Source organism: Plutella xylostella, chromosome 8 (genome assembly GCF_932276165.1).
Source record: "Plutella xylostella chromosome 8, ilPluXylo3.1, whole genome shotgun sequence".
In the NCBI taxonomy this organism is placed as follows: domain Eukaryota; kingdom Metazoa; phylum Arthropoda; class Insecta; order Lepidoptera; family Plutellidae; genus Plutella; species Plutella xylostella.
This window is the reverse complement of record NC_063988.1, coordinates 8,693,612-8,757,049: the sequence shown is the minus strand read 5'-3', so window position 1 is coordinate 8,757,049 and position 63,438 is coordinate 8,693,612. Positions and strand designations below refer to the sequence as shown.

General features: G+C 37.6%; 1 protein-coding gene across 1 annotated transcript; it reads left to right on the top strand.

The window, feature by feature from the left end:
• The first annotated feature begins 2,705 nt into the window (after positions 1–2,705).
• On the top strand, positions 2,706–59,310 carry LOC105380334 (G-protein coupled receptor Mth2). The gene is made up of 10 exons (XM_011549859.3): positions 2,706–3,481; positions 52,158–52,381; positions 52,772–53,001; positions 53,229–53,414; positions 53,499–53,577; positions 53,823–54,004; positions 54,718–54,843; positions 56,128–56,272; positions 56,752–56,941; positions 57,226–59,310. Exons 1-10 carry the CDS (start codon positions 2,951–2,953, stop codon positions 57,331–57,333), a joined length of 2,001 nt encoding a protein of 666 aa, XP_011548161.3. The 5' UTR covers positions 2,706–2,950; the 3' UTR covers positions 57,334–59,310.
• Positions 59,311–63,438: the final 4,128 nt, after the last annotated feature.

Sequence of the window (63,438 nt, the reverse complement as noted above, 5' to 3'; positions counted from 1 at the left end):
CAACAAATACAAAACTGACAGACTGCTACAAAATTAAGGGCTGATTTTTCAATAGCCAGATACCTAAAGGATATCTAGAAAATAATTCTGATGCTGTGGCGTCTGAATGTTGGTATTAGACAGTCACAGTGTCAATTTTATTCGTCAGATAACGTTGATCTAATTATTGAAAAATCAGCCCTAAGTTAAATAAAATTGTTGCTCTAGTTGTTTTTTTTTATTGTTGCCATGGCATATCTTTTTGTCTGATTTTAATTCTCAATATTTGTGAAACTTAGGGTAACGTAACGTACCTTGGGACGCTTGTACCTCGGGACATTGATTGTATTTTAAAAACCGGTTAAATAAACACATTAAAATTCTACCCTAGGCATAGTATTTTACTCGCTTGTCAAAACTAGTGAGTCTCGTGATCATACCAGCATCTAGTGTGTGGTGAAGACAGTATGAAGTTTTTTGGAGTCAAAAGTAGCTTTTGTATAGTTTTTTGTGTTGCTTTATCTCATTGAGGCATGTTCAAAATAAAGACATGGATGTCACGTATAACTTTTCAGTTATTTAATTTTATGACATGGCAATTATCTGAAAGATTCCTATTAATTAAAAATAAAGATATTTAAATTTTGGTTAAATATTGCTTTTTTGTACCTTGGGACACGATTAAATTTGTACCTTGGGACACTGTTTCCTATGGCTTTGTACTATGGAAAATGCAAACATCTAAATAACGCCTTATATCTCTGTTCTTATTAGTGCCAGAGTGAAGCTAGACAGAAGAGAGATGCAGTAAATAAATAAGAACAGAGATATAAGGCGTTATTTAGAACTTTGCATTTTCCATAGTACAAAGCTATAGGAAACAGTGTCCCAAGGTACAAACGTGTAACGTACCTTGGGTCAAAACAAGCATTTTTACTTTTATCTTAATTTAATCAAATCTGGCCACACTAAAGCTTAAGCACAAATACTAGTGATAAAAGATTATATATCCTACCGAATAAAGAAAAATTCACATTAATATCTTAGTTGTACGCTGCGATAGCTTCATTCAAAGTTGGAGTAGTCGAAAATGTCCCTAGGTACGTTACGTTACCCTACGTACCTATATATTATTATAATTTTAATTCAATCAAATAAGTCAATAAATAAATACATAACAATTGCTAGAGTGGTTTAGTAAGCTGAAAGGGCTTTTCAAAAGATTGTCATTCATCATCGTCAGTATGGATCACTGTTTACCTAATTACCTGAGCTAATTACCTATTTTAATTTTACCTTAATTTTTTAAAAGACGTGACCAACAAAGTTTGTATGGATGGAAGTTTTTTTTTCTGAAAATTACTTATATAAATCCGTTGAAAACCATTAAAATTTGTTACCTACGAATAATCTCAGTAAACCCCTTTCAGTTAACACCCTTTTTAATATTTTAATTAGAATTTTTTACAATTTGTAAATAAGAGTTACAGTCACAGGGTGTGTCAGATACCTATGTCAATCTATGCAAAGAAAAAGGTCCACTCACAAAATGCCGACACCAAAAATACATAAAACGAACCAATTTTTTTCTATACCTAAGTACTTAAATAAAAATTTGAACAAAATATTATCGTTGTAGAAAGAAAAAAGATTTTATTTCGTGCTGCACAAATACACCGAACAAATACAAAAAAAATACAATTTACATATAAAATAATAACACACAAAAACTGAAATAAAAATAAAAACTAAACTAAATTCCTAAAAAAAAAAATAACTAAAATATTGGCCAGCCTAGAGCCTGTGTAGATGGTGCATCAGCGCAGCGCCAAAAAGGCCCCGAGCTCAGCAATTGCTGCAAGTACATAATGTACCTGCAGCGCTGATTTTCAGCAGGGATGATTTTTATATCCTGATGATCTATTAAATGTACTTATGTACTTCAATGTTGCAGAAGTTGTAATTTAGGTAGCCTTTTCCGTTTAGGAGTAATTTAATTTGTTGTTTTTCACGGTGGAACCTTTTCATTGCCCGGGAGTTAGGGCATGCAATACCGGTAATATTTTCAATACCGGTATTGGGTTCCGGTATTAGAACTCAATACCGGGATCCCGGTATTAATACCGGTATTAGACATCCTTGTTATAAATGGCATATATTTTGTTTAAAGGTCGTATAGGACAAAATACAACAAGAAAAAGCAATCAAATTCTGTATTATGTAATATTTTTTACGAGAATTGAGTATTAGAGTTAAAATTTTTAAACGCATGTACTACAAGTAGGTTTCCAAAGGCCAAAAACCGCATGTAACGGCTGAAAACAAGTGCACTTTCATAGTATATAGGAGCACAAGGCTAACTATATCTTAATCGCTTGATTTATAGCCTAAAAAATGACAGATTCCGGTATTACTTCAATACCGGTATTCACTTTCAATACCGGTATTGAAAAAAGCGTGGATTTTGTCCGGGATCCCGGTATTACGCAATACCGGTATTGCGGTATTGCATGCCCTACCGGGAGTGTAGTTTACAACTACTTATCAATAAATCTTAGTTTAAGTAGGCTCCACTGGGTACGGGTCGCCACCGATGCGGATAATTATTTGGTGTGAGTATAATTAGGTACTGTATAGAAAAAATTAAAATAATAATAATTATTAACATATTATTATTATGATAACTTAAAAAGTTTGCCCCGCTTGCCTTGCCAATGCCAACTCGTGATTTCGAGAAATCAGTGTAATGAATGAGCTTATGTGCTTGCATGACTTGCATTGTTGGTCATCGGCATCGGCGTATCTCTTAAAAAACCCTGAAATCAAAGCCTCCTCTCCTTCTATCGCATTGTGTTACATAGAATAGAACCAGTAGTAATGGCCGTCGTTATCGATATAAATTGGGCGATAAGCGGCGTGTACGAACATAATATTACGCGATGTTATCACATGGGAGGCAGCGAGCGCGTTGATGTCGAATGCGTGCGGGACGCGTTATCGGAAAAGCGCGGGAAAATCGCCGTATCAGCCGCCGCCGCCGCCGCAGCCGGCAGTACCCGCGCGGCCGCCGAGCGAGATGCACGTGTCCGCCCGCGCGCCGCTGCTTCTCGCGATCGCGCTCGCCCTCGCCAGCGCACACCTCGCCTCCCACGACAACATCCTCCGCATACAGCTCTGGGACGAGGAGGGCCTCACCAAAGTCGACTCCAAGAATGACGCGGAACCGACTAGGAGGCCAGTGTCCAGGAAGTCTCGCGTGCAGCTGGAGTCTTTATACCAGGCCATGGTTGAGGAGGAGTTTGGAGGCCGGTTCACCCGCCACCGAGTGCGGCACAAGCGGCGCCGCGCCCGGGGCAGCGGGCCCGCGCGCTGGCGCTTCCACGACGGAGACCGGCCGCTCAACGTGGCCGAGTACGAGGAAGATCCCCCTAGTGCAGTGAGTGAGCGTGCCCCAGTGAATGAGACCCAGGAGGTGCCCGCGCCGCTGACGCTGCGACAGGAGGTAATAAGCCGGTGCAAACACTAGCTGCATAATACCCCCCTTTCAACGTTATCGCCGCCTCGAGGTGGTTAATAGCCATTCACAGCTGATAGCCTGCGGCGGAGCCTGCGGGGTCTATTCAGGGGTCCCTTTCAGCCGCCCCGGGGCGACGATGCGTTTGATAAAAGTGAATGCCTTCATTGTCTTAACATATTTTTTTCACGGCGCCCGCGTGCTGATAACCTCGCTCGGACCTCGTCGAAATGAAGTGTAAATATTGCTCGAGGGGAGATTCTTATTATCGCGAGATAGGAGCGTTGACTCATCGATGTTTACGCCTGAAAGAAATTTTTCATACGAGCATTGCTAAGTGTTGGTTCGTCGTTACTCGTTACTGAAAAGTCTGATTGTGATGTAGGTTTATTTTGTTATTTTTGATGCGTTTATGCTTAAGTATATCAGTATCATCGTCCGTGATTTTTATAATCACGAGTAGATACCTAAGTACCTGGTAATCTATTTAGGTTAATTCAAACGTACTTACTTATTTACTTTATTTCATAATAGGTAAAACGCTTCAATAAGGTAAATATTTTATACGGTAAATAAGCTCTCACACAACACGTCTTTACGTGAAAATGAAGCTGTACACCTAATTCAGAAGGTTTTATGAGGCACCATAATAGGCAACATCTGCTATTCTTACACAGTCATGTACCTACCTACTTACTTATAACTAATTTGGGGCCCAAGACGACTTGGTCAATGCTGTCATTTCATTTCAAATATGCGAAACCACACAGATCGAGATATTCAATATTCAAATATTCATGCAGACAGCCACTTATTTCCGTTAGTGCATCGGTAGTAGCTAATGCCAATTTAATCCAATCTTAATCTGATGCTACGTGTGCTAAGTCCACGCCTATTGGTCGCGTCGCCGGCGATCAGATACTCGATAGCAGCCCAGTCCAGCCACCGGAAATAAAGCCTCTGAAATCTTCACTTAGGTACCTACATACCTATGTAGGTACATAGTAGTACTTATATACACCTAATACTTGCTGATGCATTTTATAGGTACTTGCTGAATTTCTTCATAATGAACAAATCGAACACTGGTTCAGATCTTATATTTTTTTAGTATTTGAAATTCCAATTCAGACGTTACTCTTGGAGGCTACTCTGGCTGGAAGAAATGCGGAAGATTTAGGGAGAAACGTATTTCGAAGTAAGGTGACCCTTCCTCTTATCAAATAGTTGCTTTATTCGTAATGAGTTTCAGTAACATCGAGGCGCGAGCATAGGATTCGATACTATTTCGAATCTACACGAAGGGTCGCTTTTACCAAACGCTAAACGTATTTAAATCAAATTTTAAATACATTTTGTACTAACTGACAGACGTATGACAGGCTACTAAATACGTTTAGCGTTTGGTGAAATTCCACCTAACATGGAAAAACAAATGCCACTTTTGGAATTAACAAATTTGCCTTACATTTAGACAGTGACATTTGACGATACGCAACCAATACGCAACGAAAACGGAGGTTTCGAATCCTGTGCTCGGGCAACTACAACTTCCACAATTCTACATCACAAATACCTATATTTACTTACCTACGCCTTATGTATCATGCGTAACAGCTCCAGCACATAAAACATACCTCTTTCATAGCTCAACAAACTACCCTAAACACAAACATTGAATTTGAAATCGCTCGAATTTTCCAGTCAATTGCGCCGGCAACTAAACAAAATGAAATAGCTGCCTAGTTAATTCCTGAACGTGAGCCGACCGATGTCCACGCCCGCTGGCACCGGCTGGGGGGTTTCTCTATACTGACGAAAACTAACGAACAAGAGAATCCACACGTTGAACGAGCCAGAGTCGTGGCTCGCGCCGCAGCGCTGCAAAATTTAGTTTTTCGTCACAGAGTGACCCCCAGCGTTCGTCCGGAAATTACTCTGAAATCGTCGCGAAATCAATAATTTCCGACGGCCAGAACACTTTATTAGTGAGCGTGCGTTGTGCTAATCGTTCTTGATTAGATACGTGGACGAGGTTGGGCCGCTGATAACAGTTTGGAGAAATATCGATCACTTCGGTACCTACTGAATTGTCCGTTGTTAAAGTAGGTTATGTATCTGCTGGTATTTTTAGGTTGCCCAATTTATAAACTGTCAAGTCCATAATTATTGGATATATCCCTTGAGAAATGTTATCTTTATGTATGAGCCAATAGTAAATACGCTCTAGTCATTTGTTAGTCGTATACCTCGAAATCAAAAAATCCTTGTAGCTTTTCACCTATTCGCATTTCACCTTGATAGCGTTTTTTGTTGTAGCGTATAATATCGGTAGTATATTTTGTTACTAGCATATATTTTTAACAGATTTTTACAACAGTAGCAAATTTTTATGTAGCATGTATTATCAATAGCTTATTTATTAAGCTGCATATATTTTGAATAGCTAGTAAGTATTTTATGTCGCATCTTATTTGGGTCGCATATTGTTGTAGTGTAAAAGAAATATCGCGATATGTACCTAATAATGCATTACAAACAAATATCTATCAAGGTGAAAAGCGACTATAGTGAAGGCAGGCAGTAAAGTAAATCTACTATGATTATTTCAGACAATTGTCAGTAGCGATCAAAAATTATACTACAAGAATAAAAATCTATTCAGAAATTTTGATATCGCGGCGAAATGCGAATAGGTGAAATGCTACAAGGATTTTTTGATTTCGAGGTATACGACTAACAAATGGCTCTAGTAGAGAAGTCTACAAACTGTAAATCATGCAGCAGATATCAGCTTTTGATGCGATCGTCCGTAGATAGTCTCTTGGGCTTTCATCAAGCTTTACTTAAGTACATCTAGAACAACGCCGTTCAAGTCTAACCACAACCCATTTCATACTCGATGCGCTGATATCTAACCAGTATCTAGTCCAGCGATGTATCAGATATACTAAAGCAAAAGTAAAGTTAGCTTCTATTCAATCCGTAGATATTTACTAACATTTTACTCCTCCAGATCCACAAAACAAAACATCAAAAAAACAAACATTGCTACCATTTTTGGCCTCAAGTGAATTCGACAGTTCTTTCTATTCCTCCTTTTATTTGGCGAGTTTAATTTTCTTAAGTTTTATACTTTTTGTTTGTTTATTATGAAATCTCCCGGCCGGGTCAACTGGCACAGCTCCACACGGTTAATCATTTTTAATTGCGGAATACGATACAAAAATACAATTTACGCTCACCAAGAATTCCGCTTTTACGCCTTGGCAGTTTTAATTAATTTACCAAATAGAGCTGTGGCATGTAATTTGATATGCGACATGCGACGACCGCCGCCGGCGTCGGAACAATGTTAAAACTACAATATCGTTATTTTCTTTATCTCACACAGCACAATTATAGGAATTCACGATTCTCGAAAGGTAAAACTAGTCGTGTTGCCCGAGCACAGTATTCGAAACCTCCGTTTTCGTTGCGTATCGTCAAATGTCACTGTCAAAATGTAAGGCAAATTTGTTAGTTCCAAAAGTGGCATTTGTTTTTTCCATGTTCGGTGGAATTTCACCAAACGCTAAACGTATTTAGTAGCCTGTCATACGTCTGTCAGTTTGGTACAAAATGTATTTAAAATTTGATTTAAATACGTTAAGCGTTTGGTAAAAGCGACCCTTCGTGTAGATTCGAAAATAGTATCGAATCCTATGCTCGCGCCTCTGGTCGATCGCGTGACCGAAATGCTTACGATTATGACTCATGAAGTTTCCGCCAAGTCCCACCAATTATGAGAAACAGGGGGTCTTTTGACACAGAGCACTCACTTAGTCCATACAATAATTACAAGGAAACGCAGCCCTGTTTCATCGTAATAACAATAATAAAAGCTATCATTCTACATAACGAGCGTATGATTAAATAACGATAAAAGACGCTAAAGCGAATAAAAGGTAACTTTAATTGTATTGGTTTAACGGCCACATGAAAGAACCGTCAAAATTAACTAATCCGCTCGTAATGAAGACATAAAAGTAGCATTATTAATTATTTATTGGTACTATTAAGAGATAATTTTATTTATAGGGTAATCAAAACATCCTATGAGTAAAGTTCTTTAGGGTAATAAAGTTTCATCGTGTTTTCGTGGATACTAGGTTTACTACATTTTGGTTTTCAGAATCGAACAACAAGACCACATCTATTCTATTCTATTCTCTGTGGGGGTGTAAGTACCTGCACCTGGCTCTCTCGAGTGGAACCTTTGTGCATATCCCCAAGGTCTAAACTGCCTTCCTAAGTTTGGACCATTTCCCACCACGCTGGTCCACTGCGGGTTGCTGGGTTCACATATCTAGATGTGCTGAATCTAGATATGCAGGTTTCCTCACGATGTTTTCCTTCACCGTAAGAGCGATGGTATACATTGTACTTAAGTTAAAAGAACTCATTGGTACATGTTAGCGCCGGGATTCGAACCCGCATCTCTTGCGTGAGAAGCGGACGCTTACCCGACTGAGCTACCACCGCTCCAAGACCACAGTTGATTGATTGATTTATTAAAACTTTATTTTATCATAATAAACACGAAAAATACACAAATATTCCGCCAAACTGTTAAAACAGTTTATCGGCAGACATGCTCTCATTATAAACTACTTACTTAATCTTAATCTATTTACTGTTAATATCTATTCACTACTAAAGTTACTTGCTAAAATAAATAAAAATATGGTACATCGCAACAGTAGTACAAAGCGGCCAAGCCGCACCGGTATCTGCGGGTAGACATAAAATCAGTTCACAAAAATAATTGTGTGTGCGTCGCGCTGGCAGTGCCATGTATAATTACTATTAGTTAGGTGTATAATTATTTTTGTAAGTTGGTATATTTTTTAATGTGTTTTTATTATTGTATTTCTTTATTATTATTTAGATGTATAGGTACGCTGTTTTAGGTGTATAATTGGTATTTATAAATTTTAATAAAATCTATAGATTTGAAAGTTCCGTATCGTTTAGAAAGAATTGTTTTAGTTTATTTTTTATCATATTTTTTGTTCCTTTAATATCTTTAATCTTATCTGGGATTGAGTTAAATAACTTTGGAATTAGCCAGTCTTTAGTCCGTCTACCATACAAATTAATTACTTTTGGCACTACAAGTTTACGTTGGGTTTTTGAACGCGTATTATAGTTACTTTTTATTTTATTTTTATATTCGTCATTCCAAAATTCGTCGAGTGTTAATAAAAGAAAACATTTTTTGCGTGCTGTAAGAACTTTGCATTTTTGGAATAATAATTCATAGTTTTCTGCATACTGCTTTTTAGTCTTCTGACCCACAATTACCTTCAGAAATCTAATCTGTAAATCTTTTATTTTATTAGTCTGGGTTTTGAAAGTAAGTCCGAAGCACTCTATCCCATACGATAAAACTGAATCCACTAAAGCGTGGTACAACATATATAAAATTGATCTGGGGGTACAATAGCTGAGGCTTTTAAATTTACTTAGCAATACTCGAAGTTTATCACTTACCTCGTTTATTTGATATTTCCAACAAAAACGGTTGTCTACTGTTAGGCCTAGATATTTATATTTAATTACGCTTTCGATGGTTAAACATTTGCAGTTTTTGAAGTCGAGATGTAAACAGTCGTACGAGTGTCCCTTTAACTCAATTTGTTGAATATCTATTTTGCGATAGCTGGAAGAGATGTTCATTATTTTAGTTTTTTGATTATTTAAAATAATTCCGTTATCGTGTGCCCACATCATAATATTATTCAGGTCACTCTGCATATTGTTCTGAATAATGACGGGATCATGTCCAGCGTACATTAAACAGGTGTCGTCTGCAAACATGTACTTCTGGCATTTTTTAATTATAGATACCATGCTGTTCACGTGAACTATGTAACATACGGGACCAGACACAGAGCCCTGAGCAACGCCATATTTAACCATTTTTCTTGAGCTGTATTCGTCTGAAATTTTTACCGTTAGAGTACGGTTCTTTAGGTAATTAGCAAACCAACCCTGCAGTGACCCGCGTATCCCGCTTTCATCCAGAGCAGTTAATAGTGTGCTATGATCAAGTGTATCGAAAGCCTTTTTAAAATCAATGAAAAGTACAGCTACTTGTTTTTTACTATTTAATGAAGTGTTTATTTCATTTGCAAATTTTGATAATAATTTTGTTGTGTTTTTACCTTTTTGAAATCCGTACTGATATTCCGTGATTATATTATTTATATTTAAATAAGATGATACTTGGTTTACGATGGCTTTCTCTACTATTTTGTTTAAGGTAGGCAAAACTGCTATAGGCCTGTAATCACCAGGATTGCTGTGATTACCACCCTTGAACAAAGGTCTTATTATAGAAACTTTAAGTTCATCCGGATACAGCTGCTTGTGTATACACAAATTAATAAAGTGGGCGATAATTGGACTGACTTCTTCTTTGATTAGTTTAATATCACACAATCGTATTTTGTCTATTCCTGGTGATTTGTTGACATTTAAATTATTTAGTATTTTAATTACTGAAGCTGTTGTAACTTTTTGGAATCTCATAGATTTGTTTTGATAAATTGTATAGCTGTTCCGGTCTAAAAACTGTTTATCACATTTATGTTTTATTGAATCTATCTCATTACTAAAAGTATTTGAAAACTTTTCACAAATTGTTTTAATTTCATCGTTTTTACCCATATGTCTAACTATTATTTCATCCACCGACTTTTTTTCTTTGCCCAACCACTTGTTAATGTAATCCCAGATTTTTTTAATATTAGTTCCAGCTTCCAAGATTAATGTTTTTTTAGTTAGTGTCTGTTTAATAAAATTGAATAGGCCTTCTAGCATTTGTCCGCAGATTCACCGGCGTTAAATTCACACACATAAAAACCTTCCTCTCAAATCACTCTTAAGTACCTATCTATTAAAAAAACCGCTTCAAAATCACTTTTACACTTTTAAAACTTTTAAAGATACATACGTTCGCAGGTACTTACGTACAAACAGTCGCGAGAAGCGATTTTACTCTATTATATACTCTAAGGTCTTGTTTCACAATGTCTGGCTAGTGGCTACCTGTGATATAAAATACATGCTGTCACTCTCTCTGCTCTGTCATAATTTTTTAGACAGTGACAACATGTTTTTTATCTCACAGGTAGCCACTAACCAGACATTGTGAAATATTCCCTAAATATATTGATATAATATTGATTCATGTTTTTTTTACTTTCTTTCTGTATCATCGTTGCTATTAGTGAGCAACGGCTTAGGACGTGTAGAACCCACGGTTTCGTAACAACTTAATCCCAACTTAAATCTTTGTCGAACAAGAAAATTACCACGGCTTCTGGTTCATTTTAAATACAGCTTCTTGCAGATAGGTACTTTAGAAACTAATTTTACTAATGATTTTAAAGGTTTATCTACTGAGTTGAACTGCAAACACGCGGCCACACGGTTTATTTATTTATTGTTTATTTGCACACTATACAAAAGTAATGATGTACAATCAGGTGGACTTAATGCTAAAAGCATTTTCTACCAGTCAACCTGCAGGAGGTACAGGGGTTTAGCCTTATGTAGCGTGTACTTGAGTATCGAAGCAACATATTTATTACACTCACGAGCAATGAAAAAGTTTCAGTGAGATAGCACCAAATTATTTCTAAACGGAAAAGGTTATCCTAATTAATGACGCCGTCGTCTGCAATATTGAAGTTCATTTAAATGCATTAGAATATTATGTAGGTACCAACAAAACCGTTAATTTTGCGTCAAAATTGAAATTAAATGTTTAAAAAATATTAAGCCGTTTTGTTTATTTCACGCGACGGTATATAATATAGGAATTTTCATTTAGGTTTATCTTAGTGAAGTGGCAATACACTTTATGGCAATAATTATCCGGCTTTGCGGTTTCCATTGAAGTCCTGCAAGCTGCAATCTGCTCAAAAGCGTGGGACGGCACTACGCTTTGACTTTTGTATCGTCTTTAACCCATACGACTTAAGAGTACATTCTGTACTACTACTGACTAATTTAGGGTGTTCTGCACTGTACAAGATACGGGTTTTAATGTCTTTAAAATACACGTAAGATCCAATACAGTGGCAGAATCCAGCGCTTCTCCGAAATTTATACCCTTTTAATACGTACGCTGTAAGACTCAAAATGTACAGTGCTCCAAAATTGATAATGGACATAGAAATCTTTGACAGATCGGTGGTTTTCGATTATGTTACACATGATATTGACTCCTATTTCTTTCGAACAAGGTGCAAAATGCAAGTGTTTTTTTAAGGCTCTTACGATTTAATGATTTGGGTGTGAAGATCTGCATGTGCATTATAAATTTTGACAAGTGTACTAACTGTTGGTATTACCAGATGCCTGTGGTGTGGTAACAACTTAATGCGAAGTTCTAAATAGCGTTCATCCTAACTAATATTATAAATGCGAAAGTAACTGTGTCTGTCTGTCTGTCTGTCTGTTACTCTTTCACGCCAAAACTACTGAACGGATTTGAATGAAATTTGGTATACATACGGTCTTGACCCTGGGAAAGAACAAAGGCTACTTTTTATCCCGGAATTCCCACGGGAAAACTTTTTAAGGCGAAGCGAAGCGCGCGGGAACAGCTAGTTAGTAATAAAGATATAATCTTGCGGGTTCCGCATGATCCGACCAAAATGGTTCAACTGCCATGAACACGGGAGATGAGCGTATATATGTCGCAGGCATCTGGTTTAATCTCTTGTTTGATTGAACCGCTAGCCCGTTCATTGGATGACGCTACTCAGTTGTATGACTAGGCCGAACGTTGATTGTACAAGCGTCACAAAACGTCCAACTAGTTAGCGGACTTAAAATCAGTCAGGTGGTGAATAAAACAAATATGGCGTCTAACAGCGAACAGCTGACACAAAAAGCACTTGTATTGTTATTTTTTGCAAATAAATTAACTAGTTGGACGTTTTGTGACGCTTGTACAATCAACGTTCGGCCTAGTCATACAATTGAATAGCGTCATCCAATGAACGGGCTAGCGGTTCAATCAAACAGGAGATTAAACCAGATGCCTGCGACATATATATATTCATGACATCAGTGAGTGCAACAATACGCCTTCCCCTACGAGGAAGTGGTAAGTAAGTACAGTTACTGATGATTACTTGAATTAAAAACCAAATGAAAATCGGTTCAGCCTTTTGGGAACTGCGCTACTAAATACAGATACAGAATACACATACATAGACACGTTAAACTTACAACACCCCTCTTTTTCCGTCGAAGGTTAAAGAAAACAAGGTAGTAGAAACTAACATTAAATATTTTAACTGTGAATATTTTATTTCGTCAAAGTGGCTCGGCTAAGCATTTATTCGTAGAATCAGCATCGCAATCCTAAACTAAGTATTTCCGTGGGATTATCCGGAATTATCCGGATATTCGGACAATAAAAAAGCGACTCGAGGTCGAACGGATAATACTTAATTACTTATTAGCCAAATCAAATATAGTTAACAAAGAAAGTGATTGGTCATCATTCTTTCTAATCCGAATTACCTAACTCAATCGCTAGCTTCTAAGTACATACAGATACTTATTAATACTCATTTACTCAAACGGTGGGATTCTTTACCACTCTCATTGTCCCTTCCTAGTAAAAGTAAGCGTCCACATTTCGGCATCTTGAGCAACGGACGCATCGCATTCAGTATTCTTTGTAGTGCATCCACAGCATCGGTATTACCGACGCCGTTTCTCCGTACATCTATGAAAATCCGTTTGCTCCGATACGTGCGAAACCGATAGACGGACCTTACCTTTATTCGTAGACCCAAAACTGGAAGAATTCATTTGTAGACAACATAGTCAAGTACATTGTTACATTATTTATTATTCATACGGAATTTTAAAAAGAGAACTATAAGTACTGTAGTTTATACTTAATTAAGTTCTTGCATGGAAGATGAAGAGATGCGTGGGCGCAGAGTCAGTCGATTTTGTTATTACCACAAACCAATTTTAACCTTATTTTGAGGGGCATACTATACACATTCATGCGACAAAGGTCTGTTGTCTTATGCTAATGTTTAATATTTATTACCGCACTCCACGTAGGTAGGTTCTTTAGGATATCAATTCATAATGATAATCAAAGATAAATTTTGTATCTACTTACGTATTCCGATATGCAAATCAAAATCGGCTGCGATTAAATACCAATTAAATGACTGTTCTTTCAATAATAATAATAATAACCACTTGTTCTTATGTTAAATTTCTTCTTCTTTCGTGTCAGTGAACATGCGAATTTTTAAATTTGTCCTGACCAAAAAGAGGCAACTTTGATAGCATTCTGGTTGGCCTGGAGTAAGTCTTCTCGAGTGCAGGTGGAAGAGCACAGGGGACAGGACATTTAAACTTATGTTGAACTAAGTAGGCTTATTTAGTTAGGACAGAAAACACTCAAAAGTTAAAAGTAACTAATAAGGGCTGTTCTGAACTGGAACATTTTCAAATTGTTTTAGGAATAAAAACTTGTATTGTAAGCCGTGTATTATGAGTTCAACAGAGAAGCAAATTTTAAGATGATTACTTATACGTACTTATGAGTACCAGTACCTTCCTAGACACTCGTACAACTAATAATTAATCATTTCCTAAACATATTTCTCTACGATGGTGCAATGAAACCTTTTGTTTTATTTATCTCGAATTAACGAACAGGCGGCCACTCTATATATGACCAAAAACTAAGTTCGGATCACTACAGCGCGAGCCCCGACTCTATCTCGTTGTATTACGTGCCGGTTTGCGTCGAAGCGTGTTTTGAAACTATACAAGGCCAGAACGCAGAGGTTGGGACTGCTCGCGTATATTTTCAAATTAAAATGGTGCCATGATTTACTTGAAAGTATACAAGGCCATTACGCACTAATCGCGTATATTTTCAAGTAAGTTGGGCCAAAGTTATGGCTTGAAAATATACTGCAGCAGTTACCACTGCGTACTAATCGTGTATATTTTCAAGTGCCAAGCGGCAATGCGAGCACTTGAAACTATACGTGATTAGTTACCAGGTAGCCCTTTTGAATTGTTGCTCTCTCTTTCTTTCATACGAAATAGTAATAAGTCTATTGCTTTCTAAACATTGCGTCATCATTCCGCACTTGGCATTGTTTTCTTAAAGTGTTAAATTGATTTAAATTACACTGTAGAACTGTTGTAAATAGTAAAAATGATCTCAGAAGAGGGTGTAGAACAATTCATAAAAGACAGTTACGGCGAATTCAAAACTTGATGAAATATGTGTCTGTAATAGGTCTATAGACTCTATAGGGTAATACCTACTACACTCACGAGCAATGAATAAGTCCTAGTAGCAAAAAGTCAACACCAAATGACCCCAATTTTTTAAAATATTTAATTTTGAATTTGATCAAAATTTACCTTTTTAAGTAATTGGTTAAAATAATATTGTGAAGCGCTGTTAAATGTACTTACTTTAATATTGTCACTAAGCTAGTCTTTTCCGTTCAGGAGCTATCGTCACTGGAACTTTTTGATTGTAGTAGGTATTACTCTTAATTCATATGAATAATAAGATATTAGTATTCTTACTTGCAAGCATGATTGCTATAAATATCAATTTATCAATCAAATTAGAGCTTGTTCTGCTTTATTTATTAACATTCTATAGGTATAGGTAGTATGACAGGCAGAACAAGTAAATTGTAGTCATGTACATTTACTGAAATATTTAAGTAAATATGAATCAGAATGTAGGTATAAATTATATGCGGCAAATATGCCCATCAACCAATGTGCGTAATAGCAATGTATATTTTCAAGAACGATTCAGTAAATCCTAACTTGAAAGTATACGCGATTAGTACGCACAAATCGTGTATATTTTCAAGTAAAATATTATTTTCTTTCACTTGAAACTATACAGTGCTAGTACACTATGGGTGCGTTCTGGCCTTGTATAGTTTCAAAACACGCTGCGTCGAAAATCGATACTATTGTTTGTAAATCACTATAGGTAATAGACAAGCATGTAGATTGTAGCGAGTCATCTATTATGTTTATGGTAACCATAAAGTTAGCAACGAGAGGTTACAGCAGAATTACTCTTATATTCCTCGTAATAAAGTTGTCGACATGTTGTAAGCTATGATTATGATATCCTATAGTAGGCAAGGTACTATCTAATAAATATGTATGTATATTGATTGAGGTATCGGAAGACCTGTTACTGCTTGTATACGGCACAGTTTCATGAAAACAAAATATATTTTGAAAGAAATACAAACACAGTCATATCAGAAGTTTTTTTTTAAATAAGTATTATAAAAAAATATTAATCTCCGTAGGAATACACGGTATAGAAGAAAGTTCGTATTTTTTTTATTTTCATCAACTCTAATCATTTTTTAGTTTGCATTTCGTAACTCGACCGTTATAATTATGAAATTTTCAATATCGAGTTAGGAATGTGTTTGTTTTGCTTTAAAGTAATGATAATAATAATATAATATATTTTTTTAACTAGTCATACTTAGCTTGAGGCGAATAATTTGAATTTGTAAAATTTTATTTTATAACTAGTTCAGTTTTCATATTTTTATTTACAATTAGGTTAGGCTTTATAAGTTAAATGTTAATTTATACCTTTAAAATGATACGATTATACTTTTTTAACAAAATATCGCTGCTTATTTTATTGAACCGTGTGAAGGTGGATCAATTTGTCAAATGCTGATAGTGTAGAGTTGTGTTTGTACTATTTGTAACCCGGTGTCAAACGAGCGAGCTAATAGGATTAATGTTGTTGTTACCTGAGTATTTTTGATGCTCTTTCAATGATAAAAGCTGCTGTATAAAAAGTGTTGACATTCATGTAGAGTCAACATTAAAAAATGCTCTATAGCGAATTCGAATATAAAAAAAACTTAAAAAAAAAACATAAGGACTGGATGTATTTGTAATAACCTACTAACTAATAAAAAAACTGAATTTACATGCTATTTTAATCTATGTTTCTGATCAGAATATAGGCTATCATGTTCCTTGATATACCTAAATTACAGAAAAAAAACACCGGAATACCTTTTAAGACGAAGCGTAGCGTCCAAGAGCGGTCCAGACATTCATGACAAATTATTTTTGTGTTAGTCAACCCGAGCTCTCAGAATAATAACGGCTCACGCTTCGCTTGGCTACTCGAACTGTATACAATTTCACATTGTATATTTGCTGCCACAGAGTCCTAAGTTGATTGATCGCACGCGCATGCATCAATCTTGGCTGTACAACGGGCGGTATTGACACTCCAAGTCGCGTTAAAAAACCCGTCGAGTATAGAAAAGCTGTGACGTAGTCGCCTAGTACGTATCTTCGCCTATAGGCGATTGTGTGAAACTAGAACAGTGGGGTTACCATAACCGAACATTAGCAACAATCCTTAAGCTGCGTCGGTAAGCAAGTGTTGTCAAATCTTATATTAACTTGTATGGATCTGAAAGATGTTTGATGCTGCTTATGGATTGTTTATTGCTAATGTGTCGGTGGTTCAATTCAGCAACGATCGCATTATTATACCTAAACAAGGTGTCGGATTTCTGCGTAAAAAATATCGCCTTACAAAAACACACAATAACTTAACTATATTACAGCGGTGCGCTAAAATCTGAAAAAAAAAAACATAAAAAAGATGAACCACCGTTACTGCCTCGACTTTACCTCATGTATAGAGCTCCCTGAGCCCTTCTGTGCCAACAATTTATGCATGGGACCTAATGGGTGGCTCACTCAGCCGCTGTTTGCGGACCTTTCTATGAAATTTTATTCGGTAATGGTGTGTTTAGAATCAAGCTCCAGTTACGTACGGGGCAAATTGAGTGGATTTTTTAACCCCGCTATTTAAAGTTAGGGTTACGTACGTTTGTGTCTATCTGAGTGTGCCTGGGCTCTGGTCAAGAATCGCTACACCGGTTTTATTGTTTGAATTATTTTTATTAAAGCTAGTATTTTAATAGTTTCCTTTTACGACTGAGAGTATCTCTTTCATTTTGTTTTATCAAAATCGCCAAAGCCGTTCAATCAGTTAATTCGATTCGGAGGTTTCTAACTTCGGCTAGGTTATTCGATGGCGTATCGTGTGTATTTTGAAACCTTTCTTCCCTAAATTTCCTTTAATGTAAATGCGTATGGTATATGTTACCATACGGGAAAATTGCAGGGATTAGAGCTAATGTGATTTTGATTGTTTACATTCGCTGTCGTCGAGTGGTTCCGTAGTAACGACCTCCAAGGCCGATTTTGCAAACACGCGGCCGGCGCTAAAGGTTTACTCTAGCTTGACAAAAAATAAACGATCGTGAGCCCGTCCGCTACCAATTGGCACCTTTAGTGCCAATTTCTCCATAGTCGGTTATCTAACCGACAGGTATTGATTTATAAATTAAACGTCAGGTCTATATAAAATTCATGACAGATGTGTCAAAAGTCAACCACTACTCCCTGGTTATGCTCTAACCGACTATGGAGAAATTGTTACTTACGCTTCCTTGTGTAGTTAGACCTGCATTAGAGGGCGTTCCGACCACTGCTGTCAAACGCGTTTTACCGGAAGATGCATTTTTTCACGTTGGTTTTTTAACATTCCATATCCCATAGATATTTGATGACTGCAAAGGAAACCAAATTTACTTACCAGACATAAGGAAACGTCAAAAATACAATAATATAGTGGAAGCTCTATAAGTAGCTTAGGAATATGATAACCTCAGCGACCAAAGTTTCCAAGAACCTTGTCTAATTAGGCAGCTCATCTCATTCCTTGTCCAAACAGTCCGTCCAGAAGTAGGCCAAGGCTGAGTTAGAAGCTTAAAGTGCTACTGGAAGCTCGGATCTAAACTTTGACACAGAGCAGAGTTCGCAACTTTAATTGTGCGTTTAACAACTTTGTCACACTGACAGCAGCTAGGGCGAGTAGACTAGACGTTTAATGTTAATTTTAAGGTTGTCTTGTAGACATTGCTTCAAGCAAAAAGGCCGCCTTTCGGTGGTGTTCTTATTTTAACGTTATACTTTTGTAGGGTCTGGCGTGATTATGAAAATATTACCTAGTAGTTAGTGTGTCCTTAAATACCTATGCACTTATGCAACGGTACATAATAGGAAGGCAAGTACTAAATGTCATAGTAAATAAAATACCTTGAACATGAAACTCGACAACTTGTTTATCGAGTATCCAAGAACTATGATTTATAACCAACTTTTGTTAACTGGTTACCAAATTAACAAGTTCTATGCAATATTAGATAGAGAGTGGAATTTAATCAGTGATCGACCTAAATAGACTATAAAAATCGTATACTTACTCAATAATGTATTAGTTTGGTACTAGGTACTTATAGTGTAAGTATAGGTACTTATAGAATATAAGTTACGAGGTCGCCCGTTTTAGAGATTTGCATTTCCTAAGTAGTAACATTTTGGTTCAGTATGTTCGTCGTAATCGTTCATTAACCTACCTTGATATCTTTATAATAAGTATGTGGGGACATCTCACACACGACCATCAGACCCCAAGCTAGGCAGAACCTAAGTTATGGGTATCGGACGGATATATCTACACAAATATATAAATAGATACATACTAAATATAAATATCAACACCCAAGACCCGAGTAGGTACACATATCTGTCTTTAAACAAATTTATCTGCCCCAGCCGGGAATCGCACCCGGGACCTTCGGCATAGCAGTCAGGGTCATTAACCACTACGCCATTCGGCCGCCTGCTATATCTTCGTCTCTATCACTGACAAACTCCCACCCTGTACACATTTATCAACAAAAAACACAACGGTAAAACGAAATAAATTATGAGCGTCATAATTCCCTCAGAAATACGTCATAATTTTATTTTCCGTCTGTTGAATTATTAGCGACTTTATTCCGTGGGTCATTAGGTCGCATGCATAAATTATATCGTTGCCTCGCCGCGCTCCATCTGGCTACCTTGAAAAGGCCTAATTTTTCTAATGAAGAAAAAAAATAAAAATTTTAGTGAGTTTTGTGGGCATATTGCATAAATTGTAGATAATAATATGTAGGGTATATTTGTACATAATATGAGAGCAATAGTTTAGATTTAGATAAACAAAATGCACTAAGAATGCAACAGCAACTGTATGTTAACTGCAGATAACTAATGATAAGAGTTATTAGGTATTTATTACTGAATGTGTATCTACCTGATTCGATTTTGATAAAACGTGTTTATAAATAGTTTTTATCCACTTAGGTATTTACAGTTATTTACGTCGCCTGTAAAAACTGACTGGGTGAAACTGTGTATATATATACCTACACATAAGACACATATACTTACCACATAATATTAAGCCCATATTTTCCAATAACAATACCATCGATTCGTAGATTCCCAAAACGTCAATCCTTTCAAGAAACACTCTAAAATCGCCAGAAACGGTTCAGAAAGGCCGAATTGTTTCAACGTTGTTCCAACGGACGTCTGAAATCCCAACGGGTCCCCATTGTCAGCGCGATCAGATCGGACAGAGAGGTCGATTAGCTCTCTGACTTGCGAACAATAGGAGATTTTCAACCATAGACAAAAACCGATTATAGATAGAGCATTTTTTTTGCCGGCATGGATTCCAGTCCTTTCAGCCAATACAAATACAAACCCAATTGATGTGAATTCAACCATATGCAATAACTAGCTGTTATATTATGCATAATATTAACTAGTTTAAGACAGCTTTGTGCCATTTATGACATCTTCCGTCCCCTCAGAAGCTCCGCCCATAAAAAACGACAGGCCCGATGCCATCTATTGGTCAATTTTGGAACTTTTAAACGTCAAAAGAAAATCTCCCATTCGTCCTGTGTAGTTTAGAATAGGGACCCGGGCTGCTCGCGTGCAACGGTTCTTGTCTATGCTATGTTCTGTTCGAATTTCCAAAGTTGAATAGACATGAAACAAAAGAAATCGGCTAATGGTTTGACCATTTTTTATGAAAGAAAGATAACCCTATCACTTATCTCGCACAGGCACGTATCTGATTAATTAATAAGAAATCCAAAGTTTGAGCGCAAATTTTCATAGATATAATTATTTATAGCGCATTTCGGGTGATAAAAACTATCTAAGGCCCGGGTCTCCTATTACGCGCCGTGGATCGCGTCCGGCGTCTCGCCGTGGGCCGCGTCACAATGCTCATTATGTCTACGCGCCAACGTCGGCGTGTGAGGGAGACCGCATCAGTACATTTCTATAGTGAGCATTGCGACGCGGCCTACGGCGTGACGCTGGACGCGACCTGTGGCGTAAATAGGAGACCCGGGCCTAACCTTAACTTTAAGTCAGCAATGACGGTGGAAGAGGAACCTTCGTTGCTGACTTACTGCCAGTTTCTAGATACGATTTTGACAGATGGTTACTTTTGATTATGTCAAAATCGTATGAAAGTAACTATAGTGCCACAAACTTATCTGTTCCGGTGAGAGCGAACTAAATGGATTCATATCTCATTACTTACTAATTAATTGTATATTGATATAGATTAGATCGGTTTATTATAACCGCAAGGGCAAATTACCACCACGGGCAAACTTAAAATCTTTTAGAATGAAGAAATATTAGACATTTACTTGAACTGTCACCGGAACAGATAAGTTTGTGGCACTGTACCAGTTATGGATAGATAGAGATATAGAAACTGGCAGTGGCAGTTAAAGTTGGTACAGAGTAAGGGACAAAAATAAAATAGGTAATCCAGAATCCAAAACAGCACTTTGCAACCTGAATATCTGGATAACATCAAAGCGATTACAGTAATTTAATGATCCAAACCAATATGCTAAACGGATGAAGTCGTTAAAGATCCGAGCATCGGCTTATCATTGCCAATAATCTTTGCCTTTTAAAGCAAGTATTAGCACTCAAATTTAAATTTTAATATTCAAAGTTACTTTTACAGCACCGACTTTACGGCCGCTTGGTATTTTTATTTTTAACCGAACGATGAAAAAGGGAGTATTAAGCATTATGTCTTTACTTAAGACTTGTGAATTGTAATTACTGGAGTGGGCCAAAAGCACGGGCAAGGCAGGCGTAGCGTGGGACCCTCTCCGGCCCGCTGGACTGAAAATCTTAGAAATACAGTTAAAGGCTGAATGACGATGCCGAGGACATGAGCAAATCAATCTTAAATTACTTGGAACTTTGATATCCTGTAAATAGACGCATTACGATAAATGCAAGTTTTTTGCCAACGGTACCAATAGGTAATTTGCATATACTTATATAGGAACTTAGGTATACTCATCTGCTCATTATTTTAAAAGAACGAAGTAGGTACTACTATGTACTTATTTATAGACGTAGGATTGTTTCCATTAATGAAAGGAACATTTCTAATGGACATTAAGGAAATATCGTCTAAAAATACATCTTCCTTTTCATCGCCATGAAAAAAAGTGGACACAGTATGTCCGTTGTTTGTTCTCAGCTTAATTACAACTGATAATTAATGGTATGTCATTTGCAAAGAGCAGAAGAGTCTATTTTTTGTACAAAAAGTTAATTTCCTTTATTTGGTACAAAGCCAGCTCCCCTAATTATTCTTAACGCGTTTTTAAGACGTGACCCTAGCTTTAGAAGAATATTGCTAGAAAGATACCTTTAGGGTGAAATTTTATTCGTGATCGGTAAAAACCGACCTAAAAATGCGTCATATCATAGGTGATTCCGTAAAAAGTTTTTTGTATATGCAATATTCTGATTTTACTTCAATACCTATTCCAGACGGCGGAGTCATTAGCTTTTTCCGTTTAGAAAGGAGTGATTTGACTAATTTGGTGCTTTTCTGACTGAAACTTTTTCAATGCTCGTGACATGCTCGTGAATGTACATTTGAACTAGTAAATGCATGATGCATGTGTGTATTGAATGAACTGGTCATGATATCATGAGCATGACATACGAATTGGCGTATTGCATCAAACGGTTTGATGTAGAGCGATCTGTAATCACTGTATCATTACGACGGTGTCATTAGGTAAATTGCCGTTCAGATTGCAAACGGAATTATTAGAAATTATTGGCTATTCCTTGTCAATTATCTCTTTACTTAGGAACTTACAGTGCGGATACTACACACACTAATATTTAATCGGTGGCCACACGCCTTTCGAACCTCCTGTTGCAAAATTGTATTTTTTTATGCCAATTCACGGTGTGCCTTTTGTCGGTTGTCAGCTCTTGTGTGTCAATGTCTTAAACTCAATGTAGCGAATACACATTTTGCTATGAAATTTGGGGAGCTAGGAGCTACACTACTCAGAAAGGGTATGGTTGAGATGTTCGGGCCTTTACCAGTAAAGTAAAGTAAAAAACGTTTATTAACAAATTGTTCAAGTACATTTGTGATGTGACTGTAAATTCCACACTAGGCGAACCTGTAAAGGTAAGCTTCAACATTTCGGCATCGTATGCAACGGAGGTAATAATAATAATAGTAATAATAATATGTGGGGACATCTCACACACGGCCATCCGACCCCAAGCTAGGCAGAGCCCAAGCTAGGCAGAGCCTGTATTATGGGTATCGGACAGCTCATATATTTACACAAATACATAGATAGATACATATTAAATATAAATATCAACACCCAAGACCCGAGTACAAATATCTGTCTTTAAACAAATATCTGCCCCAGCCGGGAATCGAACCCGGGACCTTCGGCTCAGCAGTCAGGGCCACTAACCACTACGCCATTCGACCGGTAAAGCATCTCTCTCTCTCTCTATCTCTCTCTCAGACTTCTATAGTCCACTGTTGGACATAGGCCTCTCCTAACGATCGCCACCCCAAACGGTCACCCGCCATCTGCATCCAGCGGCTTCCCGCTTCCCGCGAGGTAACGCATTGCATTCAGTATTCTTGTATAGAAATTCAGACAAATGCGTCCACTTCATCGAAATTTCTGACGCTGATTCTCCAAACAGTAACGAAAATCCGTTTGCTGCGATAAGTACGATACCTATAGTTGGATGTTTACCCTAAAATGACCTACAACTATAAAAATACTAGGTGCGAGCTTCGCTGCGCCTTAAAAAGTTTTCCCGTTGGAATTCCGGGATAAAAAGTAGCCTATGTTCTTTCTCAGGGTCTAGACCATATGTATACCAAATTTCATTCAAACCCGTTCAGTAGTTTTGGCGTGAAAGAGTAACAGACAGACAGACACAGTTACTTTCGCATTTATAATATTAGTTAGGATTAGTTAGGATAGTTAGGCCTAATTTCACACCATTCGGTTAGGTTAAAAATACCTCGGTTTGGTTACATGTTGGACCGTTAAGGTTAGTGAGTGTCCCACCATGCTAAATCACGGGGTTAACTCCCTTGATCGGGTGATAAACTTGATTGCTGCTGTGGGGTTCCGCTAAGACTTGGTTAAGACCGGTAACCAGGCAACGGGTTGTTTACTTGTCACTCATTCTGTCAAGATTCAAGATGGAAAAATGAACAGAGCCTTTGATAAACAATATACGAACTAGATGTTGTGTGACATAAAAAATAAAGCGAAATACTGTCTGGGTTTTATATAATGTCAAACCGAGATAAAAGTTTAAATTTAATGTCCTAACCTAACTTGGAACCGCAATATAGAAACACAAATTGATGGCCCTACCTGGAAATCGAACCCGGGATCCCTGGGTGATGAAGCTGAGCTTCTACCACTAGACCACAGAGGTAGATTCAAGAAGTTAAACCTAATGACTTAATAAGAACTATTGAATTAAGTGAAAAATCTTCTAACAAAATATTTTAAAATAAGACCTTACTTAGAAATTGATATGTTATTTCCCGAGAAGTTTCTTTTGCACTGACACTCCATCTTGTTCGTTGTATTGTTTTTCAAAGGGCATGGCGTAATAATATTATTTTCAATGACGGATGTCAAAAAACAACCTCGGTAGAAATAGTAACCATGGCAACCTGCCAACTAACTCTTAACTGCCTCTGTGGTTTAGTGGTAGAAGCTTCGCTTCATGGCCCAGAGGTCCCGGGTTCGATTCCCGGGTGGGACCATCAATTTGTGTTTCTAAATTGTGGTTCTAAGTTTGGTTAGGACATAGAAGGCTGATCACCTGATGTCCGAAACAGTGAAACGATCCATGCTGTCGGATGGGCATGTAAAGTAGTCGGTCCTGCGCCTAGCTCTCTCCAGTCGTGTCGGTCAATCCGTCCCATTGGGTTATGAGGGTGATGGAACAGAGAGTGCTCCTGTGTACTGCGCACACACTTGGGCACTATAATCTACTCCTGCGTAGATGGCTGATCTCAAATGAGATTGGCCGCCGTAGTCGAAATTCGGCTAGGAGGACATTATTATTAACCATGGCAACCTCAAAACCAAAAAGTTTGGTTGTTTGAGGTCGTTTGAAATCACAGAGACATAGACAACAAATTTCAATGAATATGACAGAATATTGAGTGAAGTGTGAGGGAAATGAGTGAATGATACACATAATGCTGGATTTATGAATGGTCTGTTAGATTTTCGTCTTGGGACTCATCCAGTTAACAAGGGTAATAATCCTTAAACGCGTCGTCAGCAAATCCGTTATTGAGACTGTAACTAACAGAATCATGAGAAACCAGGTCTTAGGATGTCAATACTTTGATCGCGTTTCACCCGTCCGTATTCTAGTTAAAAGACTTCATTACGGGCGGAATAAATGATGAGGCAAGCAAGCTTAATAATTCCTTTGATTTATTGCATCGCAGTCGAGCCATTGTATCCGAGGGCCGATTCCAAGTGGCCGTGTCCACAGGCGAGAAAAACGCAACGAGTTGAGTTATTATTTACTAAACTTTACCACATATGTCATACTTCCTTAATCACGACCCATCACGTTCACGTTCCCACTGCTGGGGCACGGGTCTCCTTCCAATGCAGGAAGGATTTAGGCCTAGTCCACCACGCTGGCCTAGTGCGGGTTGGTGGACCCCAACACAAGCAAGCTTGTGCTGAGAGGATTGTCGGGTAAGTGGGCAACCCGACTGTTAGATGTTTTGACTAGGCTTAATGACTGCTGCCGAAGCAGCAACCGGGACCCACGGCTTAGCGTGCCGTCCGAAGCACGGAAGCGTCCAGAAAAGAACCACTTGATTTACCTTTATAAACAGTCTAGCTGTTCCCGCGAGCTTCGCTTCGCCTTAAAAAGTTTTAAAAATTCCACGATAAAAACTAGCCTATGTGTTCCAGGGAGTCAGCTAATTCCATACTAACTCACAAACTTTCGCCTTTATAATATTAGTAGCATACAGACCTGAGAATTTTATCAGTAAAGGTTTCTGGTATGCGCGATGCTTAAAATGGATTGCTTTGTTTACATTAATTACGTTTTACAAAGTAATATCTTAATTTAGATAATGTTGAAATTATATTCTGTATTGTACGAACCAGCGGGGGAGATCAGATAAATAATTCGCAACCGTGAATAAAATAAAGTAATGTTTACTTTGATGAAAGAAAATCTTGTTTATAAGCTTGAGCTTATTCATAATTGCTTGAATTCTACATTTCTCCAAAGATAAACTCTGCCCTTGCCTTTGAAAATATTTGATACAGATGAAGAAATACGGAATTAATTTAAATTATGATTTTTCTATTAAATTAATTTTAAAGTAATTCCGGTGCTAAACCACTAAAACAACAACCATTTAGAAAATAAGTTTCGAAACACCAATACACAACTTGCTCCCTACAAACCGCTTACTCTTTGTAGCCCTATCTAGACCCTACATTGTGACACAAATCCAGAAAGCGCGACCCGAAAACCTAGGCTTAGACTGAGAGCTAGAAAAGGCGAATTTGCAAAAAATGGGGCATGACAGGCCGCGCCAAGTGCCTCATTGGCTTCAGCCTGACGACTCGGCGCCACTCACGGCCTAGGGTTGCTAACACTGGCCCTAACAAGCCTTGGGTTATCAGCGCCGGTAGTTTTCTATGGAGATTTTGTAAGCGCTTATCAGCGTTGGTTTGGAAATAGTATGAATCCAGCTTTATCGAGCTTGGTCGCCCTGTGTCGCGTTGTGATAAGTTTGCATTGTATGTGCGAGGTCTCCTTATTCCTGATCTATCAGCATGACTCAGGAAAGACCTACAGTGACCTACGGCGTATAACTGCAAAGCTCACAATCTCAATCTAAGGTCCCAAATAATAACTCAGTACAAAAGTAGGTACATACTAAAGTGTTACCTGTGTTACGCTTACCAAATTCACTGTGGAAGCACAACCCACATCCATTATCGATACCGCATCAAAGAACTCACGTGATCTTCAAAGGTGACAGGTGACAGCCCTAGACGATTCGGCGCGCGTGTTATGGCAGGGAGGAGGGTTATTCTATCTCTGTACTGACGAAAAACGAAGGAACGAGAGCTGTCGTACAATCGGCAGGTTTAATACAACGAGATGGAGTCGTAGCTCGCGCAGCAACTGTCCGAAGTTTAGTTTTACGTATTGGAGAGTGACCCCCGAGAGGTCGAACCCTTGTCATTCTGAAGAAGTACCTACTGCTGCCTTATAAAGGGAACTACAACCCTTGATCTTGTTACACGGAATCGGGAATTATGGCAATGAAATGTAAATCTTTTAACATCTATTTGTAGGATCCTAGTCTATAAATTGGACTTAAACTGTCGACATTTGCGTTTTTTAGGACTTTTCTAAAACATTTACAGATTTAAGATTTATAGGTAGTAAGAGAAAATCATTTGATTGTGTGGATAGGTATTTTGGTCCACTCCCACAAACATAAAATTTTTACTTAAGTATTTTATTTTTATATGTAAGTATGATCTATTTGTACGCGCTTTCAGAGAAAATCTTAAGTGATCCATCCTGTATACACCACACGCAAAAGTAATGTTAAATGAAGGCAATTGAGCCATATAGGTACTCGCCTACTACTGTTAACTGGTCAAACTGAACAACCTTCAATGGTATTAGTCACAAAGTTACTTAATAATAATTAGCCTGAACTAGCCTTCATTTGTACTTGAGTGGATGAATATCAAACTGCCATATGTCACGTCCACGCAAAATTTGGGAAATTGAGGTTTTTGTTTTCTCTATTATTTAATGGTCATAGAACTTGTCCCGTGATTTAATCAGTTGACTTGTGACCTTAAGAATGTATTTTAATAAACAAATCCATTATAACACTCATAGAAATGCGTAAAAGTTAATAAGTAGTTTGGACTTATAGCAGTTTGATATGCCCATACAAGACTTATGCTGTTTTGATATGAGTCATAAGGACTTATAGTTGTTTGAAAAATACTAATATCATGGGCCGGACTCAGTAAGACTAATATAGTATATATTCTATTAAATACAATGAAGTTAATCAACCAAAATTTATCGGTAGAAAAGTACCTACCTACCGTTTTATATTCTACCCGATACGGCCCTGTGTTTACTACGAAAATGCTTTGAGATTGACACGTGGGTTGGAAAAAGGGGGTTTTAAACTTACTTCGCCATAGTTTTCTGTCGTTTTTTTGCTACTCTCTTCAACCTGTTCCTTTTCCGAGCTTTATCAGGGTCCACAATCACAATTTCCTCAACATTTTCATTCATATTCGTTATAAAACACTGGGAGCACACACCACAGCCTCGAAAATCTCACCAAGACTGACGCCATGTTGAAAAAATTACGCTCTGTGATTGGCCGGAATGGACTTGTGAAAATTTGTAATGCGAAACGGTTAGACTTAAAAGGATTTGAAAAAAACTTACTTTTTTAATGGCTTTTTTCTCATGGATGCCTTGCACTTATTGGAACTTGAAGGGCATAGGCAAACTGACATTTTAACGGAGAACACGACCAAATCAAAAAGTAAATTTTTCGGGTAGGTGGACATATGGCAGTTTGATATTCATCCACTCACTTATAAATAGACTAAGTGCCAATTTCTCCATAGACGGTTAGAGCATAACCAGGTATTAGTGGTTGACTTTTGACACATCTGTAAAGAATTTTATATGGATACGACGTATAATTGATCAAGCTTTCCCTGGTTACGATCTAACCGAGTAATGAAAAACCGGGTTTTAAATGTTAGCGCCATCAATATACCAAAAAGCTACCGTATTAATTTCAAAACGTTTTTCCAGCTACCACCTACTTTACCTAGATTATCTAAATACCAATAGAATAACATCGCATTGCACTCACTAGTTTAGCCACATCATTTAACCGCTCATCATTTCATCACGAATAACTCAATTAGTGAATTAAAATCGCCCGGCTGCCATAACACTAGCTATTTCGATGAAGGCATCCTAACTATGGGATTGATGGGTTTTCAATTAATTTCATCCACATCATCATCATCACGACCCATTACGTCCCCACTACTGGGGCACGGGTCTCCTTCCAATGAAGGAAGGGATTAGGCCTAGTCCACCACGCTGGCCAAGTGCGGGTTGGTGGACCCCAACACAAGCAAGCTTGTGCTGAGAGAGTTGTCGGGTAAGTGGGCAACCCGACTGTCAGATGTTTTCAAGCCGCCCGAAGGCCTCTGACTAGGCTTAACGACTGCTGCCGAAGCAGCAACCGGGACCCACGGTTTAACGTGCCGTCCGAAGCACGGAAGCGTCCAGAAAAGCACCACTTGAAATTGGTCACCCATCCAATGGCTGACCGTGTCAGTTGTTGCTTAACCTCAGCGATCAGTTACGATCACTGAGGCCCGCTCGACTACGGACGCTTCAATTTCATCCACATTTTGAGGTTATTATTTAGTTTAGAAGTGGTTTAGAATTTACTGATGGATGAGAAAACTGTTGTTTTATGTCTGTGTAAGTACTTATTGTTTATTGATGGTTTATTTGTTATTTTTTTAAAATTTTGACGGACGATATTACAGAATTTGACGGGGCTTAGCCCCAATTTCTCCATAGTCGGTTATCAAACCGAGCAGGGATTGATTAATCAATTATACTTCATCTCCATATAAATTCTTGACAGATGTGTCAAAGGTCAACCACTAATACCTGCTTCGGCTCTAACCGACTATGGAGAAATTGGAAAATGTTATGTTAACACGCCATCAGAAACTAATTTGATTAGGAGTTTTTTGTTTATTCACCATCTCTTGTATATTTTTAAAGGAAATAAACATTTTTACTTTACTTTACTTTACTTACTTTACTTTACCTTGCAACACACAGATTTTATTATACAATAATTCGTATTATTATTAGATTTACAAAAGAGTCTAGAGTTTGTTCGCTACCTCATCTCATTATCATCTGTCCGCCTCCACAAAACAAGATATTAACATGACAAATAGAGCTACTAATAATACCTACAGAATACCGCTTAGGTATATTTTATAGGTATATTTTATAGGTATATATTATTATGTATGTATTAGATATACTTATGTATATATATTATGTAAAATATATTGTATGTATCGGTATATTTGTATATATACTTATATAGGTTAATTAGGTATAATATTAAGTGACTTAGGTTTACTATTCTTTTCCTTTTTTTTTAATTCTTCCTTTTTTTTTAATTCTTTTTTTTTTGTACACCTTATTACCTATTTTTCCTGTACCTCCTGCGGGTTGACTGGCAGAAAATGCTTTTAGCGTTAAGTCCACCCTTTGTACTTTTATTTTTAATATTTGTACAATAAAGAGTTAAATAAATAAATAAATAGAATGCTTGGTACAAATACTTCCTTGTGTCATTGAACTAAATTACTTTTTTCATCGGCTTTTTTGCCATCTACAACCTTCAAGTACACTGAACTGTATTACATCATCCACTCTACCAATAGTCGAACTAAAAATGCAATATACTCAATTACATAATTGATTTAGCTGTTCCCGCCAGCTTCGCTTCGCCTTAAAAAGTTTTCCCGTGGGAATCCCGGGATAAAAAGTAGCCTATGTTCTTTCTCAGGGTCTAGAGTCTAGACCATATGTATACAAAATTTCATTCAAATCCGTTCAGTAGTTTTGGCGTGAAAGAGTAACAGACTGACAGACAGATACAGTTACTTTCGCATTTATAATATTAGTTAGGAAGTTAGGATGACAGCGGGGCAATTCTCAAAGTCTAGTGTAATGCGTTAACTACGCTACGGTATTTACCTACGAAGGCCTTCGTATGTCGCTAATTGGTGAAGTCAATAAACACTATAAACTAAATGACAGAGGCACTACAGTACGTGCACTATCGGCAGTTCACTCCCGCTCAATGTTACACCTTGCACCTGCACATTTTGAAAATAATCTTACAGGCATTTAATTTTTAGGTATGTTTTTATAAACAAAATGTAACACCTTGCACCTGCACATTTTGAAAATAATCTTACAGGCATTTAATTTTTAGGTATGTTTTTATAAACAAACACGAATTGATAACGTAAAGTTTTTTTTATAATTTTCCAATAGGTATTTTTTTTTGGGGAAATGAGTTTTAAATCTGACTGATCTAAATTTGAATTTGGTTGCTATACCTATTAAACAGAATCTATCCCCGCTGCATGGTTCCTTTATGAACGTAGATGAACGTCACTTTACCGAAATTCCCCGTAAATACGGCGCTGTGATTGGTGTGACGCGTTAAACAAGTTTTTCGACGTCGATAACAGACCCGTGCCGCGGGACCTGATACAGTGGCAGGCAGCTGTAGGCATGTGGACATAATTATCGATTAAACAGGTTTTCGGACAGCTAATGGGACTTGTTTTTTGTACAGCATACTGATATGGATTGTATTGTGATGGTATTGTGCCCTATAAAATAACGTAGAACAACGCGGACTCGGGTATACAGTTTTAGGCTGTTTTAGTAAAAACTAAACAACAAAAAAACAAACACTCACACCTTGTACTAATATACTCCCTTGCGGGATAGGCAGAGGTGCAATGCTGAACCCACTTTTCGCCAGTTTCGTTTTAGTGTAGGTATATACTAAGTTTCATTATCATTTACAGTAGGCCGTATGCCTTCCAAACATATAATTAATTAATTACAAATAATTAATATCTAGCCCTACCTACTATTATTATAATTATGCTGTTTACTAATTATAGCCTGCGTGTATGTCACACAACACATCTTTGTGTGGCCTGAAACTGAATTATAGGATATGGACTCCTACTAATATTATAAATGCGAAAGTTTGTGAGTATGTTTGTTACTTCTTCACGTCAAAACGGCTGAATCTATTTTAATGAAATTTTGTATGGGGTTAGCCTGACACCCTGTATATATAAAGTTATAAAGACATATAGGGTACTTTTTATCCCGGAATTCCACGGGAAAACTTTTAAAAGCGTAGCGAAGCCCGCGAGAACACCTAGTAGTGTTATAAAGATCGAGTTAGTAAAGACGTACGGATAAAATTTTAAAGGTTAGATGAAAGAAGACTGACGAACGAAATTTAGGCTAGGGATTTAAAAAAGTACCTAAATTCTAGCTTACTTCCTTATAAAAGTACAATGTATATTATTTGTTACGCGTAGTTCTAAGAAAACCAGAGGATGGGTGAATCATAACGATTATGATGATAGATGACTTTATGACCGCCGACAATCCTCAATTTGCTTATCACCTATAAGGTACATTTGTTATTGGTATTACGTGCTATTACCTAGTGATTCACCTTATATTACCTACTAGCTGTTCCCTCGAGCTTCGCTTCCGCTGGGAATTCCGGGGTAAAAAGTAGCCTATATTCTTTCTCAGGGTCTAGACTCTAACTAGACCATATGTACCTATACCAAATTTCATTAAAATCTGTTGAGTAGTTTTGGCGTGAAACAGACAGACAGTCAGTTACTTTCGCATTTATAATATTAGTTAGGATGGCTATAAATTCTTTAAGACATTACTCGTAGGCTCATCTACTATATAGATTATTTTTTCTGTAAATTCTGTTTAATCTAATCTAATTTGAACTAGGTAGGTACCGAAATAACTAAAATCTAAGCATATCATCATATCATTAATACTCAATCCCAAACACATTCATGTCATATCTTGTCTTTTGTTGGTAAATCTAGAGTAGGAACAAGATCCGTGCCCCAGCATTGGGGACGTGTTTGGTGATGATGAAAGAGAGTAACCCTCTGAGTTTCATAGTTCGTCAATAACTATAAAATTTTACGTTTTCTCGCATACAAAGGGGCGCTTCTATCATAAAACTTTTGACAGATAATGTATGTAAATGACAGAAGAAAACCTAAACTTTTTCGTTTTCGTAAATTGCAAAACGTACCAGAGGCTCTGTATAAACTGTAAAACGTGTTGAACAAACGAGGCATCACGCGAACACTGAAAACACAATTAAAGCCTAATGGATGGAATGTTTATCTAATGTGCATACGTACTTATATATATATATATATATATATATATATACTACATGTGTACTGACTGGTACATAGGTAATAGCTGTGTGTGCAAATGCCTACCCTGAAAGTTATACTGATATAACTCTATCCCTTCATCGGCCATTTTGCAAAAGAATGCGGATCTGTGCGTCTTGTGCAAAAAACTCAGAAAAAAAACGCACGTGTAATAAAAAATTAAGATAACTGTAGGTACCTTACTACCTATCTTTGTACCTATGTAACATGTATAAAAACATTATGTCGTTGAAATCGTCAACAATTTTAAACAACAGAATCTGATACTCTTCACACTAATATTGACATCCATCGTAAACTTGACGATGTATTTCTTACAGAATCACTTACCAGTATCTTAAAATAAAACCACTTTATCAATATTTGACATTCTTATTAACCACTTGTAACGTTTTTGTACCGTACACAATAATATTGTGCCACTTCATAACATGCCCTTGAGTGTAGCGCTAAAAGGTAAAAAGAAAATACTGATGTTTCCTGTTTGATATTGATTTTTAACTTTGAAAAATAAGCATTTTTCTGTTCTACTTATAAAACAGCATGCAATTACTTACAGCAGGGTTACTTAGTTTTTTTTATGATTAGCCTGTGTATTTATGATAAGTTACAAAAAAAAATTTAAGTGTGGTAAAATGTTTTATATTGTTTTTTTCTGTTACTGTGATTTAAAAAAAAAGTTTAAGTCAGTATAGGAACTTTTTTTAGGCGACGTTGACGGGGTTTTTTTTATTTCTGTACGTTTGTAGTAGGTAGCTACGTGTACGTATTTAAATTTCACTACTTTAAAACTTCAACTTACTTATTTAAAAAAATCTTAAACCTTGTATACATTATACAATCATACATACAACCAAAGGTTTCAATCTCAGAACAATACTCGTCCAGGGTCCGGAGATCTTAAATAGACCAATGAGATCAAATGAAATAAACTCTCAAAGATAAAAAAGCTTCTCGTGTGAAAAAATCCTAATCCATAAAAGGCGGGTCTACTTTACCGGGGGTTCACTCTCACTTCACGGACACTGTTGATAGGAGCATGGCACGTGTTATCAGTATGTCTAGTAAAAAAGTTTTATGTTAATTTTTATAGATGTTTGAACCTGTCCACCCCGCCGTTACCGGCTTGGTCTAAGTCAAAGTCAAAGTCAAAATTTTTTATTCATCGTACAAATATAAAATTTTTTGATGAACGTCAATTTTTACAAATTACTCTCCGTTCGGATAAGGGGGGGCTCTTTCTGTCTAAGGAGAAGAACGGAGGCAAGAAACTCCTGAGCCATCTTTTAAAAAAAAAGACTTAAAACTAGTTGGTATACAATAGGTACTTATAAGCTTAATAATGATTATTATAATAATATGAGCAGAGCTAACTACTTATCACAGCCATGCATTAACGTCCTCTAAGTAATCATCAATTTTATAATAAGCTTTTTTACAGAGTTTCTCTTTAATGTAACACTTAAACTTATTCTCTGGCATTTGAGCAACTTCTGTTGGAAGCTTATTATAAAATCTAATACAGTACCCTAAAAACGATTTATTAACTTTCGCCAGACGCATCGCTGGAAAAGCCAGCTTATGCTTGTTCCTAGTATTAATGTCATGATTACTGCCAATTGTATCAAAAGTTGAAATATTCTTTCGTACATACATTAAATTGGAAAAAATGAACTGACATGGAACTGTAAGGATGTTAATTTCTTTAAATAGTTCTCTCAATGAATCCCTGGAACCTAGTTTGTATATAGAGCGGATGGCTCTTTTCTGTAATACAAATATAGTTTCAATATCAGCGGCTCTACCCCAAAGCAAAATGCCATACGACAATAAGCTGTGGAAATAACTAAAGTAAACTAATCTGGCGGTTTCAACGTCGGTCAGTTGTCTAATTTTCCGTACAGCAAAAGCTGGTCTAGCGATTACCATTCGTTTCGTTTTTTTAAACTTTACCATCTATTTATTTATTTCTATGTATGACATTTTGCAAAATTATGCGATCTCTATCTAAATGTGTAGACCGACTTTTATTGTGTATAATACATATAAAACTAAAACTGAAAACATCCCCTCCTTCTTTTTTATGCATGTATGTAAGTAGGTGTAGCAAATTGTTTTGTTGGCTTTTATCTTTTGTTTATATTTTCTTGGGTTCGGTTCGTAGTCGTAAAGTCAGAGTAGCCCCGCGGGGTTCTAGAAGAGTCCGATTTAATCCGCTTCAGCTGCGATCGAGACATAATTCAATTTCCGGAGCCGATAATTGCCATGAACTTAAATTTTAAATTCATAAAGTGGTGCAATAGAGATCTTTGACTTCATTACTTTGGACGGACTTTTTACACCCTCGACAGAGCGTCTTGAAATTGAAGATGTTTCTAACCTTAAACCCTACCGTAAAAGGTAGGTACAGTCATATCGTTCGAGATTTTTAAAAATTTACCTACTGGGCAATCAAAAAGTGTTATTGACATAATAATATGGAACGGCCATAGAACAACGCGGACTCGGGTGTATCGGAACGGCAATGACAGGTGGAACTCGTTGGTCGTAAGTGTACTTAGGTATGCCAAGGCCCAAGGCCATGTTTTCCAAAAACAAATAAGTAGTATATATTATATAATTCTATTCTAATATGTATATGCAAATTTAAGAAGTTCATTTAAATCTAGTAGGTACTCTGAGAAGTATTGTATAAAATTTATGTTTTTTTTATGTTATTCGATATTTTTTTCTAAACAATTTTGTTACTTTCGATATCGTTATTAAACAACAAAAAACGCGCTATTTAATTCGCTTTTTATCGTGTAGGAGCAGCCGAAAGCATTTACAGAGGAAAAAAAATGATTGATGCGGGCCCTCTCGGCTTAAAGAAATTATAAGAGTTTGTACTTATTGGATTTTGAATTAATTTCCCGCCTTTTGTGCAGTTTTTTTCCTGTCGAGAATAATTAATTTCGTTATTAGCGATGATCAGACAAATTGGGAATATTTATTCGCTGATTCATTAATTCCCTGATTTATCTTCGGTTTAGGCCAGCTGTGATAGAATAACTTTATTTAAAAGAATCGTCTGGTAAAGAGAGGTATTTAGTATGATATTATATGCGGGGACCTATTAATGGCATAAAGTTATTATTAATTTATGTTGTGAAGCTTTAGAAAATGCTGTTGGTTCTCCATGAAAATGTTATAATAAAAAATAAAAATGATTTTTACGTGTAGATAATGTATGCGTATATATTTTTTTGAATATGTATGTCTTAACGTTCGTCGTAACGTCTCATCGTAGAAACTCTGTAAAAAAGCTTATTATAAAATTGATGATTACTTAGTTAATGCATGGTCGTGAATGGTTGGTATGGTATATTATTAAGCTTATATTGTAGGTATACCAATTACCTATGTATGACTATAATTTTTTTAAATTGTTTTCTTAATAAAATTTATTCATAAGATTTTTCATCAATAAAGTTATTACCTAGTTTTCTGTCTTATTTTGTTAAGATGGCTTATGAGTTTCTTGCCTCCGTTATTCTTCGAAAAAAGTAGTAGTTTGTAAAAAAAATGCATTCAAGAGAAAAAAAATATGACATTTGACTTTGAAAGACCAGAAAGTAAGGTTCTACAAAAATGCAAAATAGCTTTGAATATGTTATATTTAGATCGCTGCATTATAAACAGGTCATCATGCGATTTTATTGTGTATGTGTAACGTTCGGCCTAGTCATACAACTGAATAGCGCAATCCAATGAACGCGCTAGTGATTTAACCAAAAAGGAGATTTAACCAGATGCCTGCGACATATCGATTAGCTGGTTACACTCAACCAACAACCCATCAGGCGTTTAATCAAACATAATGTCAGGTCCGATCCGGTATCGCTCGATACAGCCGACATTCGATTACATAATGAATGGATACGATCTTTACAATTTACAACGGTAATATAATACTAATAATGTACAGTCAGTGGCATAACTAACTACTTATACACTTTTGTACCTTGTAAAACTACCTACTAAACAAAACGTCAATATTTGAATTAATGAATAGGCAGTTAGGAGTTTGACAAGGTTCAAAAGTGTATATCTACTTATGCAGCTGACTGTACCTAAGTATTATACGTTTAAATGTATGTGATGTTTTGTGTTGCATTGAAAGTAATTATTTTCATGTCCAAAGCATATTGCAGAATATGATGTTCATGATTAAATTCGTCATTAAGATACTTCAATACATTGTAGTCCGATTAATGAAATCACCAGGAGAATAAAAAACGTGTCATCCGATTGGTAGAATGGGACCTCGCCGGGGTACATTACGCTCGTAATAAGGAATTATATGTATTATTATTATTATTTATTTATTATTATATGTAATAATGACCCCGATATAATAGAATCTTGAATCGCCAAAAATATTGTACTACACTTATTATCTATTTATAAATGGTGTTCCAGTTCTAAGCCTATATCTGATATTCAAGGTAAGTAAGTATTTAGAAATCAATAGCTGTACTATGAAATTCATGAATAATTATTGTATTATTTGTCCATGTCATATTCCTCGAAGCTATTGTCAACAATATTGAGCTTTTTAATAATACCTACCTTATTAAACTTTAGAAATTGTACTTACATTACTACTAGGGAATACAATCCCGGCTTTTATTTGGGATCCTGGGATTTCGGGACTGGATGAAGACTATCCCGGGATCCCGGGCTCTCTAATTACTACCTATTAGGTACATACTTAATATAAAATAATTTATGTGGATGATTGTACTTTTTATACATTGTACATTTGTCCCGGCAACGGCTTGACATTTCGCGCTATACCTACGGCTGTAGCATGATTATGCTGAGGTATAATGTCTAATATTTGCTATCTTGTCACACTAACTTAACGTACTGAATTATGCATGAGTTAAAGACATTGATAGGGATTATGTTGTTTGCTATGAATTGATTTATTTGATAGCAGACCTAATAATTGGTGAGATGTAGTGATGTGATCAAATTCATTTATTTATTTCAGACATACAGAGGTATACATTCGTTTAAGTCCATCTTAAGAAAACATATATTTGTAACTTCATAGTTTGGTGTGAGAATACTCCATATTTTTTCCGTGTCGCCTGTCAATCATCTGCCAGATACATATAAGTTGCGTCAGATTTGGCAATAGAGCGACGACGACGCTGCGAAGCAACAACCTGTACCTAGCTTTTGCTAGCAAAATAGATAATGCGCCGGCGTGGTTATTTATATCTTTTGCTGAGTGTACAACATACCTAGACAGACTCAGAAATACGCAAGAGATAAAACAGTGACTTTAAGGGATATCTAAGTACCTCCTATTTTCACGACAAAAGTTGTATGCACTTTTAGTGGGTGTTAGGTGTTTGTACATTCATACCTTCTTATTATAAAACGTAGACTAAATATAGTTCTGGTTTAGAACTGGTTATCGTCCAGAGAGTTCTATATTAATCAGTCTAAAGCGGAATCAGTTTGAAACATAGATCTTTACTCTTCGGTTTTATAATAAGGGGGATTAGTAACGGTTTTTTTTGCGTCGTGCTCATATTAGATAGCGCCCGTGAAAGATTTTTTGTCGTGTGCATCGTGAGCCTTGTACTAGGAATGCTGGTCATTGTAATATTTACCCGTGCACAACAGTAAATAATGGTCATGCATTTCTTAGCCGCAGGGATGTGGGCTAGGTCCACGGTGTGGTATGATCTAGCGAGCTATCGATCGCTGTAGGAAGATTGTCTAGCCTCCGGGATGCTCTATAAATTATTGTTAAAGTTTGATCTATACGGGTTGGTTATTTATCAATAAGCAGGTTAATTTACTTGACATACTGTCACGTTATAGTATCACCTCAATTGTTTTGTGCTAATGCGAGAGTCACACAGCGATAAACTTTACTTTAACTACAGTTTTTCTTTGTAACGCATTTGTGACACGCTGACATATAACCTACAACCAAATTAACAGTTTATGAAAAATATACTTAATGCCAAGTTAATGCCATAAAAATCCTAATTATCTGGCTGCAACAATAATGGCCTTGTAAATAAGATGGATACTTACATATACGTAACGCCAAAACGTAATTAGTCACTTCAACCATTGGCCAACAATGTAATTTTACATATTTGAAATGCCCCAGAAACATGCGACATTCTAAGCAACAACCAGTGAACTAATGTAAGCTAGTACATTATACTTCAATGGCAATAACTAGGTTTATTAAACAACAATAGCCCCGAAACCAACTAAACATTATTCTCTAATGCTAAATTTATTATTTATGCGTTTAAATTTAATACGAAGCGTGTATTTCTCCGCCGGCGGCGTGCAGCTATCCCGCGCAATCAAACCATTGCATTGTTGCACTACGGAACCGCGCTGGGGGGCGGGTCAGCAGTTCCGATTCTCATCTTGAAGGAAACCCGGGGATCTGATACTAAATTGGTACATAAATATCATATAAAGTTATTGTATTTAAGTACAGTCAATAGAATGCGGTGAGACGATGGGTATTACTAGGGGATTTGATAATTTGTGATAATCCGAAATGTGGGACATATTTCCGTGTCTTTTATTTACTTATCTATTATATTCCGCATCTATCTCACTCGAATGGAACCTTCCACTCAGAACTTAACTGATCCCGTCGTGAACTATCATAAATAAGTAATTAATCTAAAACAGTTTCTTTAAATTTAATCACTATTTACTTAGTAACTTAAACGGCTCTCTAAAAAGGGATGTCCAAGTGAAAAGCAAGCTAATAAAATCACCACTTAAATACTCCGACAACCTTATCAGATTTCTTGGTCAACTTGACATTGCGCTGACTTACGCCATATCTTTAAATTTCACTCTTATTACCATCAATTACAGGGTATTTTTCAGTAACACCTCATCAACTGTCCTCGACTCTAACTTGCTTGATACGTGTGATTCTTATTTCGTGTGTCGTAAGGTTGTTTCTAGAGCGGTCACTGGCGACTGAGGTATGAAATGTCCACAGACATATATATGACTAGATGCCACAAATGCACTCATTTCTTTAAATATAGAAAATAGAAGAAATTTGAATAGGAATTATTATTCTTGACATTTTTAATGACAGCTGGGCGGAACTAAATGTTGAACCAAAACTTGATAATATGATCAACGTACAGTCGTACACTTGGGGAATCTAGTGTCTTATATGTCTGTGGAGATGTCGTTAGTGTGGTTGAGACAGGCATAGATAAGATAGTTTCGCCCACTGGCTTCTAGCTGTCACCTGGAAATAGGGCTGTGTCACTCTAAGATATATAATGCTCTTTAAGATTCTGATTGTCGTACACTATAAATAGACATTTGGACCATTAAGAAATACATTTCTACATACAACAGTTCTTAAGATTCGTATGTACAGTTACTGTATACACGATTCTTATTCAAAAATAAAACAAAAGTATCGAAATAATAAATTAAAAGACTAATATTTCCAAAATTGCTTCTACATTTTAATTGTAAAAACACAAGACAAATTATTCTGATAAAAAAACATACTGTAAGGGAGTGACTGTTGTTTTTGATAAAGTTTCGTTCGACCAAAAAAGCTACGTTCAATAATCCAAGAAGAAATCTAAAGAATTCTATGAAATTGGTTTTATTAGAGCATTGATAAATTTATAGACTCTTATACACGTATTGTATTTTACCTTACCACGAAAATATTATCGTTATGCAACAGATAAGTTTTATCGACTGTTGAAAATACTACTGTAAATTAAATTTATTATCCAGCGATTGATTTAGCTTCTGTTTGGTTGTAAGATCACAGTAAAAATTAAGTGCGTTTATCGCAATGTCTCTCTCACATAACTTTTATCCACCCATAGTGAAAGGCCTCAGAGCCTGAAGACAAAAGTCTTCAACCAGTGCGTCCTGCCAGTGATGACGTATGGTACAGAGACGTGGACACTGACGGTAGGACTGGTCCACCGATTTAAAGACACTCAGCGTGCTATGGAGAGAGCTATGCTTGGGGTTTCTCTGATGGATCGTATAAGAAATGAGGTTATCCGTCAGAGGACTAAGGTTACCGACATAGCTGTCAAAATATGCAAGCTGAAGTGGCAGTGAGCTGGTCATATCTGCCGAAGAACCGATAACCGTTGGGGTAGACGAGTTCTCGAGTGGAGACCACGAACAGGCAAACGCAGCGTGGGACGCCCTCCTGCCCGCTGGACTGACGACCTTAGGCGGGTGGCGGGTAGTGGTTGGATGAGGAAGGCCGAGGACCGAGTGTTGTGGCGCTCCTTGGGAGAGGCCTATGTCCAGCAGTGGATGATTGTTGGCTGATGATGATAATGAAAGGCACTAAGTACCAATTTCTCCATAGTCGGTTATCTAACCGACAGGGATTGATTTATAAATTAAACGTCATCGCCATATAAAATTCATGACAGATGTGTCAAAAGTCAACCACTACTCCCTGGTTATGCTCTAACCGACTATGGAGAAATTGGCACTATAGATAGGTATTGTTTTTAAACAGCCTGCCTGAAAACTTAGCGCATCTAACTATACGGAGTAACCTACATGTAGTGATTAAACCGATGCTATTATCTTTCGACATGGTTTATCATTATTAGATAACCAGGAATACCCAGATACGGATTAAATTCAAGTAAACAGTACGGTTTAGATGTTCACTAAAGATACTAGCTATCATTATTGCGAAATTATACGCTTTCTGCCCAATTGCTGGCTTTCCTGAATTGCTGGATATTCGCGTTATGACTGTAAAGTACGGCGATTACACGGCTCTGACTAAGCAGGCAGATAAACATACATAAAGATAAAAGCGCAGGCATTGCTAGTGCAATAGTTTGCAAGTACCTCGCGGGGTAGGCAGGGTCACAGACCACACCCTGTAGAGTACGCTTTTGATACGTTCGTCCATAGACTTAGTATATACTGTATACCCATACTAAGTCTATGCGTTCGTCAACATAAGGCATTATTTAGCAAACAAGGTGTTAAAAAAAGTTACAGAATTCAAGCCTGTGACCTTTCATCGGTGCTGTACCGCTCGCTCTGTCGTCCCAAATATGTATTTCGTGTATATTAGGTATACTCAATGGATTTGTTATTGTGTAATAGACTAATTAATTAATCTCGTGTAACGTCCTATCCAAAAATGAATGAGTGAATTTCATCCTTTCTGGGGACTAAATTCTACATTTAATCGTCGAGTGTCCCACTTTTTAGAGAACAACTTTATTGACAGTCCGGCGAATCAATTTCTAAAGAACCACGCAGATATAAAGGTTAATGAGAGAAATGGCCCTTACTTCGTGCGTTGACTTAAATACATTTTTTTGCCCCAGTTGGCCGCAATTGCCGCTACTCCGAAAGAAATTGAGTACTTACATTTGTGAATACTGATTAAAATAAAAAGTGTATCAACTTACGACCCGTTTATGTCGCTCGCATGAATCTCTATTCGGGTTTAGATTTATTTATTTTATGGTAAATAATTATGACTTTGCCTTTAAATATTTAAAAATGAAATTGTTGCAAACGTGTACTTATTAAGCCAAACGGGGCCGTAGGTGACTCAGCTCTACTGAAATACTGAAATACTGAAATACTCATTTATTCATAAATCAATAATTTATAAGTCAAAGGAAAAATATATGGTACTTATATGAGTACGTATTACAAAAAATGTCACAGTAAAAAAAGCATCATTCACATTATATTTCAATGTCAAATTAATAAATTCATACTATCAATGTCAAATAAATTAAATTAATACAGTATTATTGATAGATGTCAAGTTAATTACAATTAATACAATTTATCGCCATAATAATAATAAATATAATAAATCAATATAGGTACAATATTTGTACGAAAATATATCAAATCAAGGAATGGCTTTCACAGTCTGAAAGTATTCGTTAGTTGTATAGCATGCCATACCAACCAGTAGCTTTTTTAACTTAGAAATGAATATGGACTCACTAGGCACACTTTTTATTTCGTCAGGGAGAGAGTTGTACACCTTGGGAACAAGAGTAAGGAGACACTTGTCAGCTTTGGTGAACCTCCTAGCAGGTATACAAAGTTGATCGCGACGCCGGGTGTTAATATTGTGCGTGTCTTTTTTTTTGCTAAATTGTGGCAGATTACGCCACGCGTACTTAGCGATTTCTAATATGTACAGCGAGGGAAGCGTTAAGATGTTGTATTTCTTGAAAAGCTCCTTCGCTGAAAAGTCCCAGGGTACACCGGCAATTATTCTTATGGCACGTTTCTGCATCCTTAGTGCGCTTTCGCAGTCTGCTGCGTCTCCCCACAAGTCTAGTCCGTAAATAAGTATGGAGTGAAAGTAACCGTAGTAGGCTTTTTTTAAATTATCAGTTGTTAGAGATGGGGCCAACCTAGACAGAGCAAAGCACGCAGATGAGAGCCTAGTGCAGGTGATGTCGATGTGCGGCGCCCACGTGAGGCCGGCGTCGATGGTGAAGCCCAGGTAGCGGACCTGGTCCACCTGCGGCACCGCCACCCCGTCACAAACTACGTTCAGCTCGTGTCCCCTAGTTTTTCGTAGTTGGAAGTGCATAACCTTTGTTTTTTCAACATTCAGTAGCATTCCGTTGGCGGAAAACCAATGAGCTAGACAGCCAGTGACACGCCTGAGTTTAAATTTTAGCTGGTCAAAGTCATCGGCAGCTACTATTACACATGTGTCATCTGCGAACAGAACGTATTCAGCTTCATCAGACGCAGTGGATATATCATTCATTAGAATGAGAAAGAGACTATTGCCCATTATTGACCCTTGAGGGACAGAACAATTACCAACATGCTCGAGTTCCGATTTAGCACCACGAACGCATGTGCATTGATGACGCTGTGACAGGAAACTACATATAGTTTTATGGAAATCACCCTCGACACCGTACTTACTCAACTTTTTCAGTATGAGAGAGTGATTAACAAGATCGAAGGCGCGCGACAGGTCGCAGAACATGGCCGCGACCTGTCGCCCGTCCTCGAGCCTTTCCATCACCCGCGCCACGACGTCGCGAGCGGCGTCTACTGTAGACTTGTTAGCTTGGTATGCGTATTGCCGAGTGTTTAACAGTTTATTTTTGGTAAAGTGTTCATCGAGTCTATTGCTAATTATGCGTTCAAATGCCTTAGAAAATATTGGAATTTGAGCTATAGGTCTATAGCTCTTTTCTACATCCATCTCCCCTTTGCCCTTGTACACCGGCTGGACTTTAATCTGTTTGAGAGACTGTGGATAAACACCAGACTCAACGCACTTGTTAAACAACATACATAACAACGAGATTAGTATTGGTGGTACATAATCATATACGTGCGTTGGCATGTCATTTATATCCGTCGAGTTCTTACGTTTAATATTTTTGATCACAGTTATTAACTCTGATAATGTTATTGGCACAAACTGAAACGTTGGTTTTGGCCTGCCATCTAAATATTTATCGAGGAACTGCATAGCGACAACAAGGTCGGGTCGCGAGCCAGGGTCGTTGTTGGCCTCCACATAGAAGCGATTGAGGGCGGCGGCGGCGGCGCCCGCGCGCTGCTCCTGGCTGCTGCCGGCAGACTTGCTCACCAGCAGGTCGAGGGCCCCTCCGCGCCGCGCCTCGCTTCGACCGGTTTCAGCCTCGATCACTCTCCACACAGTACGACGCATGTCAGATTTAGGGTTACTGATCTGTTTGTTAATGTATTCGCGACGTGAGTTACGTAATTCCAGAGAATATTCTATCTCGAGCTGCAATAAGCTACTGGTTGATAGGCAATTGTCAAGTTTATTATTATGATTGTCCGTGGCTTACGGACAAGATCAAAGGCTTCATGACGAAACGAGATCACGCCAAGTACCGCTACAAGAAACAACCAACTGAAGAGAACCTGAAAGCGTACAAGGAGTTGAGGAATCGCTGCAATAGAGTGTGTAGGGACGCAAAACGCCGATACATCCATACATCCATAGAAAACTGTGATAATTCACAATTGTGGAATTTTTTGAAAACACTGGGCATAGGGAAGTCTAAGGCAAATTCTAACTTCGACATTGACCTCTCTGCTCTAAACAAGCATTTCTCTACACCTCCATTAGTTCTAAATGATCAAATTAGAACAGAAGCTCTTAATCATCTTTCTTCCTTGCCTATCCCTGACTGCCCCTCTTTCAATTTCAAACTTGTTACTGGCCGTGACGTTAAGAGATGCATCTCTGATATTACTAGCAAAGCTGTAGGTATTGATGATATCAGTGCCCGCATGATAGTTTCTATTCTGGACGTAATTTTACCGCACATCACGAATTTGATGAACTATTCTCTACTTTGCAGTTCTTTTCCCAGCCTTTGGAAAAAGGCCTTCATTCTTCCTTTACCAAAAGTCCCTAATCCCACGTCCTTGACCCAGTTCCGACCCATTTCTATCCTACCCTTTCTATCCAAAGTTCTCGAGCGCCTAGTTTTCGAACAGTTGTCCTCCTACCTCTCCAACAACCAACTCCTGAACTCATTTCAATCCGGCTTTCGTCCAGGCCATAGTACAGTCACAGCTTTAATAAAAGTCACCGATGACATCAGGCACAACATCGACGATCAGAAAGTTACTGTCCTTGCGTTGCTGGACTTCAGCAATGCATTCAACTCGGTTGACTTCGAGTTACTCCTTGGTGTCATTCAATCTCTTAACGTATCTCCGGCAGTTGTAAGTTGGTTCGAGTCTTATCTCAAAGGGCGTCAGCAGTGTGTACGAACTGATGCCGAGAGTTCTTCTTGGTGTCCAGTTCTTGCTGGCGTCCCTCAAGGCGGCGTCCTTTCTCCTTTACTTTTCTCCCTTTTTATCAACATCCTGGCTAACAAACTTACTTCTAACTACCACCTATATGCAGACGATCTTCAGCTCTATGCCGGTGCACCACCAGAGAGTTTGAGCACGGCCGTTAGTGTCATTAATGAAAACTTGGAAATTATTTCTAAGTGGGTCAAGTCTTTCGGTCTACTGCTCAATCCATCAAAGTCACAAGCAATTATCCTCGGAAGCTCACGGATGCTTCGTAAAATTGACGTTTCAGCTGCCATGAGAGTCATGTACGATCAGACTGTCATACCATACGTAGCTTCGGTAAAAAATCTTGGCGTGATCATGGATTGCACACTTTCTTGGATTCCCCAAGTAGATGCTGTCAGCAAGAAAATGTTCGCGTCCTTCCATTCTCTTAAGCGCTTGCAGTACTTCCTACCACTGAACACTAAAGTTACGTTGGCACAGTCCTTACTGTTTCCCATTCTTGATTACGCCGATGTAAGCTATCTTGACCTCACTGAAGAGCTACTCAACAAACTCGAACGTCTCCAGAACCTGTGCATCCGATTCATTTTCGGATTGCGCAAATATGATCACATTTCTGAGTATCGAGCTCAATTACAGTGGCTTCCGATTCGCCTTCGCCGGAATACTCATATTCTTAACATATTGTACAGTGTTTTAAATAACCCCTCATCTCCCCAATACCTGAAGTGCAAGTTCTCATTTTTGTGTTCTCATTCTCAGGGTAGAGCATTGAGGTCGGTAGAAAACAAATTGTTGAGCATTCCTGTTCATAATTCCGCCTCATATAGCGATTCATTCGCTATGAAGGCAGCGTGTCTGTGGAACTCCTTGCCAGAGAGCGTGCGACAGTCACCATCGCTAGCAACTTTTAAAAAAAATGTGAAGAATCACTATTTTGAATCGTTAGGTTGGCAGAAAAAATAATATATGTATATATATATTTTATAATATATATTATATATAATTTAAAGTATATATGTATGCAGTTCTATTTTATATTTATAATTTATGATATTATTTATGAATATATTTGTAGTTTTGTTTCATGTTTGCTTTAATAATAGTTAGGTTAGGTTATTACTTATTTTTGTTAATTGTACCTACTTCAAATTTAATTTGTTAAAAGATTTAATTTTCAATTTCTCTTTCACCCAGTCGTAGGTTGGCTGGAAGAAATTGCTTTTTGGCAATAAGCCCGCCTTTGTATACGTCATATATGTTTTAAATTTGTAATCTGTTTTGTATAATTGTTTGTTTGTGTACAATAAAGCGTTTATAAATAAATAAATAAATGATTGGCTACGGAGTATTTCAGCTTACGCACATCACAACGCAACTCTTGAACTTTTGGATTAGCCCAGGAGAAAAGGTTTTTTTTTACAGGATATTTCCTAATTGGAAAGAATACCTCATAGAAGTTCTTAGTTCTACATTCTGAACAACTGTAGAACTTTTGGAAATTTGTGAAAAAATCTACCTTTAGTTAAAAGTTACGAGTCGTATAGATTTTTTAAGATTTTATTTGACGATTTTTCTGACGCCGTATATTAAAAGTGGTTTAGTACATTACACAGGGAGCTGTGTAATACCCTTTCTGTTTACTATAACCTTTTTTAAATTCTGTATATTTTATGCATTATGTAGGTCTTACAACAACAATGGTACTTATACCTGCAAGAGAGCACCATTTGGTTGCCACCTCAAACTTATAAAACATTTTTATTCACAATTCACAATATATAAGTAATTGTAATGTTTACGAAGGACGTCAGTCCAAGGTCCCGACCCGAGGCCTTATGTGAATAAATAACTAATAAAGCCCTATAAGGCATGGCCTATGTAGAAGGAAGCCACTTAAAGAGATTGCCCTGGGCCTACAACTGCCGTTTTGTTTTCGTACAATATAAATGTACGCTGTATAGCCTACCCGTTATCTGAAAGCGTTTATTTTATTTCTTTTTCGTTTACTAGAATGTATGAACCTAAAAGTTTTGTATAGGTTAATAAATAAAATAAATAAATAAATAAATATGTGGGGACATCTCACACACGGCCATCCGACCTCAAGCTAGGCAGAACCTGTGTTATGGGTGTCGGACAGCTGATATATCTACACAAATACATAGATAGATACTAAATATAAATATCAACACCCAAGACCCGAGTACAAATATCTGTCTTTGAACAAATATCTGCCCCAGCCGGGAATCGAACCCGGGACCATCGGCTCAGTAGTCAGGTCACTAACCACTACGCCATTCGGTTGATTTTGTACTGTCCAGCCGCATTCGACCCGTACTTGACTAGATCTGCCTGCTAACAGTCCACTCGAATTTGCTTAAGTGCATTAACATTACTTAACATTAGCAATCGACAATCAGTAGCATTTTTCTGTCGAATATCTGTCAGATCCATACAAGGTGCGTCAGATTTGTTGACATAATTTTAATAAATACTGCTTCAGGATTGTCGATTGCTAGTCAACAGTTACCTGGTGGTAAGCCTGAAGGTATTCGAAATATTATTAAACCACTTTTGATGGTAACTGTCCATAGTATATTTTCTTTAAAATAATGAAACTCCACATTTGTGAAACATCATTATTATAATTATACCCTTTCTTAATATAAAAATAATGAAATATATTTTACTCAAACATATTTAAATGTACTATAATTAACAAAAACACTCACGTACGGTGGCCTGCGCCTAAAAGTATACAGGCGTAGTTTTTAAAATAGCGATCTCAAGCTCACATGCTGCTCAAGCACATCCACATAAACACCACTGCTACACACATCACACACAACACGTCCCCGGATTTATAACAGATGTAGCTGGTCCCTTCATCATCAGGGAGCTATTTTAAAAACTCCGCCTGTATACTTTTAGGCGCAGGCCACCGTACCTACCTATAATAGAAATATTCAAAGTTGGTGTGAAATAAAACAGTGTTACTCAAATAAAAGCTTTCAAAGAATAGAAAAAAAAAACGCTTTCGTTAAAACTTTCCGACAGTGAATTGACGATTCTGAAGTTAAGCTGCACGTTCTCATAATGCCTCCTTTTAACTTTACGAAACCTGTCAAAATGGCAAAATAGCCAAAAGTGCCCATTTAGGTTTTAAAAGTCACACTTAGTTAATATTATGTTCTCAGAAAAAAATAACTTGGTAAATAAGTAGATATGTAGGTACCTACTATGTAAAAATACCCTATACATCAATAACTTGTCTTCTCGTCTTTTATCACAGTACTTATAGATAGTATAATAGACATGAGGGTCTTGACAACTTCCTCCTTTTTTCGAAGTCAGTCAAAAACTTATACATTGAATTCTGTTTAAAGGAACCATCGACGCCATAGTAGATGTTGATTCAACACTATTTCGGTAATAAGAAACGATAACAGGTTCACTAACCGAATTCAGCAAACAAGTGCTTTCGGCCATCTCCGTCTCCCTCTCTCCTTTAGCTACCACTATCGCCGTCCCTGTCCCCCATCGGTGGAGATCGTCAACAAATATTTACATTCTATTACCTGCCTCTGCCATCCATTTTGATGCTGCCTGTGTACCGGAGCGGCAATGGAATGAACTTCATTGCCGACGCTGGGGTTCAAGAAGAATATCCGTATCATAGGTTACCATCTTATTCTTCTCTGTCTATCTGAAGGCCTAGCATAGGGCGCAAGACGCGCTCGCCAAGACATGTCAACAGTTTTAAATCGTGCTCACTCACATCGCGGGGCTTCGAGAGAGAGAAAAACCAAAAACTTGCACCCCGTGCTAGGCCATCTGCTAGCCCTAAGGGTGCACAAAAAGAACTTCCTCAAACTCCTACTTAGGTATATAGCTATACCCAAGTGAGAAACTGGGCCTAGTAGCGTATAAAATTTGAATACTGGCAGCGGTAATGAAGTTCGATTTATCCGTGTAAGCTTCTTAGCCTAGCCATCAATATTGGGCGTTTAGGGAAATGTCTCTACGGTGACTGTATTCATTTGTCACCATTTTATCGGCTTTTGATGGGGACACTTTTAGTTTATATCCTTCTTATTGATAGAAGAAGACCCTTTTTAGGGTTCCGTAGCCAAAATGGCAAAAACGGAACCCTTATAGTTTCGTCATGTCCGTCTGTCCGTCTGTCCGTCTGTCACAGCCGATTTACTCGGAAACTATAAGTACTACAGTGATGAAATTTGATGGGAATATGTGTTGTATGAACCGCTACAAAAATATGACACTAAATAGTAAAAAAAAGAATTGGGGGTGGGGCCCCCCATACATGTAACTGAGGGATGAAATTTTTTTTTTCGATGTACATACCCGTGTGGGGTATCAATGGAAAGGTCTTTTAAAATGATATAAAGTTTTCTAAAAAACATTTTTCTTAAAGTGAACGGTTTTTGAGATATCAGCTCTCAAAGTCGTAAAAAGTATGTCCCCCCCCCTCTATTTTTATAACTACGGGGTATAAAATTCTAAAAAAAATAGAGGTGATGCATGCTAATTAACTCTTTCAACGATTTTTGGTTTGATCAAAGTATCTCTTATAGTTTTTGAGATAGGTTGATTTAACTGTAATTTTGCTGCTACGGAACCCTTTGTGCGCGAGCCCGACTCGCACTTGGCCGGTTTTTTAGATTGATTTTGATCTACTTCGTATAACTAGGTTCCTACAGTGCAAGACACACCATAAAAATAATAGTTACAGTATAGGTACAACATATATATGTAAGTATCCATTCCCAGTACACTTGTCCAAAATTAATAATGCACATGCAGATATTCACACCCGAATCATTAAATCGTAAGAGCCTTATAAAAATACTTGCATTTTGCACCTTGTTCGAAAGAAATAGGAGTCAATATCATGTGTCGCATAATCGAAAACAACCGATCTGTCAAAGATTTCTATGCGCATTATCAATTTTGGAGCACTGTACAGGCCGTTTGCTTGTTCTGTTGATTTCCTGAAGTGAGAAACTGAACCTTAGTTCAATGCTTACACTAAATTTATTACCTATCCTGTTTACTTAGAACCAAGATGGTGAATCTGATATACGTAACTATAAAAGTAAACTGAAACTGAAACGACAAAACACCAATAGCAATAGAAAAAAATACAAAACGACAGTATCGAAACATGTTTCAACACATTTCGCATCTCCCGAAAACTTTTAAAAGTTATTCAGCAATTTTTACGACATCGTTGCAAATTCGAAAGAACATTTGAGGCTACTTGCTGGAAGTTTACTTGAATAAGTAAATATTTGTTCGGTTTCCGCCACGGCAGAGGCAGGAAATGACGTCAGACCAACCTTTGTCGCTTTTTCAAAAATAAAACGTTTTTAAAGTGAGCATTTTGGTAAACACTTTATTTGTTATGTTTACTTTTGGGTTTTGTACGTATCTTCTATTAAGACAAGAGCCCTTTGTCATTTAACATTTATGAGTTGTATTTTTATTGTTGGTTATTCATAACATTTATTAAAAGAGATGTATCATGTTTTATATTTTTTATAAGTATATTTCCTTCTCATATTCATATAATGCCCTTACTCAAAAGGTAAACCATAAACATCTACAAAGACACCCATAACCTAAGATTAAAATAGGTTAATTAGCAGTACCTACTCGTACCGCCTAATACGCCGTATGGAGTGTGTGACTCTATTGTTTACTTCAAAAAACAACCGCAACCTTCATCTTGATCTAAACAAGACCCCCAAATGTCACGACTGCAAGCAATCGTACAATGGGGGCCATAAACCTTATAGGCACATCTAAACGTGAAACTCAAAACCTTGAGTAGGTGGAATGTGAAAATCGTTTCCGGACTGGAGTTTTCCCCACAGAATAGCAGCGATCATTAGGTGACCCGCGCACGTCCCTAACAAGCGCCGCAGTATCGGCCTCTCAGAATGACCCAATACGCCCACGTCATACCAAGATTTATGTAAAATTCAATGATCAAACAAAAAACAAACTCATACTTTAATACCTCTACGTGACCAATTTCAGACGAGATCGCGCCGCTCAGCTTCAAATTTTACTTGATGAAGTGCACGTCAAAGATCAAATACTTGGTCTGAATATAGATGAGGGCAATTTCATGTGGTTATTTAGACTCATCAAGTTAAATGATGTCGTCAATTGATGTAACCTTTCCTTGGTTCAATGTTTGTTTTCTTTGTCCACAGGATGATGAGAACAAGCCGGTTGTGCAAAAGTGTTGTGCGATCGGTCAGAACATCAGCTTCGCTGGCGACGGTCGCCGGGTGTGCGCCCCTTCTATGCTGACCTTCCAGCCGATCTTCTACCAGGCCAACGACAGCCACATCTGGGGCAGCGACAGCCACATGTGGCGGTATGACAGCAACGACGTCCAGACCATCGTCGGGTTTCCAGCCTGCAGCTATGACAGGTCCATGTGAACATGTATCTGCCTTCAAATGTCATGTGAACACACTTTAATGCTACCACCCCACTTGGCTATTCGTATTTGATAACATTTTTGGTATTTGGCAAATACAGCAAACAGTCGATAACAAATACGAATAGCCAGATAGAGACTTTTTATTGCGTCACTGCTGTTCTTGAAAACATTCGTTGCGTTAAACAATAAAGTTTTTCCAATCCATTTGGTTGCTCCTAAGTAATTGAGCAACTTTGTACTCAAACTTTTGCATTTGTTAAATATAATCCAATCCAATCTTAATAATTATGTCGGTGTATTACTGAACTGTTTAGGTAGGTACATGTATACCTGAACTTTACCATTCAAGCTAGGTAACATATTTGACTGTAATTGCAGGTTCAAACTAGACCCATCAGAAAACAGTGAAGATGAATTTTATCTGTTAAGAAATGGGTCTATATTTGCGCCATATCAACTGCCCCCGCTTAAGGAAACTGGTGACTATTGTATGGAGACATTTTGGAGTGAACTCAACCCTGCTGGCATCACACTGCCTTTGATTTGTTTTTCAACGCCGCCCATAGATGAAGCTGGTACTTCATTAACTCTAATATTCTATGCTGTTGGTGAGTTAATCCATAAATTGTAGACAGTATAAAAAGCCAACTTATCGCTAGCTGGCTATCAAACTGCTATTTTAGAATTGTTCAATAAAAACTCAGTTACTTGAATTAGATAACGAGAGCTTTATCTCTATACTTAATTTTTTTAATTTCACGTAATAAAACCTCGCATTTTTCAATTTCTAATATTCCATTATTACTATGGACTAACATTGTGATTTCTTTTCCAGGTTTATTAATCTCAGTTCCATTTCTTTTGGCAACAGCGTGTGTGTACACTCTGATAAGAGAACTACGGGATACGCACGGGAAAGCCTTGGCTTGTCACTCAGTCAGTCTTGCTACAGCGTTCTCATGTTTAGCTGCCACTCAGCTGGCTGGCCATGCGTTCCCTACATTAGTTTGTTCGGTTATGGGTAAGCATTATCTTCCTATGATTCGTTTTCCTTGTTGTGAAAGATTTGTGCGTTATTGTTTATTATTGATATCTTTTGTTACAGCGTATCTTATACAGTTCTCTTTCGTTTCCTGTTTCTTCTGGTTGAATGTTATGTGTTTTGATACACTTTTGAATGTGAGGTATGTATTTTTCTTCCTAGTATTTATATGAAAATATTTACATTTAAGCCCATCACAGGCAAAAATTAAATTATTTTGGTTAATGATCGGCCTAGCATCCACCGATAGCCAGAGACCTCCGTCATAGACTAATAAACGTATAAAAATTTAGGAACCTAGAGTGAAATTATAGAAATATTAATGAAGTTATCAGTTAGCGTTTCAATATTATTGTAATTAAATAAATTGCAAGTTTTCTGTTTCAGACGAAACATAAACAACTCTCCATCTAGAAGATCAATGAGGATACGATTCGTGTATTATTGTTTATACGCAGTGTTACTACCAGTCATACTACTGATAGTTACAATTACCATGGAGCTATCACCATCCGTGCCAAACACGTTTTTAAAACCGAATTTCGGCGTCAAAGGATGCTGGTTCAAAAGTAAGTTTAATATCCTATGCCTGTTTCTGATTTTGATTAAAAAATTGATCGAGGATACCTTTCATGTCTTCCAATAAATTTTCAAGTTCAATTTACTTTACATTTAAGTTTTTGATTGGATTGGAAAACTTCAATGAGAATCTCGGTATTAATATAATGTTCTTCGGAATATAAAAAAAACATGGTTTATAATAATAATTCCAGTAACTTTCGCGGTTACATCGGCACTCCACTTTCATAACTTGTAGGTAGCTTCAGAACTGGCAGGGCTGATTCTAAGGTATTTTGATTTGTTTGGCAGGGTACCTAATTATGGTTTTAACATCTGAAATAAAGATTATTATTGTGTAACATACTTGATCGGGAATAAAGTAGTAATAGTATTTGAGCCTTTTAAATCCATTGCGCCCAAGAGATAATTTTCTCCTTATTTTGTATAAGGAACTTACTGATTACTTGATAAAAGCTACTGTACCTCCGCCGATACAAACATAAGCAATCAGTCAGATTCATACAAGTTACGTCAGATTTGACAAGCGAGCTTATGAATTGTTAATTGCTAATGTTCGGTGATGGTAACCCCACAGCTCTGTAATAGGGTAGAGTAGGTGTGGTAGAATAGTCTCATTATGCTATTACGCTGTAGTAATGGTTAAATAAACAGTGACTTGTATGTGTTTAGGGCCATGTTTTTAAGCTATTGTTGTTTTCAGATGACCAGGCGGCGCTGCCGTATTTCTACGGGCCCGTGGCTCTAATTCTTTGTGCAAACCTCATTATATTCTTCCTCACATCGCGAACGATCGCCACGCACTACGACAAACTAAAGGATGTCACCGGTGAGTCAGAATACTTCTAATCATGTGTTTACGTAGAAAAATATTATTAGTTAAGGTGCGAATTGACCGCAGACGGCATAAGGCTACAGCAGACCGACCTCTCGCGACCGCGGTACGGATTCATACACACATACTTTATTATACTCACCAGAGGAGTAGGCAGAGACTATGGATCTCCACGTGCCTCGATCCCGACATACTTCTTTCGATTACTCCACATTTATAAATCTCTTCATACAAGCACGTCGGTCGATTATGTGACACATGATATTGACTCCTATTTCTATCGAACAAGGTGCAAAATGCAAGTGTTTTTTTAATGCTCTTACGATTTAATGATTTGGGAGTGAAGATCTGCATGTGCATTATTAATTTTGGACAAGTGTACTTATATTTTTTGTTATAAATAGGCAACTCCATATTTGTCTCTTCTTGAGTATGTCGCCTATCTGGTAGTGGGTCGGAACGTTTTCTATGTGCTTATTTCTGACGGATTCATTTGGCGCCATGACGTGACTAAACGACAAACCATAGAAATACGTAGAAACCAGTAGTGACGCCGCGACATTACGTCTGCCGCAACCTTATGTCAACTGCGGCCAATTGATACCTTTATACATAGTCCGGTTGTGATTGTTACAATTTTAATAAGGTATTGATGTGTGAAGGTGTAGTGTAGTGTAGGTGTGACCGTGAATCAGGGATTGTAAATAGTTAACTTATCAGTAAGTTAAAGGCAGTTCGGTTGTTTGCTTAATGAAGCATTCATTTATTAACGATGACATTCAATTATATGCCAACATGTCTGGATATTTAAACTGGTTCCACAAGGTAATGGAAGGGTGATATATCACAAAAGCATCGCAACAGGCTTGCAGGTGACTTTTGATTATACTCGTAACTTTAGTTATTTGATTGTGTACTTCAATAGATTTTGTGCCATTATCATCAACATAATAGTCATCAATTTTGTCTTATTTTGTTTATAATTTAATATAGTTCGCCACTTCTATTTCTTGCAAAAAAATATCAAGTAAGTACCTATTTAGGTAATTCGTTAACAACGCATCTAACAAAATACTGCACTCTTCGTTTTGACTTCTCTGCCTTCTGGCACCCCAAAAGGCTGGCATAATTTATGATTATAACTGACTTCTATTCTTCCTACAGCATTAGAGATGACCCACTCAGACTTCAACTTTAACCATGAAAACGCTTCTACCAAGAAACTACACTCTTCCTTTGACTTCAGGCTTCAGCACTTAATTATATCTATTCTTACAGCACTAGAAATGACGCACTCAGACTTCAGCACATCAGACGACTGGGTCCGGCTGGGGGCGGCGCTCGGGGAGACCCTCACCCGGTCAGCCTCGCCACAGGACCGGCCGCTCAGCTCCGCGCAGCGTCTTGGGAAGTATCGGAAGATGTACGTGTGGTTAATGCTTTGGTTCATGTTTTACACTCGTTGTGACCTTGCCATAGATATAGATAGCATATTATATTGCATAGATGCTCCGTAGTAAATGCACTTCATTCACCTACTTTGAGTGTCACACATAATGTTACCATGTACTCCTTCCAACCCATGCGTTACAGCTATAGCTGTAGCTGTTGGTTCAAAAGGTATAAAGTTCGGTATAAAGCATAAAGTTCGTATAAAGTTCTTCCCAATATCTCATTCTCTATCTGATTCATTTCCGAAAGCTTCTTAACATCTAAACCATTGACTCATCATAGCAAAATTCTCCGTCGCGTTCGCTCTTGAGGACCCACTCTTGTGTAAGCAAGCGATGCAAAACTTTTGTCACGTCTTGACGTGCGTGTCTTTCCCCGTGCTAGCCCTTCTGTAGCCACTATGCATTAAATCTAGCCTCTTAACCTCAAAATCTCCTTCTGCCCCACCAGTTTCCGTACCTGCTGCGTGCTGACCGTCATCATGGGCCTCTCCTGGGTCATGGAGGTGGTCTCCTGGGCCGTGGGCGCCGGCTCTGAAGCCGTCTCCGTGTGGTCCGTGTTCGACGTCATCAACGCGCTACAGGGTGTGGTCATCTTCGCCATCTTTGTTATGCAGCAGCCTGTGCGGTCGTTTGTTAAGGTGAGGTTTGTTTGTTAGAAGCCGTTCCGGTTTAACTGTGTGTTAGAAGTAGACTTCAATAGCCGGGTCCGCTTCAGACGATCAAACGCGATCCGATCGATCGATTTTACAGAGAAATTAGTTGCGCCGCTCGATCAATAGACAATATATTATGATCTTATGAAATAAATGATCGTCCTATTGGAACCCTATACCCTGTACAAGTATACATGAAGACTCTAAATCTACAGTCACAAATATATACTTTATCGTTCTAACATCTAATCAAATATATTTTCTTGCAGTGGTCCAAGCTATGCAGCATGTGCCGAATACGTAGTGGGTCAGAAGTGGCAGTGGTCAGTGAAAGAACTAGCATAGACTGTGGCACGGGGAGACGAGACTACGTCTAGTTGGGACATTGGACCCAATGTTGGAACAAACACTTAGGCAAGTGAACACTTGGTGCACAAAGTGACAAACGAAAGTCAACAGTGAAGATAAAATTAAAGTCAGTGTTAATCTTGGATTTAAAATTGTTGGGTCATATTGTTTTGAAATTATTACAATGAAAAAACTCAGTGATTGTAGAGTAGTTAAAAACGTGACGAATACATAAGTATATAATGTAGTAGGTATATAAACAAAGGGAACGTTGAACGAGACTGATAACAGTATTATTGGTAATATTGTGAACATTGCGTATTGTACGATTGTAGGCATACCTTGCATTTACTGTTAGTTATCCAACCTTATTTATTCTCCGAAGTAGGTCGTTCGAATCGACTGTTGAACCAATATTTACGTTGAATGCCATCTGATTGCTGCATCAATTTGCAACAGCATTTTTTTAAACGTCACAATTTCACAACACATTTTTTATTACGCTTGCTTTCATAGGTACTTACTTGATGTGTTTTTGTTTAAGTTATTTTGACAACCTATTAAACCTTCACTATGCTTTTTATTGTGGAGAATAAAACGAATTCAATAGTGACAGTTCTCTGCTTCCTTAAGATTCTAGCACTGTTTTGAAAATCACAATATTGAATGAAAAATGTAGTTAAATATATTGATAATTGTGAAGTTTTAGATCCTACTATGTAACAAAAACTTGTGTACAGATATTTTTGTATTGACATAATAATAGATATCGTATGAGCATGACCAAGATTCTGGGTTACCTGTAAATTGCTGTAGCATGTTTTTATGTGAATTTTCCTTTTCTGAACTAGTCATATTTGTAAAAAGGTTATGTAATTGAGTAAGAATTATTTATTTAATGTTATGTAATTTAGGTTTAGTGTACTTGTAAAGATGTTTATAGGGATATAGCACATCTACTTTAAATGAAATGTATAACTCGTCCTATAATTACTAGGAAACATAATTTATTCTTGTACCTTATGTAATACCTAAGTAATTAATTATGCTATTATGTATTTTTTTGCTTATACTTTTCAATTTTATGTTATTTTATCTAAGTAACTATATAGACATTATCTTTATACCTCTCTACAAAAAGTATTAAGAAAAGACATTTAACAAGACTAAAATTATAATGACTGATTGAAAAATACGTAAAAATGCCTACTTTGACACTTCAATGTTAAGTAAGGGCTTATTCACTCAACATACGTTTTACAGGAACTCGTTTTAACATATACGTTTTAATCCGGAGGTTTGCATCCGGTATAGTTACAGTAATCTGTGTTGTTATTAACCCAATCATACATACGAAATAAGTATGTTTACCTACTATGAAACGGATCTGTAAAACGAATGTTAATACCTAGAATGCCTACCGTAATCGCATTTATATAAATTATTATTTTCTATGTAATTATCTTTGTTTCAATTTTGGAAGCGTTGTTAATAGGCAACATGTATTCATTATTACCCTACGACAAGCTAAACTATATTAATTTATTTATTGTATGAAATTAGGCCCAAGACAATAATTAGACTAACAAGATGGCAAAACTTTCATTTAACTGTATAATTATATGTGTAATATTAAATTTATTAAACGTGAAATTGGTGTTTTGGTATTACAATGTTATAAGCGGTGTCTACATTATGTTATAACGGCCTGACTTTTATAGCGGGTCGGCTAATAGTTAACAAGCTGCCATATAACACATATAAATATTTTCTTTTAATCTTTTTGTCATACTGATAACCTACCTACCTTGTATTTAAGTAATTTCCGAATTGTAGAAACTGACGATCATTAATACACCTACCTACTTTAGAAACAGTTGTATGCCATTTTAAGTTAACTGTTGAATGTTGATACCTACTATTGTTTAGGTGAAATGGCCACTTGTGGTGATGTCTGTATATCTATTTTGCAAAATGATGTTAATAATAAACAGGCTTTATATAAAACGTTGGTCTTTTAATGAAGTCTTCTAGGCAACCTCGATACTAATTAGAAGTAGACACTTAAAAAAACATTTATTATATAGCTTACCTCGTCATGCGAATGCACCCGGACCGGTGGGCAAAAATTTTAACCGAGTGGGTGCCGAGCGACGGACGCAGGCGCCCAGGTAGACCTAGGCGGAGATGGCGGGACGACCTGGGCAGATTTTTGCCGGATTGGCGTCAGGTGGTCGACAATAGAGACGTGTGGAGTAAACAGGGGGAGGCCTTTGACTAGCAGTGGGACACTGAAATGGGTACTTTAAAAAAATTGCTTACCTAAGAGCAACTCATTCTCAACGTAAAGATTTACATGGTCCTTAAAGTTCGAGTACAAGACGTAAGAAACCAATCAGAATATTATTTATAAACTCTGAAATATTACGGAGTATTGATTGGTATTCTCATTTATGAATCGGCTATGGGCTCTGCCAGTTATTACAGAATGTTAATAATAAAAGCAGCAACTGATATTCCGATGGAGCTAGATGTTGGGAGTTGGGACAACGTCGCTCAGTAACGGTTGCAGCTGAAATCGACACGTTTTAACTATAACTTATAATTTTAACTTAATAAAGCTCATGACTGATCCATTGCGTCTTTCTGCGTCGTACGCAACGGACGCATCGCATTCAGTATTCTTTGCATAGAAATTCACACAAATGCGTCCACTTCATCGACATTGCCGGCCCTTCAGCTTGGAACAAATTAACTTGATTAGATAGTATTATGTGCAAAGTATAGTATAAAGATATCATTGTCAAACCTACCCATGATCATTTCAATTGCGAAAAATATGTTGAAAAAGCGTCCCGATATAGCACCCTCCTTGGTTCGTCGATAATCTTGCGGAATGCCGAGTGCCGGGCGGCGGCGGCGGCGGCGACGGGGGCTCGACTAGGGTATGCAATACCGGATAAATTTTCAATATTGGGGATTCCGGTATTAATACCGGTGTTAGACTTCATTGTAATAAATGGCTTATATTGTGTTTAAAGGTCGTATAGGACCAAAATTGAAAAAATTGACGTGGCTGTGCAACATCAAAGAGTGGACCGGTGTAAAAACCGTGGAAGAATTATTTAAAACAGCCAGGAATAGAGAGCGCTGCAAAGAGCTGACTGCCAACCTTCAATGATGGAGAGGCACTATAAGAAGATAGGACCAAATTTTTATTTATTTATTTATTTTTATTTATTTATTTTTATTTATTTATTTAACACACACTTAATACTATTATGACAGTTATTCACCAATGCAATAGTTTAGTGTCACAAAATTATAACATTCTTACTTATTATATGAAGTACTTATATAATAGGTAGTTAAATAGGTACATAACAACATAAAAACAACATTTCAAACATGCTTATAACAAATAATATAAAGAGCCGCCTTGGTAAATTCACTCAGGGAGCAGTAAAATATGTCGATATTAGAATCTATGGCATTGAGCAACCGTATGGCCCGGGTCAGGGGAGCCTGCCGGAGGAGGTTCGTCCTGCCATTCGGAACGTCAAAAGTTCGGTTCAGACGTCGCCTCAAATAGTCTCTCGGAACCGTTAGGTTCAGTTGCTGCAAAATGACCGAGTTTGACTCCCTACCTCGCAGCAACTTGAAAAGGTATGAGACTATTGTCAGATCTCGCCTAACCTCCAACCTATTATAATCCACCATGCCCAGGACAAAGAGCGTTGGGTACAGCGCTGGATACCCGGGATAAACACCATATAGTTTCATATAATAGAATCTTAGAAACTTATTCTGGATCTTCTCAAGCATCAGTGTATACTTCGCTTCGTAGGGTGACCAGACTACAGCATTGAACTCCAATTTACTGCGCACCAGCGAGTTGAAAATGGTTTTTATTGCCGCAAAACTCTTGAACCCACTAGCCGTTCGTAGTGCAAATCCTAATATTTTGTACGCCTTTTTACATATATCCCCAACATGTTCGCGGAAGGAAAGATCAGACGTCATTTTCACCCCGAGGTCACGCACCGATGTTACTCGCGACAGAGGACTGCCTCCCAGAGTATACCGATGGTGAGCTGGGTTGGTACTGCGACTAAAGCTAATAATATTACATTTTGCAACATTGAAATCGAGCTTATTCACTTTACTCCATTCCAGAACTCCATCAATATCCATCTGAAAACGTTTTCGGTCCTCGTCGCAAGTAACCGGCGCAAACAGTTTCAGGTCATCAGCAAAAAGTAAACAACCAGACGACTTCACCACCTTCGGCAGATCGTTGATTGTTATAATGAACTGTAATGGCCCCAAATTACTGCCCTGACTTACCCCAGAATATGTACAATAGGGTTCCGAGACGTTTCTTCCACATTGAACATATTGTTTCCGGTCTCCTAAGTAGCTGGCGAAGAATTCAAGGGTTTTGGGCGTACACCCTATATTCGCCAATTTACGCAGCAAAACGTCGTTATCCACTAAGTCAAATGCCTTACGAAAGTCGAAGTAGGCTGCATCTACTTGTATACTTTGATCAACCCACGGCGTTATAGTAGTTATAAAGTTCAACAGATTGGATGCAGTGCTACGACCCGAACGGAATCCGTGCTGTTCATCAGATACATGACATTGAATTTCGCAGTATATGGATTTGAACAACACCGACTCAAAAACCTTCGCAAAGGTAGACAGCACCGCAACCGGGCGGTAGTAGCTAACATCCGTGCCACCACCTCCCTTTGGTACCGGTGTAACACGAGTGATCTTCCACCTAACAGGAAATGTAGATTTTTCTAGGCAAAGGTTGTATATGTGACAGAGAGGGGCTGCCAAGGCACTACGACAATCTCGCGCTAGGAATGGCGGGATGCCGTCCGGACCCACCGAGGTCTTGGGTGGCAGTGCGCGCAGCGCCGCCTCCACGCTCGCCTCGCGCAGATTGGCCTCGAGGTGCACTCGCGCCGCACTCTCCATGCCCCCCGCGCCCCCCGCGCCGCCGTCGGCGCCGCCGTCCGCACCCGACAAGCACTCCTGCACACTGAGCTTCGGGGGACTGACACTGTAAACAGAGTGGAAATACTTTGCGAACTCGCTTACGCACTCTTTGTCACTCAGAACCACCCCGTTAATAAACAATAATAATTAAACAATATATTAACTTACAATTATTATTTCGGTATTAAATAAACGAAAATTTTGTCCGGTATCCCGGTATTACGGGATCCCGTATTGCGGTATTGCATACCCTAGGCTCGACCCATTCCGCACGAGCTATGTTTACGATTCCAATACTTAGATGAAAAGGATGAAATTCATCAGTGTGAATTAACGAATGAATGAATGAAAGAAATAAATATTTTGCAAGCTCTCAAGATGTTTGTCATTTCAGTAGGCGAACTTGGGCAGTTTTGTCACGACAAGTAAAGTAGTAAGTTAAGTTGTTTGACAGTTACGTGACAAGTAATCCATTGAATACCTACTTGTTGTCTATATTTAAACAACTAAATCGATACTCTACTTAATTTACACAATGTAAATCGAGCTTAAAGACAAATTACTAAGACTAGCGCCTAGCACCTATTTGCACATTAAATTTACAAATACCTACATAAGTTGTGTTGGACATAAAATTGTGTTCGTCAAAACAAGCAGACACTACCTAGCTACCTACATAGACTATTGACAGTAGTGCATAAGTAGCTATACACTTTTATACCTTGTCAATCTGAAACCGCCTATCCATTATTTGAAACAGTGACGGTTCGTCAGTTTGACAAGGTACAGAAGTGTATAGCTACGTATGCAGATGACCGTACTTAAATATAGTGTGGGTTCGATGTCTACCTCATCATTGATTTAACTACGGGCGGGAGTGTTCATGATTTTAACTTCATTAACTATAACTATCTAGTACATTTACTTATGTACTTAAGTTCACATTTCCGTTGCATGATTGAGGACCAACTATCCCGTTACACCATCATACTCATTATTAAGGTAGTTAAATGTTTCTCCTTAGGATGACGCAACTTATACTTATTATAAAAACTCAAAGATATTTAATACGAACTAGATGGATTGTCTGTGAAAAAGAAACGTCTCGACAAATTAACACCACA

Excerpts from the sequence above, each read along its gene's own strand:
- LOC105380334 (XM_011549859.3), top strand. The coding sequence starts at position 2,951 with ATGTCGAATGCGTGCGGGACGCGTTATCGGAAAAGCGCGGGAAAATCG. Across the intron at positions 54,844-56,127 it reads CAAACTAAAGGATGTCACCG|CACTAGAAATGACGCACTCA; the intron begins GTGAGTCAGAAT and ends CTATTCTTACAG. Across the intron at positions 56,273-56,751 it reads CTTGGGAAGTATCGGAAGAT|TTTCCGTACCTGCTGCGTGC; the intron begins GTACGTGTGGTT and ends CTGCCCCACCAG.